The sequence below is a fragment of the Odocoileus virginianus genome, chromosome 20 (assembly GCF_023699985.2).
Source record: "Odocoileus virginianus isolate 20LAN1187 ecotype Illinois chromosome 20, Ovbor_1.2, whole genome shotgun sequence".
In the NCBI taxonomy this organism is placed as follows: Eukaryota; Metazoa; Chordata; class Mammalia; order Artiodactyla; family Cervidae; genus Odocoileus; species Odocoileus virginianus.
In genome coordinates, this window is record NC_069693.1 from 40678897 (window position 1) to 40750985 (window position 72089).

The 72089-nt window shown below is 45.7% G+C and overlaps 1 long non-coding RNA gene and 1 other non-coding gene across 3 annotated transcripts; one reads left to right on the plus strand and one right to left on the minus strand.

Moving 5' to 3' along the window:
* Positions 1 to 8834: 8834 nt before the first annotated feature.
* TRNAW-CCA (transfer RNA tryptophan (anticodon CCA)) lies at positions 8835 to 8907 on the plus strand. Its single transcript has one exon. It is a non-coding gene; the product is annotated as a tRNA-Trp (tRNA).
* Positions 8908 to 24934: 16027 nt separating this feature from the next.
* On the minus strand, positions 24935 to 54386 carry LOC110136085 (uncharacterized). Of its 2 annotated transcripts, XR_002313526.2 has the most exons (4): positions 54007 to 54386; positions 42315 to 42371; positions 39902 to 40090; positions 24935 to 25143 (listed from the first exon to the last, which is right to left on the minus strand). It is a non-coding gene; the product is annotated as an uncharacterized lncRNA (long non-coding RNA). The 2 variants fall into 2 exon arrangements; XR_002313525.2 differs by lacking the exons at positions 24935 to 25143; positions 39902 to 40090 and having other exon boundaries at positions 42273 to 42371.
* Positions 54387 to 72089: the final 17703 nt, after the last annotated feature.

Consider the following 72089-nt stretch of genomic DNA (forward strand, 5'->3'; position numbering starts at 1 on the left):
TAGTGATTGTTTTAATCCTCAGATCAGAACTATCTCAATGATGATAGTTTATCAGAGGAACGATGAGGGATATGCCCCTCTCTTTGTTTCCCTGGCAACTGATGAACCAACCTGACTTCAGATCCCCCTGTTACTGGTCACCTCCCTCTCCCCCTGGGAGTGAAGACTGCTGCCATGTCCTGCCTGCCATCTGACACGGTGAGGGTGTCGCTCCAGGACCTTGCTTCAGACGTGTAAGATCCTCCAACCCATTAAACCACTGATGTCGCTTTTACTGACACTGGACTCTTTCTTTGGCCTTGAGGATGGGCAAGCAGAGGGCTTACAGGCTTACAGCCCAACATAAAGCAATCCTGTTCGTGCCTGGGGGCAGGGTTCCTTCTACTGCTCCACAACGAATTTTGAATCCCAGCCTGGTGACTGTACTATGCATTGTGCTTCTGGGCCACCAGTCCTTGTGGTCAGTTGAAGAATAATCAGCAAACGCCTACTCCCTTTTGTGTGTGTGTTAGTCTAAGGATAGCAGAGGGCATGCTTAAATAAATGATTAGGATCGACAATGGAAAGGTGAACAGAATCATAATTTATGAGCGGTCCCATTGTTCTCGCCTGAGTTGAATTCTATAATCATAAAGCCGCTGTTATCATCCATTCAATTCGACAGACCCTTATTGAACAGCTACTTTGTACAAGGCTGGGAGAAGGGCATGAAAAATAATACCGAATATTTGTTCAGTGTTCACACTTGACAAAGTGCTTTCATATGCTTTGGGGACAAAAAAAAAAAACCCTGAGCCAGGACTCTGGAGACCTGATTTCTAGAGTCACCTCTGCCAAACTTTAATTGAAGTTTGACCTCAGGCTGAATCTCTCTGCTCCTTGTGTAAATATGAGGCTAAGAATCCACGCCTTTTCTGTCTTAGATGGCTACGGTGCAATCCTCGTGTGAGGTTTTGTATTATTCCATAGTTTGTGAATTTCAGCAAATTTTATTTTATTTATTTATTTACTTTTTTAGATTTCAGCAAATTTTAAAAATGGACTGTATATGAATACTGAATATTTTTATATTAGACCTAAGCTGAAAAAGACCTTGGAGATTGTTTAGGGCAGTGACTTTTCCAGCTGTGTTCTGGAGGGCCCAAGGGGCTATGGACTGCCCTGAGGACCAAGGGAAAGGTGAGCAGAAAGGGCTTGGGTTCCTGCCACCCACCTTCACTTTAGGCTCTGGAGCTAGACTGCTGAGATGCATCTCTAGAAAAGTTATTTAGACCCCTTTGTGCTTTCTGTGATATGGACACAGGGGTCACCGTGAAACTTAAGTTCATCAGGATACAGTGTTCAGAATCTTGGAAGGCACATAACAAATATTGCTGCTAATTCTACAGTCCACCTTGGATTTCTTCCTGGGGTCAGATTTCACTGAAAATAATATTTGAAAAATTGGTGTCTTCTGTAATGTCTTTATTTTGCAAATGAAAAGTTTACAGAGCAGGGAAGCCTGTGTTTGTATTGAAAACCTGCCAAACACACACACACACGCACACACACACATGAACACGTGCCATCAACATCACCAGCATTACAGTCCTCCATCCATAAACTGAAGCACGTCTCACTGTCACTTGCAGGTGGGCATTGTGAAGACTGACTGTGGGCTATTTCTGGACTTGGGCGCTTTCTCACCCAATCATCCCATCCACAGATCCAACAGCAAAGCTCTCCTAATCAAGAGACTAGTCTTCTCAGTCTTAGCACTAGTGTTTCCAAATTTCCAACAGACATGAATCTTTGGGATCTCGTTCCAGAAACTGGAATCACCCACATCATGTTAATCATAACCTTGGATGTCTAAAAATATTGTTTGATAAATATGTAGTTTAATAGCATTTATAAAGAGTGGTACAAGAGATTTATAAAGAATATTTGAGGATTGGGGAGCAGGACTATGGAAGATGCTCAGCAAGGCTGAGAGATCTTGCACACCACCCCCCAACCCGGGCCCTTCAACACCCCCTACAGGCGGGTTCTGGCCCCACTGACCTGGCAGACCATGGGTGTGAAAGCTTGTGTTTTTTGTTTTTAAAGGAATATTTGCAAATACTCATGGACTGGAAAGGGCCAGTGAACACTATTGTGTAATATTTGAACAGTGTAACATTCAGATCTCCTAGCAGGGGTAAAAGCATCACACAGAATCAAGAAATTGCGAAAGGACTTATTTTGCTTCTAATCTCTTAGAACCCTGCTCATATAATTTGAATAAAGAATAGAATGTCTATAACATTAATATTTATTTTAGTTTCAAGAATGACACACCACTAAGCAGCACGCATGAGTGCATGTTCAGTTGCTTTTGTCGTGTTTGACTTTTTGCGACGCTATGGACGGTAGCCCACCAGGCTCCTCTGTCCACGGGATTCTCCAGGCAAGAATACTGGAGTGGGTTGCCTTTGTCTCCTCCAGGGAATCTTCCCTACCCAGGGATTGAACCTAGTCTCTTATCTCCTGCATTAGCAAAGGAGTTCTTTACCATCAGCGCCAACTGGGAAGCCCATGAACAGCATACAAGGTCACAAACACAGCCACCAGCAAGACTAACCCAGAAAATAAGAACGCTTTTCCTACCTGCTCTCATTCTTAACCTTCAACTCCACATGACCGCGTTTCCTGCTCTGGCTTTTCAAGTGACATCAGCGGATTCCTTCAAATGAGTAACGTCTGCGTAGTGATTACTGAGCTGCAATTCTCCCAGGAGAATGAGAATACTTTTTCTCATTTTCCCAATCTTCTGGCTGAATTTTTCTCAAGAGTTGGCAAAACATATATTTCCTGAAAAATACTAGAAAATGAAACATAAACATGGGAGGCATGAAGTCAAGCAAAGTGAGATTCCAGGTCATGTGATTGGTAGGGGACACATGCTATCAGTGTTTGGAGAGGAAGAGGTTGTTGGAAGTCAGTGTGGCTTCTTGGAGGAAGTGGTCACTGGGCTGGATTTGCAGGTTCTGTGTGTGTGCTAAGTCACTTCAGTCATGGCCAACTCTTTTGACTCCATGGACTGCCAGGCTGCCAGGCTCCTCTGTCCAGGGATTCTTCAAACTAGAATACTGGAGTGGGTTGCCATGCCCTCCTCCAGGGGATCTTCCCAACCCAGGGACACAACCCTTTTGTCTCTTACGTCTCCCACATTGGCAGGCGGGTTCTTTACCACTAGCGCCACCTGGGAAGCCCTGCAGGATCTGTAGGACTTGAAAAGAGCAGAGTTAGAGAAGTATCCCAAGGGGAGGAGCAACCTGGAAAAGAAGGGAGTGGGGGTAAGCCTCAGGGAAGCGTGCATTTCAGGGAAGAAGAGAAGCTGATCAGAGAGGACCCCAGAAGCCATGTATTAATATCCTGAGGATAACATTGGGTTGTGTTTTTTTTCCCTTGGTTTATTGATTTTTATGAGGATTTTAAAATTATAAAAGTGCATATGGAAGAAAATTCATATAATTCAGACGGGTAGGTACAGGGTAAGAAAGAGAAGACCCCCCTTCCTTATCTCCCAGACCCTCAATCCTGATCAGTGTTCTCTTTGAATCTTGTGTATGCAAGTGTAATAAGTGAGCACCCTTTTCTGTTTTGAACAAATGAAGCCACACTGAAAAATTGTTATCATATGCGCTATTAAAAGGTGAAACGTAGGACTTCCCTGGTGGCACAGGGGATAGGAATCTGCCTGCCAATGCAGGGGACATGGTTCGATCCCTGGCCCAGGAAGATCCCACATGCCGAGAAGCAACCAAGCCCGTGCACGTCCCCTACTGAGCTCACGCGCCTGGAGCCCATGCTCCACAAGAGAAGCTGCCGCAATGAAGGGTAGCCTCTGCTCACCGCTGCTAGAGAAAGCCTGAGTGTGGCAGCAAAGATCCTATACAGCCAAAACTGAACTAAAAAAATAATAGATGAAACTTAAATTTTGAAATATGTAGAGTTTTTTCTGTTTCAGTACAGATAGCTCCTCACTCATATTTAACAGTTCCATGGTATTTTCACTGTATGGATATGTCATAAATGTTTTACCACCCTTCTCAGTTCAGTCGCTCAGTTGTGTCCTACTCTTTGTGACTCCATGAACCGCAGCACACCAGGCCCCCCTGTCCAACACCAACTCCCGGAGTCCACCCAAACCCATGTCCATTGAGTCAGTGATGCCATCCAACCATCTCATCCTCTGTCGTCCCCTTCTCCTCCTGCCCTCAACCTTTCCCAGCATCAGGGTCTTTTCAAATGAGTCAGCCCTTCACATTAGGTGGCCAAAGTATTGGAGTTTCAGCCTCAGTGTCAGTCCTTCCAATGAACACCCAGGACTGATCTTCTTTAGGATGGACTGGTTGAATCTCCTTGCAGTCCAAGGGACTTTTAAGAATCTTCTCCAATACCACACTTCAAAAGCAACAATTCTTCAACACTCAGCTTTCTTTATAGTCCAACTCTCACATCCATACACGACCACTGGAAAAAACCATAGCCTTGACTAGATGGACCTAGTTGTAGCAGATTGACATTTACATCCATATAGGTGAGAATGTTTCTTTGTATCCATGGGAAGCGCACTGGTTAAGAGGCAAGGCTCTGGAAGTTGGTCAGCCTGAAATGAATTGTGGGTTTGCCATCTCTTTACTGCAGGACTTTGGGAAAATTATTTAGACAATCCCTTTGTATCTCTGTTTGCACATTTGAAAACAGGGATATACGTGAGACCTATATCCTAAGGTGGTAGTTATAGTATGAAAAGAGCTGATGACCCATGTGAGTGCTTAATCAGCGCTGTGCAGTCTGTAAGAGCGTGAACACATATATCCTTCGGCAGCAGACCCTGCTGATGCCCGGACCACATGTCTCTTTCCCCTTCTCATGTCCATGTGTGCTGCAGCCCCCAGGTTTCTTTTCCACAAGCTTTGCTGGCTGCCCAGGGAGGCTTCTCTTGCACACGCCCATTGCTGGCCAGCTGGACTGCAGAATTAATGACCACTCCATCTCCGGGCAGCCGTTGACTGGTACCTGCTGGCAGTGGGGTGTCGGTCTCCCACCTCTCAGATGAGGTCATTCTGAGTGCTTGGCTCTCCCTCCACACACCGCCCTCCAGCCCTCCCGCCTTGACTTCCTCAGTGACGTTGAACTCCAGTCCCCAGGGTGACTCGATCAATTTCCTCCTCACCCCTCCCCTCTCCCGGGTCCTCTGCTTCCAAGCATCCCTTCCAAATCCTGATGTGTGTGTGTGTGTGCCTGCGTGCACAAGCTCAGTCATATCAAACTCTTTGGGACTCCATCAACTGTAGCCCACCCAGCTCCTCTGTCCATGGGATTCTCCAGGCAAGAATATTGGAGTGGGTTGCCATGTCCTTCTCCATGGGATCTTCCCAACCCAGGGATCGAACCCACATCTCCTGTGTCTCCTGCATTGGTGGGTGGATTCTTTACAGCCTAAGCTATCAGAGCTTCCCAGGATCCCTCCCAAATCAATTATTTGTACCCAAACACTTCCTGGGGGTCTGCTTCTTCGAGGTCCAAATCAAAACACATTTTAAGCCTTTTAAATCTATGTTTTAAAAGATAACTAAATGCTTTCATTTTATTTCTCTAATGGAGAGTGAGAGTAACATTTTCATATGCCATTGGCCAAATACTTTGCTTTTCCCTGCTATCTGCCTGTTCTTGTACTTTGCTCGTGTATCTATTGGGTTGTTTGTCTTTTCCCTATTGATTTGTAAGAGCTCTTTGTAAATAATAAAAATTAGCCCTTTGTCTATTATGTGATGCTGTTGCCCACATTGCGACTCAGCTTCTGACTTTGGTTAGGACTTCTTTTTTCTCATTTTGACCATACAGAAGTTTAAATTTTTAATATAATCAACAAGAAGATCAGATTTAAAATAACTATTTCTTTCCATCCATTTACTGCGTTGGTTTTAGCTCTGCCCATAAAAGAGGCAAGTCTGATGGAAAGTACACTCAAGCAAGAAGGAACCTTGTCAAAGCCCACTTCTATATATAGATAACTTACTATATATATTTATACAGTAATAAATTATGATAGAAATTATATATATAATTATAGCTAATAAATTTTATATATATTATACACATAGTCAAGCTTTAGCATTAGTTTCTAATCTTTCCTCTCTGGAATATATCCATGTATGACTGCAGAATTCTCTGTTCTGTGTAGATTTCTTTCTCGTTTCAAAAACCAACTTTTATAGCACCAACTTTTATGGCCTGGGTAGAAGTCACTTGCTCTATTTAACATTCATCACAGAGAATTCTTGATTTTTTTGGTATGTAACTTTTCAGAGTTAAGTATTGAGAATTATCATCTGCATGTCTAAAGTTCCATCAGTCTCTCTTATTTATATCTTAGGATTTTAGGGTTTTTTTCTCCCCCTTCTGTCTCCATTGCATCCTGAAGAATGCTTGCAGCCTGGATTTGGACTGCTTGCAGCATCCAGGCCCGCCTTGCTCTGATTTAGCTGTGACAAGAGGGTTGGCTAGACTTCAGGGGTGAGGGACGAAGCTAGCACACTCAGGCGTGTGCCTGTGAGTGGCCGCACACAGATGCACCGTGCAACTTCAGGTGGAAAGTGCCACACGGCTTCTCTCCCCCTCCCTCTGCTCCTCTGTTAGTGACCCCCTCGGCTGCCTGCTCTTAGGTATGCATGGGACGTTGTTTTTAACCATATCCTGATCACTGAAATGCCATGGGGACTCCAAACATTTTTTTCACTTATCTAGGTCACCAAATGATACCAAGAAATAGAAAAGTATTTCTTTCTGTTCCTTAACAGTGGTATATTTAAAATAGATAATCAGGATTTCCCTGGCTGTCCAGTGGTTAAGACTCCAGGCTTCCAATGCAGGGGCCGCAGTTCCATCCTTGATCAGGGAGTTAAACACGTTCTGCATGGTGTAGCCAAAAAGTAAATATTTAATGAACAAATAAAATAAAATAAATAACCAACAAGGACCTACTGTGTAGCACAGGGAACTCTGTGCCATGTTCTGTAATAACCTGAAGGGAAAAGAATCTAAAAAAGAATAGATCCATGTATGTGTGGAACTGAATCACTTGAAACTAACACAACAATGTTAATCAACTGTTCTCCAATATAAAATAAAAATTAAAACAAAAACACACACATACACCGCCCAGCTCGTTCCCACCTCAGGGCATGTCTATCTCTTCTCCTTTCATTATTTAAACCTCTGCTCTGATATTCGTCCTGAGTGGCCACCCTGCCCATCTCATCTAAGGAAACCCCCTCTCCCACCTACCTCGAGCATCATCTTTCTACATTAATGCTTTGCAAAGACCTGATGTCCTGCTAGAGTTGTGTTATTCATTGGCCACTTGTTGTGGTCTCCCAGCCTGAATGTACCCTCCACGAAGGAGGAGATGTGGCCCTGGATCCCCAGCCCCTGGTGGACACACAGTAGGTGCTCCACATGGTTGTCAGCAAGTCTGCAGCCCTGAAAGGCGGGATCCAGAACATGCAAGGTTGGAAAACAGTACTGGCCTCTCAGGCGGGGGCAGTTTGGGACCTTCTCCTTGGCTACACGGTCGGTCACCTCACCTGGGGAAAAGATGCCTCCCAGTCTTCAAAGAGGAAGATTTTGTCCAACGCGTCACTTGGGTTTAAGATCCCCGGAGGGATAGAACTAACCCTGTGTGGTCTAGCTGAATCTGGAGCCTGTTCTAGGAAGTGGAGCTGGAAGGACAACTCAGGACAGAAAAGGATAGAGGGCCATCAGGAGGGGAAAGCAGAGCCAGAAACGGTGCTGTCGGGAGAAGGTGAAGGTCTTCCTCTCCGTGAGGGTCTCAGGGGCCCAGGAGGAAGGGTGCATGGCCTCGGAGATAATGGCAAAGCTTCCCAATGCACGGGTCAGTCCACACAGGGCCAGGCTTGCAGAGCTTAAAGAGAATCGGTTCATGGTTAGAACGTACTAGTTCAAAGGCAGCTTGGTGAGGCCAAGGGCATTGTGTCATTTTCAACCTCTCCCTTGGTGCCACTCTCTCTGTTTCCCTGTCTCTTTCTTTCTCTGCCTTCATCCCTGTCTGTCTATCCATCTGTCTTATTGCCCTCACTCTTGATCTCCGTTTTGTGCTGCGGGTTTTAAAATGTCTGTCTCTCTCTCTCCTTCCGAGACCCTTTTACGAGGAATGTGTGAACGGATGGTTTTGCATGCGAGCTCATCAGCAGTCATTTACGCGGATTCCATAAAAACTTCCTGCAACCAAATCAAATGAAAACCAACCCATAAACTGGGTAGAACAAAAGGGCTCTTTGGACTTGAAAAGGTTAGAGAAGACTGCAGGGGCTGCTCACTCGGTCGATCGTGTTCGAAGCTGGGGTTTTAATTTAGTTTTCCTATTTACCCCATAGAAGTTCCTCACTGCTCAGCTGCTAATGCATTTCCAACTGAAATTTTGTAAATTATATTGGGAAACATTCTCAGCTAGAATAGATTGTGCAAGCTCTCATAATGGCTTCCCGCTGCTGCTTCTAGCAATATGGGCCTCTTCTGGGGCAATGTGTGTGTGGACGCACGTCTTGCAGAATCCTTCCCACTTTATCAGCTTGTCTGGCATCTCTGTGCTCCCAGTGCCCGACTACCAGCAGATCCAGACTTTGCATCAGCTTTAAAAGCTGGCACTTCCCCTGCCATCTTGCCAGCACATCCCCTAAACTCTTCATGTCCATCTTCCATGAAATCACTTCCCCTACAGTTCTATGAAAGAATGACACAGATCTGTCCATGCCATTTGCCCTAATGAAGCCCACAAAGGGACTTCCCTGATGGTCTAGTGGTTAGGACTCCACGCCTCCAATGCAGCAGACACAGGTTCAATCCCTGGTCAGGGAACTAAGATCCCACGTGTCCCATAGTACTGCAAAAAAGTTAAAAAAAAAAAAAAAATGAAGACACCTACAAAATAAAATCTATGTTAAATTATTCACATCTTTGGAGGGTGATTTAGTATCATCTACCAGGATTTAAATTGCTTATATCATTCATTCTAATATTTCTATTTTAATAAGTATTTCTATATAAATACTGGAACAGGGTTATAAAGATACAAGCATAATAATGGTTAATCATATATTGTTTATTAAAAATGAATATTCTTTTTTGAAAGCAAGATATGTAAGATTATCCAGAATGTTGACCTTAATCTCAAGGAAGAGGCTTAAAATGATACAATGTCCTTGATCTCTCTGAGCTGTCTTTGACCTAGTATATTCTAACCATGTACGGTATATGCTGCTACTAATCTTTGTAGATAAAACATAGCTCATTTCTTCTCACTCCTCTCTGCTTTTGCACTAGATGAAGGCCCATCTCTCACCTGAATGAATGTTCAGCTTTCCCACTTGGCTTCTTCTTTGACCCTCATTCCACTCACCACCCCACCCCACACATACACAGACACGCTTCACCCTCAGAATCAAACTCAAAGCCCTCAGTATGATCTGCCAGGCCCTTTTTAGTCATTCTCTAGCTGCTTTTCTCAAACATATCAGCACCCCACCCCCACCCCAACGTACCTAGGGCCTTTTACTTGCTGCTTCCTTCACCTAGAACCCTCTTCCCTTCGATAATATGTGGCTACCTTAATTCATTCAAACTTCTGCTCAAATGTCATCTCAAGATCCCTTCTCTGTCCACTTGACTTACGGTATACAAGTATCTATTTATTGTTGTCTCTCCCAGTGTGGCAGAGAGAGCTCCCACATCCATCCTTCATCTCTCCCTTTTAGTAACAACATCCCCAAGTTTTAGCTGGGCAGAGGGTCACCCAGCTGGAGACTACATTTCCCAGCTTCCCTTGCAGCTAGATGAGACCACGTGACTAAGATCAGCCCAATGGGACGTGAGCATAAGTGCTGTGTTCAACCCTCAGGTCATGCCCTTTAAGGACACTGCCTCCCTACACTTCCCTTCTTTCAATGGTGACCGTGTGAGTGATAATGCCATGCTGGGGTCTGGCAGAGCTGGTGAAAGGAAGCAAGTGTAAGAGGAGAAAACCTGTCTCATGAAAGCATTGTTACTTAGTTTCTGAGCCAAGATTAGTCATAAAGTGCACCAGTGAACATCAGCTCCAAGTGGGCAGGGATGAGGTCTTTAGCCCCAGCACTCAGACCAGTGACTGTCATGTAGTATAAGCCGAATACATATCTGATGGCTGAACTCATGGAATGAAGCAGGAAACAGGGAAGTGTTTGCAGGCTCAGGAATGGCAGAGAATAAAGCAGTGACTTCCAGGCAAGCATTCCTCTGCCCGACTGGCACGGTGGACACCTGAAGTCAGAACAGGAGACCCCCTGGATTGGAGGTCAGGACCCTGACCTGGGCATCACTGCCCCCTAGCCTGGGCAGCTTCTGAGGCTCATCTCCCTTGTAAGCCTCAGTTTACCCTACTGCAAAATGGAAGCTGTGGCAGTTGTTCCAGTTTCCATCAGGACGATACAGAGGCAGTGAGGTGTGGGGTCCAGTAGGGAGGCCCACCCACGCCCCTTGGTGGGAGGGCTGTCACTGTGCGATCAGGATTCAGACTCCCACAGGCTCTGCATGCCACCATGTGCTTCCTACCATGCCCTGTGGGGAGTCCAGCTACTGCCCACCTCACAGGCTCTGCCTCTACACAGAGTAAGGACAGCCAGGCTGCAAGGAAACAGCTGGGCTTAATCCAACCAGAGTGGGAGGGAAATCTGGTGGAACTCAGGGCTGTTCCCCCTTCGCTTAGCTCCGGAGGGGAGAAGTGTAGCTGACACAGGGGATGAGCGATTTCCCCACGCCTCATTGCCGAAAGCAATAGAGCCGGCAAGCTGGTAGAGGAAATACATATGCTTAGGGCAAACCCAAGCTTCCCTTGGGAGTGAGCGGAGCACAGGGAGCCACGTTCTGACCTCTGAGCAGGTGGCTCATCTGCATCTGAGTGAGAAGCAGAGGGTTTCATTCATTTACCCATCTGCAGATGGAGGAAGCACATCTACTCCCAGAGCAGACAAGCGACTTTCAAAAGGGTTTCCTGGGTCATTCAACAAGCCAATATTATGCACCTACTGTATACCCCGGTGGCTCAGCAATAAAGACTCCACCTGCAATACAGGAACCCCAAGAGACACGGGTTAAATCCCTGGGTTGGGAAGATTTCCTGGAGGAGGGCAGGGTAACCCACTCCAATAGTCTTGTCTGGAGAGTCCCATGGATAGAGGAGCCTGATGGGCCCCAGTTCATGGGGCCGCAAAGAGTCGGACACGACTGAAGCCACTTGACACACATGCATACCCTGCAATGTGCCGGGTACACTGAAATACAATGTAAAGAGGAAAGGCCTTTTATTGAGTGTACATCAGGTGCCAAATCTCATATCAGACTTCGCATGCATTTTCTTGTTTTGTCCCCAAGGCACCCTGATGAGATACTTGGTCTGTTTACAGAAGATAAGACTGAGGCTCAGAGAGGTTAAGCAATGGACCCAAGGCCACACAGCCAGAAGAAGTGGAGCAGGGGCAGGGTGCTGTGCTGGCTGGCTCCTAAAACCATCCTCTTTACTACAGCAAGTTCCCGACCCTCCCAGAACTGGCCATCAGTCATTTCTAATAATAATAGCAACAATAATTATTATTGGGTTGTTTAATTTAAACATTATTTGGAATACAATTCATATACAAACAAGTGTATTCATCAGAGTGCAGCTCAATGAATTTTCATGTGTAGGCACACCCCTGTAACCAGCATCAGATCAAGAGACAGAATGTGGAAGCACCCACAAAACTGCCCCCATCTGCCTTTCAATGACGCTTTTGCCCTTCAGGGGACCCACTCCCCCGACTTGTAACAGCACAGATTAGTTCTGAACTTGATGTCAGTGGACATACAGGACATACTCTTTTGTGTGACTTCCTTCATTCCACATAGTCCTTCCAAGTCTCCTCTCTGCTGCTGGGTGTGCTTGAGGGTCATTCTCGAAGTGGTTGAGTATTCCTTTGTGAGAATACCCCTCTCACTGCCTATCTGTGCTTTGCTGATGGGCATGGGGGCGCTCTCCAGTTTGGTGCTGTTACAAACGGCGAGCCTGTGAACATGAACATCCCCGTACACGTCCTCCAGTGGACACACAGATGCATGCCTGCACACATACACCTAGGAGTGATGTGCTAAGTATCTTGCAGGCAATCTCTCCCTGCCTTCCCATGGGGACTGGATGAACTGGTACAATTATTAGCCTAATTTTACACATGAGTGAGCGGAGGCTTGCAGTGATGTTCCCAAGGCCCCCCAGGTAGAAAGCGACAAACCACATAGGACCCCAGGTCTCGGACTTCAGAGCCTGAACTTTTAACCACTGCCCTGTACGATGATATTCTGTGCCTCAGTTTCATCATCGATGAGCTTTAAAATTCCCAAATAGACAAATAAGACCCACCTTAAGAGAGGTGGTGTAGTGGGGTGGGGGCTAAGAGCACAGATGCTGGAGCTGGACTGCCTGGGTTTCAGTCCCAGCCTCATCACTTATCAGCTGTGTGACATGGAACAAGTTACTTTACCTCTCTGTGCCTCCGTTTCTTCCCTTGCTAATTTTGGTTGGTTGTGGGAACTAAATGCGTTGATATATTTAAAATACCTAAAGCGTGCTTAGTATTGGCAAAGGCAAAATACACGTTGGCCGTTACTAATACTGTGGGGTAAGTCATACTGCATGGTTATTGAACAAAGCAAAACAGCCCTAAAAGTAGGTTTGACATGATATGCTTCACAACAGATTGTTAAAACTGGAGTGGAGCTCGGTGGTCTTTGAGTCCAAAGTGCCCACTTTACAGATGGGGAAGTTGAGGCTGGAGGAAGGCAAAGTCTTACTCCATGACACAGCCAGTTAAAGAGGAGAGGCCTTGCTGATGGCTGACCCTGCCCTCTCACATGACAGCCCACAACCCTGTAAGATGAGCAAAGACTCCCGATTTACTCCTCTAGCTCCACTGGAAAGCTCTTAAATCAGCAGCGTGACTCTTTAACCTCCATCCCCCTCCAGCCACTGATCTTGGCCCTCCCTGAAAATCTCATTGTCAAGAGGAACCTTCTAGCTAGTGTGCGGAATTTCTTCCGGTTTCCTACCAAGCACTTTCCCATGGAATTAGCCCCTAAAGTCTGGCTTCAGGAACTGGTCAACCAGGACAGTTGGTCCTCTTTCCCAGCCCATTGCCTGGCTGTTTCACTCAATTTCCCTGGAGTTAACCATTCCATGACCCGGTGTGCTTCAGTAAGCTGTCTTGTAGGAACCCAGGGAGCCAAACCTTAAACTGAAGCAGTTATGTTCCCAAAAGGACATCAGTTGCTACCTTTTCAGAGAAGAGCAGACAGAAAAGGCAAACAATCCCTGGAATATGGAGATGGACATCAGAGTGTCTGCATTTGGTGTAGGGAGGGTCTTAGATGACAGTTGGCTTGTGTGTTGAACATCTACTGATGCTCACACCAAATTGATGAGAATGATCGTGCGTGTTGACATACATACATACACACGTTTATATACCTGTTTTGTTCACCACCGCCCCCAAGCTACATAGAATAGAAACTTAGTAAATTCTTATTAAAAGACTGAGACCATACATGCTTAAATGTTCACGACTGTGTTGGGATTCACTGAAAGCAGCAGAATTGCGATCAGACTGGCTTTGAGCCTCAATTCTGTTCATCTTCAAGGAACTTGAATGCAAATGCCAACAGGAGCCTGTAGATAATACAAACAGTGAAAGAGGGAGATTAGCTTACAGGAACTGAGGGTCCCCCACTCTATCTAAAGGGGGCAGCCTCTACTGACTTCCAGGGTCTGCTGCCAAAGAGCAAATCTGGATTTTTTTTTTTTTAAAGGGGGAAGAGGGTCAAGTTTCCTGATTTTCAAATGTTGGAAGCTAATAAAAAACACAAACCAAACCAGACAAAAAATACTGCCTGTGCCAAATAAAACAAAACCAAAGGCTGTGCTAGGTTCTCAGGCCCCTAGGTTTGCAACCTCTGGCTTTTGAGTTATGGAAGCCTGGGTACATCACAGAGCCACCCCAAGCCTCAGTCTCCTCGGCTATAATACGACAAGGCCATTCCCTGCCCTGCTTGCTGTCCAAGTTCTGTGAGGCACCCCTGAGAAGGCATACGTAAGATGTCACTGTGAGTGATGATGACTCTTAGCTTCCTGGAGGTAGTGATACCCTTACTGATGCATGTAAATTTCATCTGAAAGTTGTAGAGCATCTCCCACAAAGTCAGCTGGAACCAGGAATATTTTTCCTTCTCCTTGTCTGCCTTTCAGTAGAAATGTGGTGCTGATAACTTTAGTAGTAAATATAGCTCTGGTTTCCAAAGGAATTGTTTGGATGATGTTAGAATTCCTCTGAATTTAAAGCACATCCACCCAGACAGGGGAAGAAGGGAAATGTTAACAGTTTTATCCAGGCCTAGCCTCCTTGGTTTGCGTGGGAGCAGACAGGTGTTGGCAGACACATCAGTCAGGGTTCAATCTGAGAAGCAGAACCCATTAGGAGGTGTGCCTGTTCCAGGGATTCGATGTGGCACTTGGGGCTAGGGGGCTGGTTAAGATGTCCCTGGAAGGCTGTTCTCCTTTGTCTGAGGCTGGAACTTGTCCTCAGGGAAAAGAAGATGGATATAAAGTCAGGAGGGTGAGAACAAGCTGGAAAGGTGGCAGGAGCTGGCGCCCCCAGGGACAGATGGAAATTTTGTCTCTGATCTCAGTGCAGTGGGTGTTTGCAGAACTGGGAGCCCTTCATCAGAGCTCAGGATGCTGAAGGAAGATGCAGGGAAAGATAGAGCGGTACAGGCGCAGCTGCTGCTTATTCACTTTTGTTGAGGCAGCAGATGTGGCTACAAAAAGCCTGCCGCCTCCCTCCCACACACCCTCCCCAGATCTCCCCCAAGTTGCCCCCGTGCCCCACCCTCCAACTGGAACTCCAAAGAACTTTTAAGAGGGGACTTCCCACGTGGTCCAGTGATAAATAATCCACCTTCCAATGCAAGGCTTGGGGAACTAAGATCCCGCATGTCATGGAACAACTAAGCCTGCACATCAATGAAGAGCCAGTACAGCTAAAATTAATAATAGTAATAATAACTTTTAAATAAAGTAAATTAGTGAAGTGAAAGTCGCTTAGTCGTGTCTGACTCTTTGTGACAGTCCATGCCAGAATATTGGAGTGGGTAGCCTTTCCCTTCTCCAGGGGATCTTCCCAACCCAGGGAATGAACCCAGGTCTTCCACATTTGCAGGCAGATTCTTTACCAGCTGAGCCACAAGGAAAGCCCAAGAATACTGGAGTGGGTAACCAATCCCTTCTCCAGTGAATCTTCCTGACTCAGAAATCAAACCAGGGTCTCCTGCATTGCAGGCAGATTCTTTACCAACTGAGCAGGGAAACCCAAAAGTAATTTAAAAAATTTAAAAAAGAACTCTAAAGAAATTCTAAAGAATTCTGGGGATTGTAGTTCAGTCTGGCTAAAGCCACAACTTCGGGGAGGTGGGGTAACATGTCTGAGCACTCCTCACAGGCCAGAAGTGGAAACACAGAGGTCTTGACAACCAGTAAGGTGGGATTAAATGATGAGGAACAAGAGAGAATGTTTTATCCCAGTGATGGGACGGAAGCTTGGTGGTCAACACTGAGGGCAGCTTGTTCTGTTGATTAGAGAGTTGAGTTTGGGCCAATTGGCCAACTCTTCAGAAAGACTTTGAAGAGGAGGGTCATGGGGTGGCTTATTCACACACGTAACAAATGTTCACTTCCTGGCAGAGTGCTGGGTCCAAGAGGGATTGGTGAAAAGGTCTAAAACCTGGTCACCACCTGGACAGGTAGTGTGTGTGAAAGAAAGACCAAATCATGGTCAACAGACAATAGGCTATTTTAGAGATAAGGATCAGTAGGGTTTAAAAAAGTAAAATAAATAGAACAAAACAAAGTAGCCTTTGCAGAGCATTTTATAACAGTTCTCTCCTCCTCAGAAATCACCCGTGGTCACCTCACCCAGCATCCAGCCTCCCTCACATCCGCAGCTCCTCACTGAAAGGCAGCTCACCAATAGGCTCCACGGCAAGCCCACCAGATCCAAGCTTTCTGTGAAGAATTTGGATCAAGAGACACCGAGAACCTAGAGGAAATGGGGTGTCGACTGTGCGTCTTGAAGCAGAAAGGGTGGCAGGTGGGGAGCCAGGGTGTCAGAGAAAGTGGCCCCCTTGGACCACGCATAGGCCGCGGTGTGACAGGAAGCTCTTCGGGAGAGAGCCAGCCAGGGGCCCGGCCTCCTCCTGGAAAGGGAAGCCCCCTCCTCAGGCCTTCCCACCTGATAAATCTGCCTCAGGACACTCTAACCCCTGCAGGATAGTTCTTTGCAGATGCCTCCAGATCCCTGTATTTCATAATCACCCTATTCTTTCCCTTCTCTTGAGCTAAATGAGAAGAAGGTCTGTTACTTCAGCCCTGGCTCCTTGACGAGAGCAAAGCTACACTTTGCCTCACCCTGTTCTCAGAACAGCTCTGGGAGCGGAACCCGTCAGGACCCTCGCCTTTCTGAGAAGCAAACGGAGACTCAGAAAAGTCGAGTAATACGACCAAGCACAGCCAGGAGTGGCGGGAGCGAGGAACTGAGTTCCGACCCCGGCCTCAGGACCCCAGAATCTTGGCTGTCTTTCTTAATCAACTGTTCCCTCCAGGGTCTGAACAAGCTTAAGGACTCTAAGTGCCCGGCTGGAACTGGTGTCTTTCCTCTTGGGGTTGAAGAGGAGGTGCTGAGCGAGGCTGGGAGTGTGGTGAAAAGAGAGGCTTGAGGGCTTATGTGAGACTCAGGAAGCTCGGCCTCTGCTTCTGGGGGGCCATGGTGGGGAGGTGCAGGCGGTTTGCATGTGTGAACCGTGCCCAGAGTCTCTGACAATGAGGTGACGATTCTGAATGAGTGCCGAATGCCGGGAGCCTTTGGACGGAGTTCCTGGTTCCTGCACCCATCCCTCCACTGAAGCAGAGTGAGTCGGGCCCTCCACTGAAGCAGAGTGAGTCAGGCCCTCACAGTTGCGGCTGTTTAAAAAGAGCAACATTTCAATAAGTGAACCCTGCGGTCAAATTGGTTCTGAATGAGGCATAAACAAGTGACCCAAAGCAAATGTTCATGTTCTTATTATCTCCCTCCTGGGACTTATTTTAAGGAATGAATCCTTAGAAAGAAAAGAAAAATTCTGCATGCAAGAAGTTATCTGGGGACTTCCCTAGTGCCAGTGGTTAAGAATCGACCTGTCAATGCAGGGGACATGGGTTCGATCCCTGGTCCGGGAGGATCCCACATGTCTCGGGGCAACTAAGCCCATGAACCACAACTGCTGGAGCCTGTGCTCTGCAACAAGAGAAGCCATCACAATAAGCCCGCACACAACTAGGCTCTGATGCTGGGAAAGACTGAAGGCAGGAGGAGAAGGGGACGACAGAAGATGAAATGGTTGGATGGCATCACCGACTCAGTGGACGTGAGTTTGAGCAAGCTCTGGGAGATGGTGAAGGACAGGGAAGCCTGGCGTGCTGCAGCCCATGAGGTCACAAAGAGCCAGACACGACTGAGTGACTGAAAAACAACAGAAGCTAGAGAATAGTCCCCATTCGCCACAACAAAAGAAAACCCGTGCATAGCAACGAAGATCTAGCATAGCCAAAAATAAATAGATAATAAAATTTTAAAATGAAAAAGATATGTATCCGGGGATGGTGGTGCATGCCACCTCTGCTCTGGGCTTTGCTTTCCGGTTATAACATGAGGTATGGGAGCCCTGCAGTCACAGGTCCTCCTCGAGGAAGTAGTAGTGCTAGGCTAGCCCCTAGAGGTCCATCCCGCATCCGTGTACCCCTCCTCTGCCCCAACCCTACATGGGTAGATGGCCTCGGACCTGGGGCTTCTCCTGCCTGAGTCACACCCGCCACTGCAGTCACCTGCCTGAGTCGGTGGCCTCACCAACCCCTTGGGCCCTCCCTTCCTGCCTGGTTTCCTGGGTCCCAGCCCCACTGGCAGCATTTCTGGTCTTTAAACACACCAAGTCCTGCCCTGCCATGGGACCTTCCTACCTACAATCTCCTTTGCTGGGAAACTGGAAAATGTTCTTAGTCGCTCAGTCGTGTCTGACTCTTTTTGACCCCATGGACTGGAGCCCACCAGGCTCCTCTGTCCATGGGATTCTCCAGGCAAGAATGCTGGAATAAGTTTCCATTTCCTTCTCCAGGGGATCTTCCTGACCCAGGGATCGAATTCACGTCTCTTGTGTCTCCTGCATTGGCCAGCATATTCTGTACCACTAGCATCACCTGGGAAGACCTTTGCGGGGAAACTGGATGGCTCCTTCCAAAAAATTCAGATTAGATGGCTTCAGCAACAGATATATACTTTCTTGAAGTTCTCGAGGTTGGAAGTCTGAGCTCAAGGTGTCTGCCTGTAGGGTTGCTCCTCCTGAGGCCTCTCTCCTTCGTTTATAGACACCTCCTTCTCCCTGTTGCCTCACAATATCTTTTCTCTGTGTATGCACATCCTGGCATCTCTGTGTCCAAATTTCCTCTTCTTCTTATATGTATTTTTGGTCATACTGTGCAGCTTGTGGGATCTTAGATCCCCAACCAGGGACTGAACCCAGACCATCAGCAATGAGAGCAAGATGTCCTAATCACTGGACCACAAGGGAATGCCCCAAATTTCCTCTTCATAGGAGGGAGGCACTCATATTGGATTAGAGCCCACTCAAGGCCTCATTTGAACTTAATCACCTCTTTAAAAGGTGATTTTAATCACCTCCAATGCTGTCACTTTCTGAGGTGCTGGGGGTCAGGGCTTCAATAGGAATTTGGGGGAAAACATTGTTCAGCCAGCAACACCACCCCTCCAGCATCTCCTTGAATGGTATTTTCCAGGAGTAACTCCAGATAGCGAAACGTAGGTTGCTCCCTGTCTTGGGGAGACTTGTCTGAGGACGGCCAACATCAGCCCAGTTCTGCAGCCAAGCTGTGTGAGGGGCGGGGAGCAGTGTCAGTACTGGGAGAACGAGAGCCTATCCTTTGCCAAACGCACCAACTGTTCATGAAGCCACACACCCAGGGGCCACATCTGTCCAGAGGAGAGACTTTTTACTAATTCTTCAAAAGGCATTGTTTAAGCAAGCAGGAGCAGTGCTTGCTCTCTGTCCTACCCAGCATCCTCCCAGAGTTTGCTCAAATTCATGTCCACTGAGTTGGTGATGCTATCAAACCATCTCATCTTCTGCCACCCCCTTTCTACTTTTGCCTTCACTCTTTCCCAGCATTGGGGTCTTTTCCAGTGAGTCAGCTCTTCTCATTAGGTGGCCAAAGTATTGGAGCTTCAGCTTCAGCCATCAGTCCTTTCAATTAATATTCAGGGTTAATTTCCTTTAGGATTGATTGATTTGATCTCCTTGCAGTCCAAGGGACTCTCAAGAGTCTTCTTCAGCACCACAGTTTGAAAGCATCAATTCTTGGACGCTCAGCTTTCTTCATGGTCCAGCTCTCACATCCATACATGACCACTGGAAAAATCATAACCTTGACTATAAAGACTTTGTCGGCAAAGTGATGTCTCCGCTTTTTAATATACTGTCTAGGTTTGTCATATAGCTTTGTAATAACATCCCCTCTGCATCCCCTCTTTTTCACCCCAACATCATGTTTGCTTTTAGTGCATGGGTAACAACCTGTTCTAGTGGTTTCGTGATTTGTTTTTCAAAAGGGCCTTGGCTTGGTCAATGTCACAACCTTAGCTCCTCACACGCAGCCTGGCAAAGGAGTAACTATGCATCAGAGGAAGGCTAGACCCTTCTGAGAGCTGCTGGATGGCTCTCTGCTTCCTTGTCTCCTGGGTCTGATGAGCACATGCCTGGAAGACAGGGCAGCGAGTGGGAGAACCAGGAGACTTTCCCAGGAAAGTTCACCAGGGGTCAGGTGGCTGCTGGCTGGCCTGAACCCCGGCTGATGGAAATGCTGAGTGAGACGGAAAAACGTCTCGAGCAGAGAGGAAGGAGCTGAGCGAGCCTTGGAGACACATAAGGTGCGCTTATGAGGTGGGGGGAGTGGAAGAAAGCACAAGAGCCTGTGAAAGAGCCCACAGTCTACCTAAAAATGCCACGGAGGCCGAGCCAGCTCCAGATTGGTGGGAAGCGTGCAAGGACCAGACGGAGGAGCCGTGCCTCTGTGAGGGCAGCCCATAATACCTGCAAGGCTGGCGTGTAAATCACTCACATGGCTGGCAGGTTGCAGGAGACATTACTCTCTAAGGAAAATCGTTTCCTGACCTACTGGTTCATCTATTTTAGGGTGTTGTTTTTGGAATAATTGCAGGCATGTAACTTGCAAAAGCATCATTTGAATATTTTTCTTGAGGCCTGCTGAAAACCAGAGCCTTGCAATTCCCTTTTCCTGCTAAGGTTTGCCCGGCCTGGTCACTAAAGCCCAGAGGAACATTCTTGAGAATTCCTTTTCTTAGCTCAGTGGGCCATTGTAAATCCAGGGTGATATTTTTCCTCACAGGTGGACATATTCATTTTTGGGTTGTTGTTAGGTCACACAGAGTCCTGGGAAATGGCCTATTGTTCAGAGTTGGAAGGCAAAGGCGCATAAGGAATGACATTCTTATTAGAGGTTTGATGAATGAAATGCAATAATGAAGTTTCTTTTGTTCTCGCCTCTGGGGCCCACAATTGTTAATCTATAACTTGCTATATGGATTCAAACTTATTAATCATTTTAAAGCAAAATTCTATGTAATGACTGAGATGGAAAATGAGGCTTTGATGAAATAAAATGTCAGTCTGCCTGATTTTCCTCCCCAGTGATGCAAAGTGGCAGATTCTCAAGTCCAACCCCCACCCCCCCACCAGAGGGGGGCTTGGGGGAGCCAACATGGGCAAAATGAGGGTAGGTTGGGAAATTCACAGGTGAGGCTGTCATCTCTGCCCCATGCACAGGTGTGAACAAGGCCCGTGGCTCCAAGTGGGACCTTTGGTTTCACCATATTGGTGTCAACGGCTGCTTCCTGGGAAGGCAGGCCCTTCTCTTCCCATTCCAGTTTATGGCCTGAATTAGGAAGTTGTGCTGGAAAGAATTCAGCCTTTCTGGCCAGAGCTCATCATGGGAATTCTAATTTCTTATACCTAAACTGCTTCCGGGGTGGCTCAGATGGTAAAGAATCTGCCTGCCAATGCAGAAGACCCGGGTTTGAGTCCCTGGGTCAGGAAGATTTCCAGAAGGAAATGGCAACCCACTCCAGTATCCTTGCCTGGAGAACTCCATGGACAGAGGAACCTAGCAAGCATGGGGTTGCAAAGAGTCAGACATGACTGAGCAACTAACACACACATACCTAAACAGCACTTTAAGATTTGTAGACTATGTTTTACAACCAGGCCCAGTTTGACTTCACAGCATTCTTGGGAGGCAAGCAGAACTAGGTTGATTATCCCCATTAGACAGGTGAGCAAACTGAGGAAGCGCGTGACAACATGACTCGGCCAGATCACTGAGCGACGACTCAAACCCGGGGCTCCTGACCTGCAGCCCAGCTGCCGTCTGTGTCACACTGCACCACCACGGGCCCATCCAGGGGCTCCAGGCATCAAGGCGGGACATCCAGGGGTTCAGGCTCCTATTAAGGAAAGGGGTTCTACTTCTCTTTCCAATAGGAGGGTGCAGTGAGAAAGTTTAAGCCCAAATGACTTGTGGAAGGATATGATTCTTTGGTTTTTTATCTATCCCCCAGTAGAACGTGAAGCCCTTGAAATCAGGGAGGTTGGTCTCTTTTGTTCAGTCTTGTTTTCTCAGTACCTAAAAGAGTGCCTGGCACACAGTAGGTGCTCAATATGTATTTGATAAGTGAATTCATGGGTAGGAAATGAATGAGGCAATCTACCTCGGAACCTAGGGTCCCCTTCTCTAGGCACCACCCCGTATCCATCCCCTGGGCCCGCCAGACCCTCCCTGACACTTTTTTCTCTGAGAGCATGACATTGGAAGTCACATGGAGTCGTTGCCACAACACTCTGGTTGACATTATCACAAGGTCCACTTGGGATAAAGAGAAAAGGCAGCGGTTCCACCTGATGTAACAAGGGTGTGGAGACTGGGAGAAATTGTGGATGTTCTGGACGGTGCAGACCGCCAGCCTCACAGATCCTGAGGTGGAGGACAGACCTGATCCTGTTCCTTCCTTCTTCCCTTCCTTGCTTCCTCTCTCGTGTCTGCCCTGTTCTCTGAAACACGTTGCAGCTGCCAGGTCAGCCCCTGCACTGGGAACCCTGGAGATCCTGGTTCCATGGTTATCAGGTCAGAATCAGGTAGACCCTGCCTACCTGATATGATCACTGTAATGAACAGGGGGTGGCAGAACAAACAGAATATTCAGAGTCTGACAAGTGAGGGTGTGAATCCCAGTTCCTCCTTCCTAGCTCTCTGCCCTGAAGACAACAACAATAATAATATTGAAATAGTTTTTGTTACTGCCTTTTGAGTACTTGTCAGCATCAGTTTCTGACTGAAGCTCTTCCTGTTTATTTTCCTACTTAACCATCACAACCATCCTATAATATCCAAGAGGTGGGTATCAATAGGCCATTTTTGTAGATTAGGAAAACTGAGGCTCAGAGAGGTTAAGTCATTTGTCTAAGGTCACAGAGGTAAGTAGAAGAATTGAACCTGGAAACAAGCCCATCAGTCTTAAAGTCTGAGCTGTTATTCCTCTTTCCTGTTTACTAAGACCACAAAACAGCCCCAGCCTCATCACCAGGACGAGTCGGGCTCCTCATGTGAATCATACAGGCTCGCGCTGAGCGCGATCTTAGGGAGGTGGCCTGGGAAGGTGTCCCAGCAGAAGTTGGTTGGGGCGGCCTGGCCCTCTGCCTAATACGAAGGGGAGACCACGGCAGCAATGGCTTCAGGTTCCTTAGAACCAGGACCCCACAGCCTTCGCAACAGGCAGTTTCCAGATGTTTCGCCAGCTCTCTGCTGCCTGCCCCCTGTCCCTTCCCTCCCTCTCCTCCCCCAGCCTCTAACCCTCTGTCCTCTGGGTTTCCCAAACCTGCAGGGCTTGCAGCCTCCTCACTGCTCCCGCCAGCTGAAGAAACAGCCCTGGAAAGGCGACGGTTTTAAAGGGGAAGTGCCGTGTTGAGAGAGGCGTATCTGGGAGGTCCCTGACGCCAAGTCAGAATAACAAGTCTGATGTTTCTTTTGGTTTTCTTGACTTTTCCTTCTTCTTCAGAGCTGGTGAAATAAGGAAACAAGCAGGATCCCTTATAGGTGTGAGTGTGTGTGCATGTGTGTGTGTGTGTGCGTGCACACGTTTATGTGTGTGTGTTGGAGATGTGGCATCCTTTGTGACAGGGTGAGCCTGAGTTTTGCCTGAGTCCTAGAGTGGGTGGTGCTGGGAAATTCTAACTGGTGACTTCCAAGTCTCCAGCACTGATCCCCTCCCTGCCATCAGAATCCAAATCCTTCCTCAGAAGCCTCCAATGGCTTCCCACCTTCACCATTGTAACTCCTAAACTCCTTGCCATGACTAACCAAGGGTTCAGAGTTCTCCATCCACCCCTCCAACCTGGGTAAACCTCTTCCCCCCTCCTCTGCCATCTCAGACATAACGCGTCTCCTCTTTGTCCATCTTCAAACCCTCCAAGCTCATCCCTGCCTCGGAGCTTTTACACTAGAATTCCCTCTGCACCACCCCTCATTACCCAAGCCATCTTTCACACGGCTCCCTCTGCTTTTCTGTCACCTCCTCCACACAGCCCTCCTTGATCACCCTGTCTAAAGTAATCACCCCTCTCCCACCCATTTCTATCTCTTTACCTTTTTTTCTTTTCCTTTATGGCTTTAATTTTTGTCACCACCTGAAATCATGATATTATTATGCTATGTCTGTCTCCCTTTCAACTAGAATCCTTGGGGCAGAGACAGTGTCTGTCTTGTTCACTTTGGTAGGTTTGGTGTCAGGACCATGGCTGGGGCATGATGGGACCTCAATAAATATTTGGTGAGTGAATGAATACATGAATGCATGAAAAGAATAAAAAGCTCTTTGGAGAACGTGGACTAAGGTTGTATAAAAGAATCAAAATCCACTGTAGTCAATTCACCCCTGGAAGTCCCAGGGGAGGGTGGGGATAGGCATGCATCACAGGGGCAACCCTGCTGATGAGGAACGGTGCTGAGCTGGGAGGTTACAGGAGCAGGGGGAGTGGGGGGAGGCTCATCTCTTTCTGACACCATACCCAGTCCTCTTGCTGGGGGAGAACTAAGGGATTAAGGGACTCAACTTTTGCATCCCATCTCGGCAACTTCCTAGCTCTGTGCCAGTAGAACAATTAACCACTCTGAGCCTCAGTTTTTCCATCTGTAAAGTGGTGCTAGCAACAATATAATCCTTGTGAGGATCAAAGAGCAGGTGCATGAAAACTCTTGCACTCAGCATTTTATCAGTTCACAGAGGTGACTACTGTATGTGTGGCCTCTGTCTTCTGGAAAGGGCCCGTCCAACACCCAGGCTCCATGTCCACCTGAGGGTGTGGATTTGTTCATCAGAATACACGTTTATTTCCTTTGATATTTTAGAAATGTCTTAGAACACCTAGGCAGGGACCTGGCTCTGCTCTGTGACCTTGGACCTGTCACTTCAGATGTCCAAGGCTTGCCTTCCACATCAGCACCAACATTAGCAATGAGATTAGCAATGGTCTCTGATCCCTTCACCCTCACACACCTACTAGTCTGCTCTGAGAATAAGATATTTTGTCTTTAATGTCCAAAATTTTGTGTCTTTCATTGGATCTTAATTATAGATTTATTTTCATGAACTATCGACTATTATATACATTTTTCCATAAGTAAGTATATCCACTTATAGAATTCCATATATTTCTCTCCAAGGAGACAATGAAGTTTACTGTAGTTGAAGACTCTGGGTTTAGACAGCATCAAGTCCTGGCCATGCCATCTTCTGGGTGTGATCCCAGGAAGGTGTGCCTTCTCTCCACCTCTGGTTCCATCATCTTAAAATGACAAAGCAGAAACATCTGCAAGATTTGAAGAGTGACAAAAAGCATATAAAATCACATACCAGTGTTCATAAAAGCATCATTCACAATAGCCAAAGGGTGGAACTAACCTAAGTGTCCATCAACAGATAAATGGATAAACAAAATGTGATCTCTTCATAAAATGGAATATTATTCAGTCTTAAGGAGGGAAAATTTGACACATACCAGGACATGGATGAACTTTGAAAATGCAATGCTAAATGAAAAAAGCCAGATTCCAAAGTGCAGACACTGTATGGTTCTACTTATATGAGGTATCAGATTAGTCAAATTCACAAAGACAGAAAGTAGAATGGTGGTTTCCAGAGGCTGGAGAAGGGGGAATGGAAATTACTGTTTAATGGGTACAGAGGTTCAGTTTTGAAAGCAAGAAAAGTTCTGGAAATGCGTTGGGGGTGACGGTTGTACACCTATGCAAGTAGATTTAATGTCACTGAACTGCACACAAAAATACAAACAGTTCAAGTGTATCTATGTATGTATGAAAAATATTTGTTAAGGCTATGCATTTGAGCTATGTATATTTTACCACAATGAAAAAAAAATTTTTTTTTAAATATAAAGTACTTACCACAGTGCCTGGCATAATAGATTTTAAAAGAGCTAAAATAAGATCACATTTCAGGGACACGTGATGTTACTGTGCTTTATAACCTGTAATGTACCATCAAAATATACAGTGTTCCCACTACACTTTACCTGCAACGTATATGTGCACACAAGCTCAGTCGTGTCCAACTCTTTGTGGCCCTGTGCATGCTAGCCCACCATGCTCCTCTGTCCATGGACTTTTCCAGGCAGGGATACTGGAGCGGGTTGCCATCCAACCCGTGTCTCTTACACATCTCCTGCATTGGCAAGTGGGTTCTTCACTGCTAGCGCCACCTGAGTGGAATTGACCCAATGACACAGTCATTCCTAGCGATTGTCTCTTTCCCATCAGCTCCCCTCACAGCCTCTGGATCTCTCTGCTGATGGACTGTGGGTGCCTCTGTAAACTCATGTAGATGAGCATTTGGGCAACTCAGTAACTACAGAAAACCAGGAACAGATCCCACTCTAATTTGCTGGTCTGATTTGTCCCTTGTTGGAGGTTGTGTTGCAAAGCAAGATTCAGCAGTGTGAGGTTTGGCGGGCTTGGGAGAAGGGAGTTTGCAGAGGGTGAGTCATCTGGGGTCCCCAGCCCACTGCCTCAGTCCTTGGCATCTTCTCCATTACTACTGTACATCCCCAGTCTCAAGTTGTGATCCCAATGTCCATGTCCAACCAGGAGGAGAAAGAGGCCTGGGCTCTTTGACCAGCTTGGAGGAGACAGGAAGTTCTCTTATTCTTAAATGACTCCATCCTCACTTGCCGTGGAAGGATGCTGCCAAATCCACGCTGTCATGGGGCACTCAGGCTCAGGGAGTATCACCAGAGTTTAAGATTCTTCCTTCTTGTCTTCTCAGGCAGAAGTTAGGGCTGGGGGCCAGGAGGCCTGAGTTCTAGCTCTGCCACCAATGTCCCTGGAGACTAGTAGAGAAACCCATCACACTTTCCTGCACCCTAGTCTCGCTCACTGTAAAAGTGGGATTTCAAAGTTCAGGTGCTTCTCCAGGCGTGGATGACCAGGAGGCCGGCCTGGGGGACGAGAAAGTGTTAGTCATGATTCTGGCTTTGGAATGAGAGTTGGGGTGATCCTGGAGGCAGGTGATCTGATTTTGAGATCCCAGGTCTGCCATGTGCTGACAGCCGTAAAAACTCCTGCCTGCTTCGTGGTGTTACCATGAAAGTCAGCAAAGTTGGTTTCAGCGAAGTCACCAGTACGATAGAGGTGCATCGTCAACCATAGGCAAGAGCACCATGTCCACCTTCCCCGTACAGCGGGTAGGATCACTGCGGCTTTCGACAGAGGCCTTACCTGATCAGACAGCCAGAATATGTATGGCTCTGGGATGTGGCCAAGTGAGGGCCCAGGTGCAATGGGTTGGTTAGGATCTGGTGAGAAACAGATTGTGAAATAATGATCAATACAGAAGCTGTCTGGGCATATTCTAAATGGTTCTTACTTCCTTTCATTAAGTCCCATGACGGGGATATAGAAATCAAGTTAGGTAAGTTAGGAGGGAATGTGGAGCATGGGGGGAGAAAATGGATTTTGATGTCACACAACCTTCTTTTTTTTAATTTTTCTTTTATTGGAGTATAATCCCTTTACAATGTTGTGTTAGTTTCGGATGTACAACAAAATATCAGACCACCTGACCCACCTCTTGAGAAACCTGTATGCAGGTCAGGAAGCAACAGTTAGAACTGGACGTGGAACAACAGACTGGTTCCAAATAGGAAAAGGAGTACATCAAGGCTGTATATCGTCACCCTGCTTATTTAACTTACATGCAGAGTACATCATGAGAAACTCTGGACTGGAGGAACCACAAGCTGAAATCAAGATTGCAGGAGAAACGTCAATAACCTCAGATATGCAGATGACACCACCCTTATGGCAGAAAGTGAAGAAGAACTAAAAAGCCTCTTGATGAAAGTGAAAGAGGAGAGTGAAAAAGTTGGCTTAAAGCGCAACATTCAGATCATGGAATCCAGTCCCATCACTTCATGGCAAATAGATAGGGAAACAGTGGAAACAGTGGCTGACTTTATTTTTCTGGGTTCCAAAACCACTGCAGATGGTGACTGCAGCCATGAAATTAAAAGACGCTTACTCTTTGGGAGGAAAGTTATGACCAACCTAGACAGCATATTAAAAAGCAGAGACATTACTTTGCCAACAAAGATCTATGTTGTCAAGGCTATGGTTTTCCCAGTAGTCATGTATAGATGTGAGAGTTGGACTATAAAGAAAGCTGAGCACTGAAGAATTGATGCTTTTGAACTGTGGTGCTGGAGAAGACTCTTGAGAGTCCCTTGGACTGCAAGGAGATCCAACCAGTCCATCCTAAAGGAGATCAGTCTTGGGTGTTCATTGGAAAGACTGATGCTGAAGCTGAAACTCCAATACTTTGGCCACCTGATGTGAAGAGCTGACTCATTGGAAAAGACCCTGATGCTGGGCAAGATTGAGGGCAGGAGGAGAAGCAGATGACAGAGGATGAGATGGCTGGATGGCATCACTGACTCAATGGACATGGGTTTGGGTGGACTCCGGGAATTGGTGATGGACAGGGAGGCCTGGCGTGCTGCGGTTCATGGGGTCTCAATGAGTCGGACACGACTGAGCGACTGAACTGAACTGATACATACATATGTATATATATACTCCTCCCTCTTGAGCCTCCCTGCCTCCCTCCCACCCTCTAGGTCATCACAGAGTACCAAGCTGAGTTGCCTGTGCAATAGAGCAGCCTCCCCAGTGCCTGTCTATTCTCTGCTCAGTAGTGTATATATGTCAGTGCTACTCTCCCAACGCATCCCACCCTCTCCTTCGCCCTGTGTCCACACGCCTCTTCTCTACGTCTGTGTCTCTATTCCTGCCCTGCAAATAGGTTCATCTGTACCATTTTCTAGATTCCATATACGTGCATTAATATACAATATTTATTTTTCCCTTTCTGACTTCACTCTGTATGACAGACTCTAGGTCCCTCCACATCACTACGGATGACCCAAACTGATTCTTTGTTATGCTTAAGTAATATTGAATTGCACATATGTACTCTGTCTGATGTCACACAGCCTTGAATTCAGATTGACGCTCTGGCTGTGCAGATGTGTGGCTTTGGGGAATTTGTTTAAACTTTCTGTCTCCGTTTCTGTATCTATAAAGCATAGGTAACAATCCTTGCCTTTTCAAGGTTCTTATGAGCATTCAGTGAGATGAGGTAAGTAAATTACACAGCCCCTTTGTCTTAAGTGGAATATGGTTAAAACATTATGCTGCTCCTGTGTAGAGTGGCACAATCTATTTCTCCACTTCTCAACAGGGGCTGGCTTTGTGACTGGTTTTGGCCAATAAAACATGATAAAAGTGATGTCATACAACTTTGGAAGGGAGGCCTTAAGAGGCCTTGTGTCTTCTACCATAGTCCTCTTGGAATGCCGCCCCTGAGACCACCAAGTGAGGAAGCTGGTCTAGCCTCCGGGAGGGTAAGAGGATGCACAGAGGAATGAGGCCCAGCACAGATGCTAGACATGAATGAGGCCATCTTGGGATCTTCCAGACTAGTGAACCTCCCAGCTGAAATGAGTACAGTTGCCTTGCCTACTTACAGAAGTGTGAGACATAATAAGTCCTTGTTGCTTTCAGTCATCGAGTGTTGGACTGGTTTGTTCCGTAGCAAGACTGCCTGACATAGTCCACCACACAGACTAGTTGAATTGGATAAAGATGAAAAATTTTTGGAATATACAGCATGTGCTTTTAAGCACAAGCTCCTATTATTATTATTGTTTTTGTAGCTATTCATACTGACTTGTTGTTTAGTTGCTAAGCAGTGTCCAACTCTTTTGCAGCCCCATGGACTATAGACTGCCAGGCTCCTCTGTCCATGGGATTCTTCAGGCAAGAATACTAGGAATGGGTTGTCATTTCCCCCTCTAGGGGAATCTTCTCGACCCGGGAATTGAACCCACGCCTCCTGCATCTCCTGCATCGACAAGCAGATTCTCTACCATTGAGCTACCTGAGAAACCCATATTCATACTGATTGGCTATAATAATAATGTAATATAACATAACACAATATAATCGTCATGGTAGGTTGATGACTTCTCACTTCCTGTCTCCGGGAGAAGACCACAGTCTGTTGGAACAGGCTTCGACAGGCTCAAACAAGCCGCAACCTCCTCCACAGACGAATGTTTTAATTCGCTCTATCTTCTCACGTCTGTTAATAGCTCCACATTGCCTTGCTTGGCCACCTGGGATGGTGCCACGGCTCCTATTAATCTCACCATACGTGGCAGCATTGCACTCAAGTGCCACGCTCTCCACTGCCTGTGTGGGGCACGGAACCTATTTTTAGTGTTTTACATCTATAATTATGTATGTTTCACTGCCTCTCAAATGCATATTTGCTCTGGGGAGAGGTTATGGTTATATAATCTCAGTTATTTTTGATAGGGCCAAATGTGTTAGACCGATCTGCTACGTCTCATTCAGCCAAAGAAAACTGTCCAACTGTTTCTTCCTCAGACTCCCATGGAAGTAAGGGTGAAATTAAAAATATTTAAGTACTGGTTGAGCATGGGTACTGACAAATCAGAATGCAACCAGTTGTTGCATCATTTGGTGTTCATGGAGCCTATTAGCTCTGCCCTCAGGCTTCCCAGGCGGCTGGGTCAATGATAAAGAATCTCCCCATCAGTACAGGAGATGTGGGTTTGATCCCTGGGTTGGGAAGATCACTGGGAGGAGGAAATGGCTCCTCCTGGGAAGGAACTTCCCAGGCAAGAACACTCCAGTATTCTTGCCTGGGAAATCCCAAGGACAAGGGAGCCTGGTGGGCTACAGCCCCTGGAATCTCAAAGAGTTGGACAGGACTGAGCGACTAAACAATAGCAAAGCCCTGCTCTTAAGGGACTATTTAGTTTAAGAATCAATTTGTGATTTTTTTAGAAATTAAAATTCTCTTCAAGGAAACTTATCAGCTGGGAAGTGGGGCTTGGAATAATGCTGGTCTTAATAGGATGGGGTCAACGTTGCTGTTGGCCTGGATCAATTTCTCAAGGTATTGGGGAAGAATTTTCTCCAATGGTGGTTTCTATCCCAGAAGGAAGAAGAACTAGAAAAGTCAAGGCTAAAGTGGGGCCCCAGAGAGGAAGATCTGGGGCCCAGGACTAGCAGGTGGAGTGGGCAACCTAGGGAGACTGCAGCTGTGGTCAGCTGGAGGAGGTCTGGGAGATATCCCATGGCTTGGAGCTGCAAAAATCCAGGCAGGGAGATGAGTGGGAGTTAAGGCTACTGAGCATCTGGCATCAAGAAGCAAGTGGATGTGGTCCAGGGAGAAGGCAGGCAATCCAAAGATACCCCAAGAAAAGGTACAGTATTCTGCCTGGAGAACTCATACCAACTTTTACTCATTCACTCACTCACTCACTTAGTCATTCAACAAACATTGGCAAAATACCCACTGCAAAACCAGATACTAGCCTAGTTCTTGGGAAACTTGAAAGTTCCCCTATTAATTCAGCTGACTTACAAGGTATCTTTTTACCCCATGTATTAAAATCTTGAAGGGGAAAACTTGGAAAATAGAGAAAAGCATACAGAAAAATATTCATATTCTCAACTCTTAGTCCCTGTTTGTAGTTCACACACACCCTTATTATTTGTATATAATATGTATGTTTTATGGAGAAGGAAATGGCAACCCACTCCAGTATTCTTGCCTTGGAAATCCCATGGCCAGAGGAGCCTGGAGGGCTATATAGTTCACAGGGTTGCAAAAGAGTCAGACACGACTCAGCAACTAAACAAGAACAACAAGGTATGAATAACCTCAGAAATGGGATCATCTCATATAAAAATTTTTTTTTCATTTGTTATTATATTGTGAAAAGTTTCTTATTCTTCTAATATCCTTTATAAATGTGACTTTGAATGGATGTAAGGGAATTCCATCTAAGAAATGTGCAGTCAATTATTTAACCAACCCCCAATTGTGGGTCATAAATGTTGTCTCCAAACAAAGAATTTGACATCCTGCCAAATTGTTACTCATATACGAGGAAAACATGACACTTAATACTTTCTCAAAAAATGAAAAAATCTAAAGACACATGCATACTAGTGTATATAAAATAGATAACTAATAAGAACGCACAGTATAACAGGGAACTCAATACTCTGTAATGACCTATATGGGAAAATAATAAAAAAAAAGAAAACAGAAATATATATATATATATATATATATATATATATATATGGACAACTGATTTACTTAGCTGTATACCTGAAACTAACACAACATTGTAAATCAACTATACTCCAATAAAAAATTTTAAATAGATAAATAAAGTGTCGGGGGTTGTGTGTATGCTCAACCGCTTCAGCCGTGCCCAACTCTTTGCCACCCCATGGACTGTAGCCAACCAGGCTCCTCTGTCTGTGGGATTTCCCAGGCAAGAATACCAGTGTGAGTTGCCATGCCCTCCTCTAGGGGATCTTCCCGACCCAGGGACTGAACCTTCATCTCCTGCATTGTAGGCGGATTCTTTACTGCTGAACACCAGGGAATCTCTGTTACTTAAGTACATCAGTGAAAGTTATAGAATTATAGCAAATAACCTTCAATTAATTTATAAAAAATTTTTCAAATTCTTTACTTCTAATACACGATTTTAACTATTACTAATTGCAGAATGATAATAACTACGTTGGCAAAAGGGTTCAGAGAAATGAAAGCTTACATGTTTCTGGTGAGAGTTCAACCTCCCATCATATGGAAAGATTTTTAAAATGCTTAGGCTCAGCATTTCACTTTCTAAGAATTTATGTTAAGGAATTAGTATTAGAGATGTGTACAAAGATTTATGAAAAACAATATTTATATCAGCATTATTTTTGTGCTTAATACACAGTAACTTCTAAAAATGGAAGCTATAATTACCAGTATTATTATCATCAATTCTTTTTCCAGTTCCATCTGGCTTTGAGAATAAGAATATTATAATTAATATATTTTTATGTTAGATGTCATCTTTTCCCAGAATTATTTTTTGACATTTACATTGTTTTATAATCATGTTAACTACAATTACTGAGAAATTAACTTAAAAGTTTTTGTGTTCTCTACTGAGCAATCATTTATACTGCTTTTCCTTGTATCTGAATTATTTATTTTGCTTCATTTTTCAGCCACCTGGAGTATTTCTTTGATCATTTTTTTTCAAGAAAGTAATAACTATGGCATATGTTCTGAGTTCTTCCACAAATAATTACCCACCTTCAAGAATGGCAGTTTGGCTGCACATACAATTCTTTGTTCCTAAGTCTCATTCCTTCAGAAGTCTTCAGATTTTGAAAAATTCTATCCTAGAATTTACTGAAAAGCATGGCCTAATGGAAATTTCTTCCCTTCTTTTTTTTTTTTTTTTTTTGAGGGAATTTGGGGTTTTTTTCCACAGAGGAACATTTTTTAAATGTATCTTTGAAATTCAAACATTTTCCCCATGGATGTCTGAATGAACTCTTAACAGAGTTGCAAATCTTTTCTTGAGCATCCACGTTGCTTTGGAGGTCATGGGGTTTCTGTCACAGGTATAGAATTCTGCTGTTGTAAGCCGAAGGCAGTCATAGAAAACATATAAATGAACAGATGTGGCTGTGTTAAAATAAAACTTTATTTGCAAAAACAAGTGGACAACTCATAGGATGTAGTTTGCCTTGGCTGTGTTAAAATAAAACTTTGTTTACAAAAACAGGTGAACAAATCATACGATGTAGTTTGCCTTTAGAGTCTAAAGGCACAAGTCCTTTAGTTGGAGGACTTTTCCAACAGATCTTTTTTTTCTTCTTCATTTTTTCTGATGACACCATTTCAAATCTTTCCTACGTGTATATTCGATTCCCTAGTATCTAGCTTATTTCTCTCCCCATCTCTCTCTCCCCATTTCTATCTCCCTCTCTCTCTCTTTCTTCACCGTCTCCATGTATTTTCTCCTTTTCATTGATTTCTGGCAGAATTCCTTGAGCTCACTTCTGAATTCACAGATTTAGCTTTCTGCTCTATTAAATCTGTTCTTTACTGCCTTAATGGCATTAGCAAATTTCCATGACTGTATTTTTCACTGGGGAACAATCTTTCTGAATTTTCTATTTCCATTAAAAGAGGCAAAATCTTATGAGAAATACTCAAATTAGAGGGTTTTTTTTTCCCCTTGGTGGTTTCATATCACAAGAATATTATTGCTTTAGTTCTCAGAATAAGTTCCATTTTTTAAAATCACAGAAACATTACATATGTCTGTTAAAATTTTTTAAATTATATATACTTACAATAGGCAAATTGCTAACCATTAACAGAGATTGAGAAAGATTCTGTGAGAATCCTTATAGAAATTTTACTCATAGAGGGAAAAAGAACTTCTGTATCTATTCTGCAGCTTTAAGTTTTAGTTTGGGTGTTCGGTTGACTCTGAGGAGCAGGAAGTGAGCTACTCGAGAAGGTAAGTGTGCAACACAGAATTCACTGTCTCACCAGCGTTTCTTTTCGCCCTGTGCAGGTGTCAGGGGCTGAGGTGTCTGACGCTGTCTGTCTGCAGGACTAAGATATGCCCACTCCGTCCACTGTGCTGCGCTGTCTTGCGGCCACGTTCACCTCTCATTTGGCAGGGAAGTTTACTGCTGTGACTGCATTAGCAGACCCACATCAGGTCACCAATCCCTCCTCTCTCTGGCACAACCGATCTCATTATGGGTCCCTTACCAATTCTTGTTCTTTACTTCCCACACTATGTCTACCATGTGAAGAAGGTGGAATTCCCTATGGGCAGCAGTAGGGCAATTCCCAAAGTCCTTGAATTTGCCCCATATCCACTGTTGTGTGGTTCCCCCTTGATAAACAACAGGACTCCATTTCTGAGGGGTCTTTGAGACTCTTGGGGCAATCCTTCCACTTCTCTTTTAAAAATTATTTCTTAATTTTTGGCCAGCCAACATTTGGGATTTTAGTTCCCAGCTCAGGGATCAAACCTGTGCCTGCTATGTCGGAAGCTCAGAGTTTCAGCCACTGGATTACCAGGGAAGTCCAGCCCTTGCACTTCTGACCGGGCCCTTCACTATAGGTCTCCTGATTTTTTACTTCAAACGTTCTCCTTCTCCATCATCTCTTCTTAAAAAAAAAAAAAAAAAACATTTAAGTTTCTAGTTCAATCACAGCTTATTTTCTAACACTGGTAAAGTTCTTCCTTCCTTTCTTTTTTAAATGTTGTCATAATGAGGTTTTGAGAGGAAAAAGAATGAAACAGTTCAGCTCAGGTTGGTCTCTGGAAATGGAAGTCACAGTTTCTGGTTCCTTCTGATGACCTGAATGAACAATCTTGAGAAATCTTCTTGAAGTAACTCAATTTTATTGGAAGGAACCCGTGGTCCCCCCTTTTTTGAACAGTTCTGTCTTTTCATATGTCCTGCGATTTTTTTTTTTTTTTTTGCTTTCTTTTCTGTGTTTATCCATCAGTGGGGCTTCTGCTGGAGATGGTGTGTGTCCCTGTCTGAATCATTCAGGCCAGGATGATAGGAGAAAGGAGTGGGTTAAACATGATGGAGTTTCATTTTCTTGATTCGAAGATCCAGAAGCCGAAGGAAAAATGGAGCTAGAAAATGATAGGATAAGGGAGTCAGAGCTGGAGGGAGTCATATTGGAAAGTTTCCACTCTTGGCTTGAAGTTCCCACTCTTTACTCAAAGTTTCTTTCTCCTATTTGGTATTTATATGGGGGGGGGGGGTCTTTTACAAGTGATACAAAGTTCAATTCAGACTAGGTTAAGTGAAGAAGGGAAATAAAGGTGTTCTGGTTTCAAGTGAAGCTGAATACAGAGTACAATGTCCTTGATTGAGAATCTGGTTTCTTTCCATCAGTTGGTTCTGTCTTCTGCTAAATTACCTTTATTCTGGAGTTCCCATGGGAGGCCCTAGAACTTCTAGGTGGTAAAGTGGCTACAATAGCTCTGGCCTCACACCCCTGCAGGTCAGCTCTAGCAGGCCTAGAGCTTGGGTTTTCCCCTTGGCACCCACTAAACTTTTTTTTTTTAATAACAGATTTATTGAGATGTCATTCACATACCATACAATTGATGCATTTAAAATGTAAATGTCAATGGTTTTAGTATATTCACAGAAGTATGTAACTATCAGCACTATCAGTTTTAAAACCTTTTCATTATCTCAAGAAGAAATCTTGTCGTTATTCGAGGTCACCCTCCAGCCCCTCAACCTCCCAGTCCCTAGACCTAAGCTACTGACCTACATTCTGTCTCTATAGATTCACCCCTTCTGGGCATTTCATCTAAATGGAATCATATAGTAGTATGTGGTCCTTTCTTTTTCTTTTTTTTCTTTTTACTTGCAGTATGTAGGATCTTTAGTTGCAGTATGCCAATTCTTAGTTATAGCATGCGGGATCCAGTTCCCTGACCAGGGATCAAACTTGGGTCCCCTGCATTGGGAGCACAAAGTCTTAGACACTGGACCACCAGGGAAGTCCCAGTATGTGGTCCTTTTTAACTGGCTCTTTTCATTTAGCATAATATTTTCAAGGTTCATCCAGGTTATAGCATGCATCAGAACTTCATTCACCTTTTTTTATGGCTGAATAACATTCCTTTGCGTGGATATACCATATTCTGTATTCTCCAGTTGATGAACATTTGGGTTGTGTTCACCTTTTGACTATTATAATGCCACTGTGAACATGTATGTACATTGCATGCTCATTTGATTTCATTTCTTTTAGGTATATATTTTGGAATAGAATTGCTAGGTTATAAGGTACCTCTATATTTGATCTTCTAAGGAACTGCTAGAATGTTTTCCAAAGCAGCTGTACCATTTTACAGTCCTGCTGACAGAATAGGAGGGTTCCAGACTTCTTGGTGGTCCAGTGGTTAAGACTCTGCATTTCCATTGCACTGGGGCATGGGTTTGATCCCTGGTTGGGAAACCAAGATCCCACATGCTGCATGATGTGGCCAAATAAATAAACAAAAACAGATCCAGTGTGAATAGCTAACTAAAAAAAAAAAAAAAAAAAAAAAAAAAAACCACAATGCAGGAGGGTTCCAATTTTCCTACATCTTTCCTAACCTCTGTTATTATCTTTTTTTTTTTTTTTGGTTATAGCTATTGAGTTGGCCAAAAAGTTCATTGAGGGTTACCCCTGAACTCCCAGTATTGAGGTAAACCCCTACAAGCTTTTTTTTACCAACCCAGTACCTTAGTGGTGTGAAGTGAGCCATTCTGATTGGACTACCCTGGGTGATGTGAACATTCCTGAATGAATGTCTCCTTGGTGCTGGATGTACTGGAACTAGGTCATGAACTCCACTGTGGAAATCTGCTCAGAACATGTGAACTCAGAATGAAGGAAAGATTAATACCAAGTCTACTGTCAGAGTCATTACTAAGATAAGAGAAACTAGATGTTGGGAAAATGAAGAATTCATGTTTATTAAAGCTTGACAGTCAGTAATTCATTGGGGCAATGCCCTGACCTGGGTCTAGAATGGCAGTCAACTTCTGGGTTAAATCCCAAGGAATTTATGCTGTGGGCATCCATCTCACCATGTCCTTGATGCTGTGGGCATTTCCTTATGATGCTGACCAGCTCCAAATGCTCTGGCCCACTCCCATCTCTAGTTCTCACTGCAGTTGGGCCATTGGTAAGGTTTGCAAAGATCTTTCTGAAATGGTTATCAAGCAAATTGCTCCTTCTCATTTGAGGGATCCTGACTTTGGTTGGCCCATCCTTCAATCTGGTCCTCTGCTGTGTATATCACAGACATTCTTTAGATTTTCTAGCCTATAAATATCACCCTTCTCTAATACTCTGTGCTGATATAAGTATTTTCCTATTTTTATATACAGTTGGTCATTTTCCTGGGAACCTGGGAAATAGAAGAAAGTTAGATGCTTAAGTTTTTGTCTTCCTGCACTAGAGAAATAACTTGAGCTTGCTTCTTAGGAGCAGCTTATGCCTCAAATAATCTACTTCAAGATTGTGTTAGGATCAATGTTGCTTCAAAACATAGTATATCTTGGACTTCCCTGGTGGTCCAGCAGTTAAAAATCTGCCTGCCCATGTTGGGGACCTGGGCTCGATCCCTGGCCTGGGAAGATTCCACATGCCACAAGGCAACAAAATCTGTGCACTCCAACTAGAGAGTAGCCTCTATTCACCTCAACTAGAGAGTAGCCCCTGCTCACCTCAACTAGAGAAAGCCTGCATACAGCAGCCAAGACCCCGTGCAGCCAAAAATAAATAAACAATTAATGAAAAACCCACCTTGTATCTCACTGGACATCCCCCACAAGGTCAGTGCTAAAATAAACTTTAACCACCACTTATTAAAGGTTTACTATGTGGTAAGTACTGGGTAAAGCACTTTTCATGCATTACTTCATTTCATTGTCATTAAAGCTTTATGGGGCCAACAATATTACCTTCGTATTATAGGTGAGGGAACTGAGGCTCAGAGAAGTTAAGTGACTTGCCAAAAGTCACACAATAAGTCACAATAAATCACATGTAGTGTCAGGATTAAGGGTCACTGCCTCTCGTTACTCCACTTAGCCCCAGTCTCTCACCAAACCCTGCAGCGCTTCCCTCATAAGTATCTGAAACCCAGCCTCTCCTCTGCCCCTTCATTGTCACGTCAACATCATTGCTGATCTTGGCTTCAGAAATAACTTGCTCTCTGGTTCCCTGGCCCTGGTCTCGCCTCCTCCAATCCATCCTCTGCCCTCTAGCCAGTATGAAGTTGCCACAGTGAGACCCTGATTCTGTTACTCTCCTGATTAAAACCCTTCACAGCAGAGAGTTCATAACTCCTGTTACAGGACACTCGTGGGCCACCTGGATGCCGTCTTTCTCACCACCCTTTCATGCACCCACCCTGCTGTTAATGAGAACCGTTCACAATCTCCTCCGTGCACCACACCAGGCTTCTTCTTGACGCTGTGCCTTGGCATAAGTCATCTCTTTGTTCTTTCTTCTGCCCCCTGACTCCTCACCCTTCACCAGGTTCCCTCCTCCTTGTCTTACGAGGCCAAGTCTAAATAGCAGCCTAAAGGAGAAGCCACCTCTGAATCTCACCACAGCCCCTTTAGTCAGAGGGCATGGCCTGGTGGCCCTCAGTGACACAGCCTACTGACCAGATGCCCTCAGAATCATAGTAGTGAGACCCCCAAGGTCATCTGGTCAACCTTCAACCTTTTCCCTAACGGACACCACACAGCTTAACCCATTTTTGGTGTGAACTGGCTCATTTTCTCCAGGCCGCTTTAGCAACCCAGTACATATGGAGCTTTGCGTTGCAGACCAGTCTATCCACTTGTGAATTGGAAGAGAGGACTTTTCCAGAGAGTCTCCAAGGTCCTTCTCCACTCTAAATTTCAAGATTCCACATATTATCTTATCTTAGGGGCTACACTGAGCTAAATACAGCCTCCTATTTTCCCATCTCCATTTCTCTGTCTCTGTCTGTCTGTCTGTCTCTCTCCACCCTCCTCTTCTGTGTCATCCGGTTGCCTCCAAGGTGGGGCCTGCTTGTGGAAAGCTGTGTGGGCTCTAAAGAGCAGGTACCAGTTCTACGAAACCAGAGTCTCGGGGCCTGCAATCTTGCAGGTGGTGGTTCCCAGCAGCGGTCCCAGCGTGCCGTGCGTCCTGCTTGAGGAGGAATAAAAGGCCAGGCTGGACGCCTGCAGGATGGATAAACAAACCCATACATTTGCTACCATAAGAAAAAAGGAAAAGGAAGAAGGAAAAGGTATTGATTATGTGGCATTGAAGTGCCTGGGGCTTTAACAGACATTCAAGATTGGACGCACTGCTCAAGATCAATAGTAGGTTTTATGTCTCTGACCTAAAAAGTACCAGCGCCATGTAATTTAAACACAGACAGCTATGAGTATATCTCCTAACACCTGGCAGGCTTCCCTCAGCTACCTCTGACACACGTGCTTACTTTTCCGCAGCCATTTCCCATTTTTTGTGTTTTTTTTTTTTGGCCAGAGGATGACATGGATAAATATAAGGATATTTAGGAATGTAGAGTCAGGTGTTTCTGATATCATTACCTTAAATGGTAACCTCACAGAGCAGAGTTGAATGGCTGGGCGTGAACCCCGAGGGGATGGCAGCTGATAGGCGCCTGCAGAGAGGGTGCGGTCCTGAGGTTGGAAATGAAGGAGAGAAGGGCCGGGTGGCTCCCTGGGCCTGAGGCTGTGATGTGTGCACAGGAGTTCTTCTGTGTCTTTGGAACAGCCCTGTGGAATGGGAGGCACCCAGTTTACAAAGAAAGAAATACAGTCTGTTGCTTCCTTGATTGAATGGCTGTTTTGGTTGCTGCCAGGGGAAGGGCCACTTCCCTGGCGGCTCAGTGGGTAAAGAATCTGCTTGCAATTCAGGAGACCTGAGTTTGATTTCTGGATTAGGAAGATCCCCGGGAGAAGGCAATGACAACCCACTCCAATATTCTTGCCTGGAGAACCTCATAAACAGGAGAGTCTGGCAGGCTAAAGTCCATGGGTTCACAAAAGAGTCAGAAATGACTGAGCGACTAACACTTTCATTTTTCAGGGGGAGGGTCAGGGGATTTCTAGGGCAACACTTGCACCCAAGAATCCCTACACACACGCACGTGCGTGCACACACACACACACACACACATCACCACAGGGGATCAAACAGAAGCAGAAAAAGTGTCACAGTTATGGCAGTGCATTCTGACTGCCTAAGGTTTAATCTTGGCTCCACCAGCTGTCAGCTGTGACTCTGGACCAGTTACCTAACTTGCCTGGGCCTCAGTTCCTGCATATGTAAAATGGGGATAATAATAATAATTAATATTACAGCTGAGGGGGGAATCAAAAGGGTTAATACAGGTAAGGTTTAGCACGTGGCAAGGATTTGATAAATGCTAACTAACTTTGGCAACCAGCAGACAAGCCCGCTTAGTGAAAACTGTGGCTAAGTGGGCTTGAATCAGTTCGCCAGGATGCATGAAGGTTTCTATGTCATTTCAACAGAAGTCCTAGTTCACTGTGGATGACGTGGGCCAAAATCCCCCCTCGCATCCTAGCCTGTACATGTGAGGCGAAGCTTGGGGGCAGCCTCCCAGTCTGTAGATTCCTACCTGTGGCTCCTGCCTCCCTGCCCCCGAGCCCATCCCGCCCAGCTCCATCTCTGACAGGGTTCCAGGGACCCCAGAAGAAAGAGAGTGCCTCACTTAGTGACTCTGCAGCTTTTCTCAGCACTTGGGCTTCAGAAACCCCCCAGGGACCCTTCTCACCCCTCTCTTTGTTTACGGACATATGTGCATTTGTTGAGGAGAGTTGTAGAAAGTTCTCGCCCTTAATTTTGTGGTGGGATAAGATGGCTAATCTGTTTTGACATGCTATCTAAACGGCCCTCAGATCAGTATACGGAAGAAGTCATCCATAAGTCATGTCTTTTGTACACATGTACTGGTGTGTACCAGAGAAAGAGTTATATTGGCTGCGAGAGGCTGAATAATAATGGTCGTTATTATGGCGAATTCAGGGTCTCCACATTCACTCCACATATCAAATCCTCTTTCAATAAGGCCAGTTCCATCAGCTGTCAGATTCTATTAAATATATCCCTCAGACCTACTGACCAGCTGACAGGAGAGAAACTCTAAACCGTACAGCCACCATTAGCATCATAAAATGTGAAATCAGCTGGAAGGAATGATAACAGAACTAAAAACAGAAGAGATGAAAATCTGTAATGCCCTTGTGTGCTCCTAAATAGAAACCCCGAGAGTTACAAACACACCCATAAAATACCGAGGTTAAAAAAAAAAATAACAAGACAAAAAAACAAAGGTCGGCCTCTTGTGTGCTTCATAACATAGAATGGTTCTTTTACCTTTTGTTAATGTGAGATTTGCATAAATGTTTCATGAGGTTAATACAATGCATAAAACAAACATTTATTAGGCAACATCTGTGCTGTTTTCCCAGATAATGCAGTGTTTCTTCCAAGTCAATGAAATATAACCTATCAGAAGGTTGGAGGTGTGGGAATACTTGTACAAGGGCTGTTGATCATATTTTATACTTCTGCAAATGCTTGGGTCCTACCAGAAGATTTCTTAAACAAGGAGAAGCAGGTGCTGGCTTGTGCTCTAGTAAAAGATACAGAACACTTGGATCTATCAAGGAACCAAGCCCTGCAAAGAGAAGAAAGATTTCTGCATGGGGACTAGAACTGCTTCATCATTTCTTTAGCCTAACTTTCTAAATTTGGAGTTGTTCGCTGACATATTCACTTAATACTGAAAAGAAAAAAAAACAAAGATCTGCACTTAAAATCTAAGAAGCAGAGAGATGGTCAAAATGTCCAGTGGTTTTGTGCAGCTACAATCCTATCATGATATTGGTTCCATATGGGGCTCTTTAAAGCAAAAAACAAAAAAAAAAGTTATGAGACCAATAATTTTTAATGAAACTTGGCTTAGCTCACAAGCAGGTCTAACAGATGAAACAGCAGCCCAGGCTGGAAACATGACTTTTCTTCTTCCTGGCAGGGATGAAAGAAAGCATCCTTTCAATTAAAGGAAACCTTAATGGAGATATGTTTTGTATTATCGATTTTGCACAAGTAGGGATTTAGGCATTGTCCCTTTCAACACATGTGTCTAAGCAAGTCCTCTCTTTCTCTAATGGGCCATTTTGAAAGTGAGAAACATCTTGATCATGCCTTTTGAGCTGCATTTTGGGTGGAATTTTTTAGTAGAATATTTGTATTAATCAGTTCAGGCTGCCATTAACAAGCTGTCATAGACTTGGTGACTTAAACAGAAGGAATTTATTTCTCACGGCTCTGGAGACTGGGAAGTCCAAGGTCAAGGTGCTGGCTAATTCAGTTTCCCAGTGATGATTGCTGACCTGCAGACAGCTGCCTTCTCATTACCCTCTTACATGGACAGGTTGAGAGAGAGAGAGAGAGAGGAAGCTTTCTGGTGTCTGCTGTTAGTAGAGTACTAATCCCATCATGGGGACCCCACCCTCATGACCTCATCTAAGCCAAATTGACTGCCAAAGGTCCCGTCTCCAAATACTGTCACATTAGGAATTAAGCTTTCAACATATGGATCTGAAGGGGTTGGGGAGGCAGAATTCAAGGCATAGCAAGATTGTTGAAAACTCTTGTCTCCCTAGAAGTTTGAAAGGATTGGGGGCATAGAGATTCTTCAGAAAATGAACAAGGTGCTCTCTCTCCAGACACTTCAGTGTGAGGCTTCTGAACCTTGACACTATTGACATTTGGACAGGATCATTTTTGTTACAATCCCTTCCCAGGTGGCACTAGTGGCAAAGAACCCACTTGCCAATGCACAAGATATAAGAGATGTAGGGTCGATCCCTGGGTCAGGAAGATCCCCTGGAGAAGGGCATGACAACCCACTGTAGTATTCTTGCCTGGAGAATCCTATGGACAGATCCTGGGGGCTACAGTCCATGGAGTCACAAAGAGTAGGACCCTACTGAAGTGACTCAGCACATTTTTGTTATAGGGAGCTGTCCTGTTCATTCTAGGATGTTTAGCAGCATCCCTGGCTCCTGCCCACTACGTGCTATTAGCATCTATCTCCCAGTGATGACAACAAAAATGTCTCCAGAGAGCACCAATTTTGGGGAACAAAAATGGCTCCCCATGGACAGTCACTGATTTCAGTGTTTTTCAGTTTTTGGACACCTGCTTGCTCCATATCTGGCGTCTTCTGTAGGATTATTTGCTTAAGGACAAAGACGACTTTGTATGTAGGTATCATCTAACTCAGCTCATTTCTAACCATCTAACTTACTCTGTGCTGGGAAATCCCGCATGTCAGGACACAGAAGAAGAATGCTGGTTGTAAGTAGTGAGGAGTACATCTATACATGTATAGATAGATGTATAGTACATCTATACATCTATACATCTGTACATCTATAGCATGAAAGGAGCCATGCAAGCATCCTTCACCCAGCTGTCTGCCTTCAGGTGGAACAATTAAGCCCAAAGAGCACCATCCTGCTGTCATAAGCACCAAGGTGGGCAAGGAGGATCCTTGTCTTGTCATTGCCTCTCATATCACTCTGCTCCGTATTCTCCTATGTCCTTACTGCTATTGAAAGGGTCTTGCTTGTTTATATGCTTACATTTGTCTTTCTTTGCAACTGAGTGTCTCCCCACTAGGATGAAAACTTCATAGAGCAAAAATGTTGGTTGTCTTCAGTGGCAGTGGAGTGTTCTAGCCAAATTTGAGGGTGTGGGTCTTGGTATCAGGCTGCAAGGCTGAAATCCAAGGTCTGCTGCGTAATAGCTTTGTTGACTTTGGGCAATCATTTAGCTTTTCTAGCCTCAGTTTCCTCCTCCTCTTTTATAAATAAATTTAAAAAGACCAGTTCCTATCTCATGGGACTAGTGAAGAAGTCCCATGAGTGTTGATAAGAATAACTAATGAAATAATGTTTATCACATAATATATGCACAGCAAACAAGTTATTTCTGTTCACCACTGTAATTATTATTATCCCCTAGAGCAATTCCTGGGCTTCCCTGGTGGCTCAGATGGTAAAGAATCTGCCTGCAATTCCAGAGACCCAGGTTCGATCCCTAAGTTGGGAAGATCCCCTGGAGTAGGAAATGGCTACCCACTCCCATTCTTGCCTGGAGAAACCCACAGACAGAGGAGCCTGGCAGGCTATAGTCCATGGAGTCCAAAGAGTTGGACACAACTGAATGACTAACCCTTCCACTTCACAGAGCAGTCCCCAGCACAAGAAGAAATACAGTATCAGTAAAATGAATGAATGAATTCCCTTGTGTCTGTCTCTGATTTTCACTTCTTCCTGTTGCAGTTGATAATTTGCTACCTATCCAGTCCCTCTTTTCTATTTTTGCTATAGCTGGGAAGAGGAAGTCTAATCAAATGTTTGTTTCTAAGCAAGTAATTAAAGCAATTGTACATGGATAAGAGGTCCAGACTTGGGAATCATATGCTCCCAATAGTTTTTCAAGGTAATAGCCCAGATTCTGTACAAGCACGCCATCATCCTCTGAAACTCAACCTTAGACTGACCCAGAAACTTTTTCCTTCCTTTTGGGCTAGTGGGAGATCTTCCAGTGCCCCCAAATCAGGCACATGCCAAGGAAAGACAAAGTCAAGCAGAGAAGATGCAGTTCAGGACTGGAGAGGCAAGGCTGTCGGGGCTCACAGCCTCCTCCCGCTTCCAAGTGGTAAATCACCATTTGTAAGAAATGTACTCAATCAGAGAAGAAAAAGAGATGTAATTATGTCGTTTATAATGAATTCTGAAGGAAACAAAGAATTTAAGGAGAAAAGCTCTGGAGACAACCAGAGAGCCGAAGCCTTTCGGATCGTCTGAGCTGCCCTGGAGAAGACGCATAGCTGATCAAACATTTGTGTTGATCACAGGGGGGCCCTTCCAACCCCTGAGAATGCTCCTAAGGAAGCAGGAAAACTCAGGAGCCCCCGCAAACACAGTCCGACTTTTATTAAATAAATTACACGCTCCTCTCAGCTTCCCCCAGCATCAATAATATCAACTTTTGGACAAACGGTTCTCTCTCGGGAACGGGTTCTGAGACTCACTCCTAATCTTCTTGCTTTGAAGTATCCACGGGCTTAAAGGCATGTGTCAATATCTGGGGCCTCTGGCCTTTGTGGGAGGGGCTGTGAAAGGGTCCCTGCTGTGGAGGGGAATCAGACCACCAGCATCCACATCCTCCCTGTTTTCCTGCAGCCAGTTTCCAGGGCGCTCCAGACCACCACCTGCCCATTCTGGGCTGAGCGTTCTTAGAGGAACCTGATGTTGCATAAGGAAATGATCCCCAAGCCTCTCCACTTCTAACACAGGCCACTCTCAGGGGTCTTTGCTTTCAAGAATGAAAAAAACAGGAGGCTTGGGGGCTGGGGAGGGATAATTCAGGAGCTTGGGGTTAACAGACACACACTACTATATATAAAATAGTTAACAAGCAAGGACTTATTGTATAGCACAGGGAATTATATTCAATATCTCATAATAACCTATAATGGAAAAATTATATATATCTATATACACATTTATATACATGTGTGCCAAGTTAGTTAGCTGTGTCTGACTCTTTGCAACCCCAGGGACTGTAGCCCGCCAGTCTCCTCTGTCCATGGGATTCTCCAGGCAAGAACACTGACTGGAGTGTGTTGCCATTTAGGAGAATCTTCCCAACCCAGACATCAAACCCAAGTTTCCTGCGTCTTCCTGCGTTGGCAGGCGGATTCTTTACCACTGAACCAGCTGGGAAGCCCAGTACGTACGTGTGCATGCTCAGTCACTCAGTCATGTCCGACTCTGTGACCGCATGGACTACAGCTCGCCAGGCTCCTCTGTCCATGGGATTTTCAAGGCAATAATACTGGAATGGGTTGCCATTTCCTTCTCAAGGGGACCTTCTCCAGGGATTGAACCTGCGCCTCCTGCATTGGCAAGCGGGTTCTTTACCATCTGAGCCATTTGGGAAGCCTACAAAAGCCCTTCTAGTAGAAACTATGGTTTTTCCATCAGTCACGTATGGATGTGAGAGCTGGACGGTGAAGAAAGCTGAGCACTGAAAAACTGATGCTTTTGAACTGTGGTGTTGGAGAAGACCCTTGAGAGTCCCTTGGACTGCAAGGAGATCCAGCCGGTCCATCCTAAAGGAGATCAGTCCTGGGTGTTTATTGGAAGGACTGATGCTGAAGCTGAAACTCCAATACTTTGGCCACCTGATGCAAAGAGCTGACTCATTGGAAAAGACCCTGATGATGGGAGAGATTGGGGGCAGGAGGAGAAGGGGACGACAGAGGATGAGATGGCTGGATGGCATCACCGACTCGATGGACATGGGTTTGGGTGAATTCTGGGAGTTGGTGATGGACAGGGAGGCCTGATGTGCTACAGTCCATGTGGTTGCAAAGAGTCGGACATGACTGAGTGACTGAACTGACTGACTGAAGTGTATACACACACACACACACACACACACACACACACAACTGAATCACTTTGCTGTGTACCTGAAACTAACACAGCATTGTAAATCAACTATACTTAATTTTTTTTAAAAAAGCAAAAGGCCTGGGATAGTGAGCATCTTCCTTGGACTGAAATTTCTAAAAGTACCCAAAACATCAGTTATATAGCTATGGCCTTTGTTATGCCATAGGATATGGAATACCATGAACTAATTCCTTTAAAAATTAATATGAGAAGCAGATTTATTAACAACTTTTCTAAGTTCTCTTGATTTGCATTTCCAGTACATCCAGTCCTGGGGCACTGTATCATAGGCCACATGCTAAACCCTCCAGAATATTCATCGTGTGTGTTCTTCACTCTAACCCCCTGAGATAGGTATTATTATTCTCATTTTATTAGATCCAGACCCTATGTTTTTAACCTATGAGCTATTAAGTTTTTGTGGTCAAGTGAGTTTGTAAAACTCAGAGCTAACCAAGATTAACAGGTTTTGTTACTATAGGAATGCTCAGCCTTTTAATATGCTTATATCCATTAGAAATCTCCAAGAGGGAGAAGAGAATATATAGACTTTCCAAATGTATTTCACCCTAGAACACTTCCCCCCACTACATTTCCATGGATTATTGTTCTACAGGAACAAGAAGGTTATACTCCTAAGGAGACACAGATGATCGTTTCCTGAGTTAGACAGGATGCCATACACGGATCCTTGAATGGCTTTTGGTAAGTCAATCATTATATTCCTACAACCCACCTCCCCACCCCCACCCCCCGACTCCACTTTTCTTTTTACAAACCACTTTCAAAATCGCAAATATCAGAACTATTTGACAAAGAGCCAGGCCCATGGCCGGCTTGATACAAAAATTCATAGGAAAACACTGGCAGAACTGTTCACTGCTTATGAAAGCTCTCATCCCTTCTGTCATTTTACCCTGGAAACTATTTCCTAATCTACAGGGTCTTCTCCTATGCTTGGAAGAGAAGTAGCCAGCAGAACCTTTATACGCCTACCCTAGAGCAGGGGTCATCAAATTATAGCTTATAAGCTAAATCTGGTCTGTCATTTGTTAATTTGCAAATAAAGTTTTATTGGAACACAGCCATGCTCATTCACCTACATATCACTTTAGCTGCCTTCATGCTACAACAGCAAAGCCGAGTCGTTGTGACAGACACAGGGTGGCCTGCAAAGCCTAGAATATTTGCTATTTGACCATTTAAGGAAAAAGTTTGCTGACTCCTGGCCTAGAGCTATGCATTTCAGTGGTTATAGAGCCTGGCTGTCATGCAAAGCTTCTCCCATAGGGACCACTGCCTAAAACACCATATGTTCAATCTGGGGCAAGCTACCACCATGATTTTGTTGTTGCTTAATTGCTAAGTCATGTCTGACTCTTTTGTGACCCCTTGTGCTATAATCCACCAGGCTCCTCTGTCCATGGGATTTCCCAGGCAAGAATACTGGACTGGGTTGCCATTTCCTTCCCTAAAGGATCTTCCCAACCCAGGGATCAAACCTGCATCTCTTGTGTCTCCTGCATTGGCAGGAGGATTCTTTACCACTGTGCCACCTGGGAAACCCTAGGAGTGCCTCAGAAAACATTTTCCATTGAGGCTTACTGGCTAATTGGAGGCAGAACTGGGGGGAGAGATCTATCAGGAAAATGAAATAATTCTTTCTTTAAAATATCGATCTTTTCTATTCCCTCATGTAAATGTTTGCACTTTTTTTGGCCACACTGCGTGACATGTGGGATCTTAGTTCCCTGATCTGGGATTGAACCAAATGCCCCCCGTAGAGGAAGCGCAGAGTCCTAACCACCAGATCACCAGGGAAGTCCCAGGAAAGTGAAATCTTGAGCAACTAAACTTGTTAGCAGAAAGAGACAATGTGGGGAGCTCAGTCAGCACAGGTGACTGACTTTTACTACAGCTTCAGAGGATTCGGCTTTGGTCTGATGTTTCAGTTATTTATCATGCTAACTGCCATGCCTTAAAATAAAAATCATTTCTCATCTCTCAAGACACTGTGGGTTGATGGGGCTCAGTGCTGTCACTGGGAGCTGGGGACTCAATTCTTCTGAAACAACCAGCACGATGGCACTCTCAGGCAGTTGGCAGTGGGTGCTGGCCCTGGCTTGGAGTCCATCTGGGGCCCCTGAGCAGAGCAGCTCGGCTCATGTCCACATGACATGAACCAATGTGCAATGCCAACCACATGTCCAATGCCTCTGCATTTGGCTTGGGATTCTCTCAGTGTGATCTTTGAGTTTTCAAGAGGAAGAAAGCATAACTGTCTTCTCAAGGTCTAAGCTTAGAAGTTCCAGAAAGATACTTCCTCAGTATTCCTTGATCAAAACAAATTCTAAGGGCAACCCAGACTCGAGGGGAGAGGAAATAGACTGCCTTTTGATGCAAAAAATGACAAAGAACTTGTGATCATCTTTACTCTAGAAAAACTCCTTGGACATCATCCTGGTCTATCTGATTACAGCCAGGATCTTCCTCCCCCATGAGACAGTCTCTTTATTCTGTTTGCGAGTTTGTTGTTATTCAGTCGCTAAGTTATGTTTGACTCTTTGCAACCCCATGGACTGCAGCACAACGGGCTTCCTTGTCCTTCACTATCTCTGGAGTTGCTCAAACTCATGTCCATTGAGTCAGTGATGCCATCCAACCATCTTATCCTCTGTCGCCCCCTTCTCCTGCCCTTGGTCTTTCCCAGCACCAGTCTTTTCAACTGAGTTGGCTCTTCGCATCAGGTGGCTGAAGTACTGGAGCTTCAGCATCAGTCCTTCCAATGAGTATTCAGGACTGATTTCCTTTAGGATTGACTGAGAGTCTTTTAGGAACTCTCAAGAGTCTTCTCCAGCACCACAGTTTGAAAGCATCAATTCTTTGGTGCTCAGCCTTCCTTGTGGTCCAGCTCTCACATCTGTAAATGAATACTGGAAAAACCATAGCTTTGACTATCTGAGGTCTGCGAGGGTACCCAGATCTTAACCTGGCATTTCAGTGCTTGACAAATGCTGTCTGTTCAGTGAGGTTGTGAGCAATGGATTCCTGCTCCTGGCCCGTGACTTTGCTGTGAGCTTCCTAAAACAAAGGCAAGCTTGCTCTCACTTCAGCTCCTTCAGGTCTTTCTTCTCTGCCACTAAATAATTTCCAGCTACCCTTCACGTTTCATTTTAGGAAATACCTCCTCCAAGAAGTATTCCCTGCTTTACACCCACTCTAATTGTTCAGTGCTCCCATAACACTAGGACTTAACGGCCACCTTGCTCATCCACCCACTGCATTTCTCCCTGAGTTCATCCCCATCAGCTAGAAGGTTTAATGGGAGTAGAGACAATGCCTTATTCTCCTTATCAGTAGGTGCTCAAAAAATAACACCTTCCCACAATAGAATTGCAGCACAGGGCTAAGCAGAGCCCCCTCATATCCCACCGTCCTCCTGCAGGATACGTTTCAAAACAACCCCTCAAAGCCCTTCTCTCCATGCTTTAAAACCAGCTTCTGCTTCTCTATCTCACTTCACCGCACATCTTCTTCCCTAAAAGCAACATCCCACATCCCCAGCTGAGAGCATCAGCTCCTTATCCCTTCTACATAAAATAGAGCTGTGTGTCTCCTGCACCCTTACATCTGAGACCCCAGAGCAAAGAAGGGGGTCTGATCTCTAACTATGGGGACAGAAAGAGCAGAGACGGCGTCTTCCTGTGCTTCCCCGGCGTCGCACTCACACGCCAACATTTGTCACACGCAGATGAACGTGCTATTCCCAACATGATAAATTTCACATCAGTCCTGCTGACTTGGGCTTACTAATTGCCCGATAGCGTTTTCTTTGTTAAGCTTCACTGTGATCATCACACTTTTTGTTGAACTGACAGTAAAAATATTCCGCAGCTGACGACCCAAATGCAGCCCTAGTCTTTCATGGTTGGGGTTCATGCAGGTGGCACTGGGAAGGCCCCCAGGATCCCAGCCCCTGGGATCTGTGGAGGGCTCTCCGGGTCTGCCATGATGTACAACTTCAGGGAGATGACATTTACTCTGTGCCCTTGTGCTTCCTTCAAATGAGGAGGGCATAAGCTGTACACAGTGGCCCCAGGGCAAACCCATTCTGAATCTGGAGGTTTGATGCCTGAGAGGCAAGGGACCCAGCAGGCTTATTTATTAAAAGCTGTGGCAACAGGAACGGGGACCAGGAAGAGAATGCCCATGTTCACGTTATTCTAGATTGTGCTTTCTACGTGCTGCGCTGTCTGCCTCCCTGGCAAAGCCTTTTGATGGAGGCATCTTCAGTTTTAGCTGCCAAGTCCAGCTGTCAAATGATACCCAGGGAAAGGGGGACAGCCTAGATACCACTGACTGTCTGGAATCCAACCTAGGTTTGATGTGGGTAAAAGGAGACCCTATGGAAGATGGGGATGCCTTCCTAGAGGGGCAAGGACAGAAAAAAACCACAGGGAGGTCTCCTCACCCCAATTTGCAGACTCCCTCTTAGCAAGAGATGGAGCACTCTTATCAGCTGAAGAATTCAGCCAGACAGTCAGGGTCGCATACCACACGGTGGCTGGGCCTGGCTCGGCTGTCTAGCCAAGAACAGGCTGGTCTTTGTTCCTGTGTGACTGGGGGTGCTGCTTGGGGATGGTGGATCCAGGGTGCGTGCAATTATGGGATTTTTTTAAAAGGTATAGAAATTGTATCCCCCATCTTGAACCTTGGGAAAATAAATTGAAGAAGGGAGTGTGATGTTAAAAGGGCAAGGGGAGTCATTTTCATTGCTGGCAACTCTTCTCCCCCAAAGTGATCCTATGTGCTCACATGCCTTCCTATTGTTGCAGAAGCCACCAATGTTCTAGAAACACTGCATTTAACTTTTCAAACCTCATTTACATTATCCCAATGTCTCATCCTCCAGGGACTCAGAATCCTAAAGCTTGGAGCTTGAAGAAACTTCCTAGGTCATCCCCATCCATCCACCCATCCATCTATCCATCCACTATTCACCCATCCATCTACCCTTTCACCCAGCCACCCACTCATCCACCCTCCCACCTACCCACTCACCTACCCATCCATCCATCCACTCATCCATTTATCCACCCACCTATTCACCCATCTATCTACATTTTTACCCACCCACCCACTCATCTATCCTCTCACCTACCCACTCACCTACCCATCCATCCATTCATCCATCCAACCATATACCCACCCATCTATCCACCCACCCACTGATCTATCTACCCATCTACCCATTCATTCACTCACCTGCCCACCTAATCAACCACCTGAGCACCCACCTATCCATCTATCCATCATCTATCCATCCATCCATCCATCCATCCATTCATTCATCTATCCACCTACCCACCCATTCATTTACCCACCCCCTACCCATCTACCCATTCATCCATTCACCCACCTACCCATACTCATCCACTCAACCACCTATTTAGATACCTATACACCCACCCATCCACCTATTCATTCATCCATCCTTTGAAGATAACCCATTTATTGAGCATTTGCCATACACCAGTCAGTGGTGAACAGGGAGACAAGTTGCCTGCTCTCATGAAACTGACATGCTATTGGGAGGAGATGGGTAGTAAACAAGTAAGCATATAAATAAACAAAATCAGCCCAAGACTATGATTAAGTTCCCAGAAAGAGAAAACAAAGGAGATACGAAAGAATAAATGTAGAGGCCTGAGAGGATACAGAAGTTAACATTAAGTTGAAAGGTAATTGACAAAGAGAGTCAGCCATACTTAAAAAAAATGGAGAGAAAACTGTACTAAAAAAAAAAAAAAAAAAAAAAATGGCCGAGAGAACAGCCATCATTCAGCAGAGGCTCAGAAATGGGCACAATGTTGAGAGACAGACAGGAGGCCGGCAGGGCCGGAGCAGAATGAACTTTGCAAAAACCACTTGTTCAAGTGAAATATGGCACAAAGTCTAATAGAAAATAAACCAAAGCAGAGGGATTCATATAAAGCCAGTTTAAAACCACTGATAAGACTTGACGGCTGGCTCAGCTCTCCCCTGTGATATTTAGCATTTCTTGGAAGGCTTTGCTGATGCTAAACCACTGCCTCTAAAATCGGCAGCTTCCTGGGGCACCTCCGGAGCACACGCGCCCAGAGCGGGTGGGCCCTGAGACCGGCAGGGCTTTCCTTGGGGACCTCTTTCTGAACAAAACGTCCGCGTGTGTGCTGAAGGCTTGACGCTCTGCCGGCCAAGTCACGCTGTGGTTTCCCCCTCCCGGCGGAGGCAGGCTTATCCCAGCTGGTTCTTGCTGAGCGGCGTGAAGGACATATTTCAGACCAGGAGACTTTGAAGTATGTGCTCTCTTAAGGCTTAACAATGTCAAGCTTCATAACCCAAGAACTGGCTTGCTAGCTTCCTACTTTAAATTGCTCATAATTTGAAACATGCAAACATTTCCACTTTATCAAGCAGGGCTACTAAACATATTATTGCTGGAACCTGCATGTTTTATGGTCTCCATACAGCCAGGGAGCTGAGTTTTATTAAAATAGACTGTTAAGAGGCTCAACTCATTATAGAATCTTCCAGGCCCCAGAATGAAAGAGTTTTGTTTATTCTAAGGGCGGGGGCAGGGGGGAGAAAAAGCACTGGGAAGAGGGTGGGGATGAGTGTGAGTGTGTGTGTGTGTGTGTGTGTGTGTGTGTGTGTGTGGTGGGGGGAGAGGTGAAAAGAAAGCAGAGACCACCAACAGTCTGGGCCCTGTCCCTCACCCCGTCTCCTGCCCCACCTCTGTGCCCACCGCCTGTCCCAGACCTAGAGCTTGTTTGCGGGGTTATGAATCTTTACTTACGGCAAAGTTCAGTCTGGGTGCAAGACAAATGGAATTTAGCAAAGAAGGGTGATTCTTCACTTGGAGGAAAAAAAGGCTCAGGGCCTCCAAGGAGGGCAAGCATAGGAAGAATGTTAAAAATCAGAACTGACACAAACATGCACTGTGCACAAAGGTTTTTAAACATGTTGATGGTGAGAAGACAGGTCAGGCTGCGTCTGTCCTTTTTAGTGTGTTCCTGGGCTTGGGCCATATTTAATGATGCTAAAGGTGAGATCAGGTAATACAGTCATCTCTTGGTACTCACAGGAGGCTGGTCCAGGACCCCAAGCAGATACCAAAATCTGTGGATGCTCCAAGTCCCTTACGGTCAGTCCTCTACATCTGTCAATGTGAACCCCTGGATTGGAGGGTCCAGCTACATAATCATTCCTGTCTGTTCTGTTAGCCTTCTTTGCTTGCCAGAGCGGAAGCACTGAGCTGCTCCCAGCCTGCTGTGTCTATTGGTCTGCTACTGCCCACGCTGGGTTTGTTGAAAGGAGAGACTCCAAGACAGCATGGGTTGGTGGGAAGCGACTCGGCTGTCCTTGGATCCCAGTTGAGTCTTCCCTTAAACTCTAGCTGCCAACACCCATCGGGCAGCGATAGTAAGAGAGACTCCAAGTGAGACCAGCAAAGAACTGCCCCGCTGAACCCTGTGACCCATAGAACCATTGAAGACATTCAGTGATTGTTAGGTCACTAAGGGTGTGTTGGATGGTGATGCAGCAATAAATAACCAAAGCACAACACATCACTTCCTCCCTCCTCTTGAGGGTGTTGGGGGAAGAAGCAGCTTTCCAGGAGCAGAAAACAATGTCTGCCAGCCATTCTGCGCACAGTGATGATGAATACGAGAATGGTAGCTGTCCTTCATGAAACATCTAGAATGTGCCGGGCACAGCTTCAGAGTTTTTATCCATTGCCTGTGGTTCATTTAATTACTGCCCCCATTTTGCAGACAAGGAAACTGAGGCTCAGTCTGATTCTGGAGCCCATGTGGTTTTTATTTTTTTTAATTGGAGTTTAATTGCTTTACAATGCTGTTAGTTTCTGCTGTACTAAAAAGGTAAATCAGTCATATATGTACATATCCCCCCTCCCTCTCGGACTTCCTTCCCTCCCACCCCCATCCCACCACGCTAGGTCATCACAGAGCACCACGTTGAGTTCCCTGTGTTATATAGCAGCTTCCCACTGGCTATCTATTTTGCATACAGCAGTATATATATGTGTGTGTCAATGCTACTGTCTCAGTTTGTCCCACTCTCCCTTTCCCACCCTTGGTCTACAAGTCTGTTCTGTGTCTGCATCTCTATTCCTGCCCTGGAACTAGGTTCATCTATACCACTTTTCTATGACTTACGTGTGTTAGTGTGCAATATTTGTTTTGCTCTTTCTGACATACCTCAGTCCGTATGACAGACTCTAGGTCTATCTACATCACTACAAATGACCCAGTTTTGTTCCTTTCAATGGCTGAGTCACATTCCACTGTATATGTGTGCCATATCTTCTTTGTTCATCTGCTGTTGGACTCTAGGCTGCTGCCATGTCCTGGCTATTGTAAACAGTGCTGCAATGAACACTGGGGTCCATGTGTCCTTTTGGATCGTGGTTTCCTCAAGGTATATGCCCAGTGGTGGGGTACCCCACCCTGCGTGGCTCCCACAGAGGTCCACACCCTGCACCGCGGCGCCCACAGCTGTTGGCAAAAGGCCTGCACACAGGAAGTGCTCAGTAACAGTAGTCGGGGGCAGACAACACTAGGAACTCCTTGGAAGTCACCTCTCATCCCACATTTACCAAGTTACCACCCAACTTCCAGGAGCTGTACTGGATTCTAGAAATTTCCCTGGAGCTCGGCATGAGATGCACGGCCTTCCCGCACACAGAGGCACTGGCAGTCCCCATCCTGGCATCTTGGGGTTGCCCTTGATCTCCTTTAATCCCTGCAACTGTGGTGCTGGATGCCATCAGCATAAGCGATCAGTGTTTATCACATGGGTTTAGGACTGAATTACATATGAATAAACAAGAGACGGGTAGATGGACAGATGGACAGATACATAAGAGAAACATTCTTTATTTTTCCCTAAATTGAAGTTTGGCTTAATTTTTTTAAAGTCTTTATTGAATTTGTTACAATATTGCTCTGCTGTTTTATGATCTGTTTTTCAGCCACAAGGAAGGTAGAAGGGACCCTACCTCCCTGACCAGGGATCGAACCAGCACCTCCCGCATTGGTAGGCCAACTCTTAACCACTGGACCACCAGGGAAGTCCCACAAATCACATGCACATACCTTTTAAGAAGCCCCCTCTGAAGTATCCCTTGTGGTGGTTTTAATTCCATCAGAAGTGTCATCCTCACTGTGATTTTTTATTTGGCCTGGGTACAAGGCCAAGAGTGTTGGGGAGTACGATCTGGCCATGGAGGAGGTCGGAAAGGTGTTAACAAGCTATAAATGACCTTCCCGGCCTATTCAGGCATAAGTAATGTCCCCAAATTGCCTACAGTCAAAACTGCCAATTCCAAGCTGATTGCGATGAATCAGGCTCCCCCTATACGCAATAATGTGATCAATTTCTCATTTCGCTGAATAAATAAGCTGGAGGATGGGGAACTGTCTCTGACCCACCGTTAACCTTCTGCCTCATTATTCATATCAGACCTATGACATGCATGTAAGAAATCCCTGGTTCAATTTTAGCTAATTATTTGTTAGGACTGAAGGCTCCGTGAAGTGTTACTGATGGTACAAGTGCCCAGGGACCTCCAGGCAGAGAAAAGCAGACTGAGAGAGCCTTTGTCTACCAGGAGAGAGGCCCGGAGCAGCCGCCTTTTCTATGCCTGACTCTAAGTTTACGGCTGCTGTGTTCACTTGCGTGGACACGAGTATTTGCCTCCGAATGCGATGCCATGGTAATTTACAACATCTCTGACTATTGTTACCTTGCATTTTTTTCATTGTACTTAGTGAAGATCACCCTCACAGATCAATTCTTTCATTGGAAATAAACCCTGTCACAGTCTTTCCCCTCCCCTCTTCCCTACACAGCATCGCCCTGGCATGGGTATTGAAGGACCCATGAAGTTTTGGAAACATTACATTTTTTTTTTGTTGTTTAATTGGCTGGCTGCCTCTGAGAGATTCCTGGGAAAGCTGCAAAAGTAGGTTTAGTATGTACGGGGAGGGATGATGCTCACGTGGGGGATTTGGCAGTGCCCTCAGAGATGCTGGGGGCCATTGGCTTGATTCCATCCCAGGGGCCATTGGTGACACCCCTGGAAGAAGACACTGATGGGGGCTCCCCTGGAAGGGACTCACTGGCTCAATCTGGAAGACTGGGTGCCTACCCCAGAGGGGGGACTGGATGGAAGGTTTGTGACTGGTCACCCTTGCCAGGGGTCCACCTGGAAATCAGGATAGGTGACACCCAAGGAATCTCCCAAGACCAGAAGAGCACAAGCTATCATTGGGGCAGGTGTGTTTCCTTAACAGGACGAGAACTTCATTGTCCACTGGCTGTCATGGTGCCTTTATAAAGATCTTTGTCATTATTCAAAGTTCCTAAGAGGCTCTCCCAAGCACCTTCACCTCAGGAGACTCAGTGAATCAGTGTCCATTCATTTCATTCAATATACAGTTTTTGAATATGAGTCATGCACTGGGCTAGACTCTGAAGGTAATGGAGAAATAGTGTTATCAAGTCAGCACAGTCTTGTCTTCCTGGAGCTTCCCGCCTAGTGTGGAGACAGATTATGTAGAAGACATCACTGTAATGAGGCGAAGAGTTGAGGGAGTGATGGATTTGGGAAGCCAGAGAGGCTTTCTGGAGGTAGCTCTGAGGATGAAAATCTGTGGGAAAGGAGAGAGGTAGAGAAAGGGGTATGATGGTGGGGAAGAAGGGTGTCCCACTAGAAGAAGCAGCATCATAGAGGCTATTTCAGGGGTAAGAGGGAACTTGGCAGGCTGGAAGACAGTCTGATCACAGGAGGTAAAAGAAGAGACCAGAGAAGTAAGTAGGATCAAGGCATGAAGGGTCCCATTTGTCCGCTGCAGGATGTGAATGCTCCAGTTTGGGGGCGGGGGGCGGTGTGGACTGGGCTCCATTAATAATTGCTTTAGATCATAAACCTAGGATGCTGTTGTTCAGTCGCCCAGTCGTGTCCGACGCTTTGTGACCCCATGGACTGCAGCACGCCTGGCTTCCCTGTCCTTCACTATCTCCCAGATCTTGCCCAAGGTCATGTCCATTGTATCGGTGATGCCAGCCTAGGATAAGTCTTTTTAAGTTTTTTTAAAAGATTTATTTTTTATGTTTTGATTGTGGTGGGTTTTCACTGCTGCAAGCAGGCTTTCTCTAGTTGCCGAGAGTGGGGGCTACTCTTGGTTGTGACGCACCAGCTTCTCACTGCAGTGTCTTTTCTTGCTGCAGAGCAGGGGTGGGCTCTAGGGCATGTGGGCTTCTGTAGTTGCTGCTCACAGGCTCTAGAGCTCGGGCTCTGTCATTGGGGCCCATGGGCCCAGTTGCCCCGAGGCAAATGGGACCTTCCCTGACCAGGGACCATACCAGTGTGCCCTGCATTGCATGCATTGCATGATTCTTAACCACTGGACCACCAGGGAAGCCCTAGGGTAAGTCTTTAATCAGGACTACCACACACAAACCAGCATGCACAGTCACCCTGTTTAAAAGTCAGGTCTGGGAGCTTGAACTTCTTGGATTTTATCCCAAGATCCCTCAAAAGTAAATAAGATCAACTTTGCATCTTAGGAAGATCTATGCCTGTGGCTGAAAGCTGGGAAGAGGGCAGGACTCACTCGATGAAGAGAGGCAGGAAGAAACTATGCCTTCCCCAAGGTGGGATGGGCCCTAGACTAGGTGGGATTAGCTTCATTTTATAGATATAAGACCAAGATTCAGAGAGACAAGGATCCCTAACAATTGTTGGGTGACTGTCTTTACCAAACCAATCAAAGAGAGTTCCATCATGGACCCAATTTTGCTGTCTTCCACTGTGGAGAGCCTATTTTCTGTTTAGGAGATGGGAGTGATACCAAACCTAAAGTCAAGTATATAAAACCCCAGGAAAGGGAGGAATTGTTGCTTTTAAAAAGAATAGCTGACTCCCAGGGACCAAACCCTGAACATCTTGGCCAAAGAGCTAAAGAATCTGTATTTTTGAAAAGCAGTCATTCAGTGTCTAAATAATTAACTACAAAAATGTAGTCCTTCCCCCAAAATAAGAGTGACTGGTCCACCAGTCCTCTATATCATTAGGAGCCACCGCCAGGCACACACACCCAAAGGGCATGCTAATCCCTCTCCCAGGGCTTCGCATATGTTGTTCCTTCTAGTTGCCATGCTCTCCCACTTCACAGTCATTTGCTTCTTTTAGGTTTCTGCTCAGATGTGGCCTCCACCAAGAGACATTTCCAGATCATCTTGTTCAAAACAGCCTTGCCCCCGTGATTGTTTTCTGTTTTTTTTTAACTGCCCATCCTAGGGTAGTCAGTTCACCATCTCTTTCCCTCACTAGAACATGAGTTTCCTGAGGGCAGGGACTCTGTATCCTTCACCCCTGTATTTCCAGGGCCTTGCCTACAGTGAGTGAGTGACGCAAGCCTGAAATGAACAAATCAGTGGTGAAGTGACTGCTCCCTGGTGAAGATACTTGGAAGAGGCTCCCAAGATGCTGTGAAGGATAGAATAGGGCACAGCCACCCCCTGGACCTGTGGTTTCCTTCCTCTCCAGTCTTGTATCTCTGAAGCCCAGAAAGGGGCAGACATGGGACTCGGCTGGCTGAGATTTGTTTGGGTGATGAATGAGGGAATGACTTGACTGAGCAGCCTGTTAAATCTCCCCTGGGGTCTGGAAGGGAAGCAGATACAGCTCAGGGGAACTGTGGCATCATGGGTAGTAAAAGCATCCTCATTATTGGAGTTGCCATCTATTGATTGCTTATTATGCCAGACACAGTCTAATCATTCCACATTCATTATCTCATTTAACCCACACCAACCACCCGTTAATCGGTACTATGATTGTCTCCATTTTACATCTGAGAAAACTAAGACCCATGGAGGTTCAGCAGCCAGCCCAAAATGATACAACATGAACATGGAATAGTCAGGATTACAATTCAGACCAATTGCTTTTCCTGCAAGCAGGGGATGTGTCGGGGGTTCAAACCCTGACCAGTGGTAGGTCATGTTTGGTAAGTGGGCACAGTGGAGGGAGGACTTCTACATATCCATTTGCAAAGAAGAGGGAGAAGATGAAATTCTCCCCTTGGAGATATGGTAGAAACTACTTCTGATGGTGGAGTCTTAGTGCATCTTCCCTAATACTTCGGGAGATTCCAGCTGAGGAAGAGAAACCATTTTTTTTTTTTTTTTTAATTTTTATTAGTTGGAGGCTAATTACTTTACATCATTACAGTAGTTTTTGTTATACATTGATATGAATTAGCCATGGATTTACATGTATTCCCCATCCCAGTCCCCCCTCCCACCTCCCTCTCCACCCAATCCCTCTGGGTCTTCCCAGTGCACCAGGCCCGAACACTTGTCTCATGTACCCAACCTGAGCTGGTTATCCATTTCACCCTAGATAATATACATGTTTCAATGCTGTTCTCCTGAAACATCCCACCCTCGCCTTCTCCCAGAGTCCACAAGTCTGTTCCATACATCTCAGTCTCTTTTTCTGTTTTGCATATACGGTTATCGTTACCATCTTTCTAAAGTCCATATATATGTGTTAGTATACTGTAATGGTCTTTATCTTTCTGGCTTACTTCGCTCTGTATAATGGGCTCCAGTTTCATCCATCTCATTAGAACTGATTCAAATGAATTCTTTTTAATGGCTGAAGGAGAAACCATTTTAACTTCTGCACTGATAGCTATAGAACAGCAAACTCTCTCAAGAGAAAATACAAGATACAATTGAGTTTGGACTTCATTGCTTTGTCCATTCATTAATTCAATCATTTTATTGAGATCCTACCATGTTCCAGGTGCTGCTTTATGAGCTGGGGTTACATCAAGGCACTGGGCAGATAGGAGCCCTGCCCTCATGGAACATACCATCTCCTGGGAGAGATCATTGTACAGGGTGGGGAAAGGAGGTGGGGGAACAAGCGAGGAGCTGAGAAAACAAAGTTGGAGGGTGCAGAGGCTCTTCTAGAGATTTCCACCACAGCAGAGAGCAGGAGAGGCCAGGTAAAAGCGCTGAGCAGGGGTGGGATGAACAACAGCCTGGCTTTAAGAACTGGCATTCATATGCCCAGGAAGGGAGGCCATGGTGGTGGAGGAAGTGGGTCTCTGTGTTGAAGAGGGGAGCAGAGACCATGTTCAGACTTAAGAAGGAAATCAGTTGCCCAGATGCCTCCAGACGAGGCAGGAGTGAGGCAGAAGTCCTGCTGTAGGACCCTCTGTAAGCCGCGTGCCCAGGAGCTCCATCCATCAAAGTGGATGCCCTTTTCAAGTTCACATCAAGTCCCCTGTGGACCATCAGTCACCCTCAACAGGTCGCTTCATAAACACGCCCCGGATGTGTTTCTTCTTGTAGGAAGTAGCTTGGTCTCTGGATGGCCAAAGCAGCTAAGTCCCTCTCTGAGACTAATACAGCTCTATGGTGGGGACAATCACAGACAGGTGGCTAACCTTGGGAGCCTTGAGGTTCTATCCTCAAACAAGTACAGGTAAGAAACAGCCCCCTAACCTGGTCATGGGAAGAAATGACCTGGGCTCATTTCTCTCCCCAATCTTTAAGATCCCGTTCATGAAGTCATCTCTATTCATGTTTCAAATTCATCCTAAACTCCATTATTAAGCTTTTTCCATTTCTTAAGATTCCTCCAAGAATTTCTGAGGAATAATCGCTGAATGGACTTATGTTGTTGCCAATCAAGGTCTTCCCCTGAGTGGTCCAGGCTGAGTCTGGGTCCTCCCCTGGCTGAGCCCCCATCTGGGCAGGAAGTGAATGATGAAATTCAAGTGAAGAAAAATGAAGGCCTCTCTCTCTACGATCCAACAACCCACCATCTGCTCTGACCCAGAGCCAGGGATCGGTGGCCGGTATCTCCGTGGCTGTTTTCCATGACAACTCACATGCCTGAGCTCATTCATCAATTTCTATGCAACAAAACCAGTTGGTGGAAAACTTGCATGAGTTCCTGAATCCGGGGGCGAAGGGGCGGGAACACAGGGAGATACAAGACAGACTTTTCCCGTGATGGTAGGAAAGTTCCAACTCCCCCCACAGGCCTCCCTTCCGGTCCCCAGCCACGGGCTCACTTTTTCCACCGCCTTATCAAGTTCTGATAGGCAGGGACTAATCCAGCATTTGAGAGAAAAGGAAGCTCTGGGAAAACCAGAGCCCACCAGGTCTCCCCCACCATACACACTTGCAGCCCCACAAAGGCTCAGCCCTGCCCTCCAAGCATGACATCAGCTAGCTCAGTCACATCACCTCGTTCCCTGCACACATAGACTCAGGGAGGAAGCTGAGCAGGACAGGAAGTTATCAGTGATAGAAGGCCATGCATACTTTGACCATGCCTGGCTTTGGCCTCCAAAATGGAGGAGAAAGATGGGACTTCCTGAAAAGGTCTCTCCGTAGCCTCTGAGCGTCACTGTTAGTCATTAGTGCTGCTTACCGGGAATTTCTGGTTCTCTTTTCTCCTGGGCTCCAGGTGCTTCCTGCTCACCAACCCCCACCCAAAGGTGAGTGGGACCCTGTGACCAGTGATCAATGGATGTGGCAAGCATCAGTGCCTGGCTCAAAATTTAACTGACAGTAGGAGAGCTCCCAGATTTTATTATCACTCTTATTTCTGGTTATGTGATTGGCAGTGATTGAGATGATGGAAGCTCTGATCATCTGGATGCCTGGATGACTACAGGATGAACAAGGCCCTTCCACCAACTGTGATGGACATACAGCAAGAGCAAGAAGCCGCTGATGTTTCTGAAACTTGGTGCTGTTTGTTACTGTCACATAATGTAGCCTATACTGACTGAAACAATGATGGAGAACCATAGAGATAAGTGGAGGAGAGGAGGCTTGGGTTTCAAGTCTCCCAGTTTAGTGCTTGTTCCTCTTAATAATGCTAGCAATAACTTTATGAACTTCGAGCACTTAATTAAATTTTTCTGAGTAATTATTCTTACCTATAAAATGAGGATAATGATACTTGGCTCTCAACAGTCTATGAGGTTTCAATGAGGTAATAATGCATGTAGGGTCTAGCCTGTTGTCTACACTCTACTTGCTGTATTTCATTGATTCTGAAGTTTTTTTTCACATTCAACATTTCTGACATTTATAATCAATGCCATTTTCCAACTAATTGGAAGTTTTGTTTTTCCTTTCTCAGTGGCTTGTAAATAACGCTATTTTACCTTTCAAAGGTCAGAGTTACTTAAACACAATAGTTGGTCATCAGTAATCTGTAGCAATTATTATCTGTCACTTTATCTAGCTGAACTTTTCTGGGTTTGTGTTACATCTGGAAAATGGGAATTATGATCATAATCGCAAAGGAACTGATGAAGTAGAAATGCTTTCAGAAGATTAAGCATTCTGGTAGTAGAATGAATAGTAAAACTTCAGGGGCACTGCCTCCAGGAAGCCTTCCTGATCATATCCTCTCGAAACCTGTGCATTTCGAACATTTCATTCCAGCAGAGCTGTTGAGGATGCAGTATTTAAGGTGTGGTTGAGAAATGGTTCAACCAGATGCACACAGCAGTGCCCAGCCAATGCCCAGCCAGTGCAGACCCAGGTTGAGATGTGAATTTCATCTCTCAGAAGCCATGAGCTTTCCGACAATCCATTTCTCCTTTAGGAACCTCAGAGTTATCATCAGCAACATGAGGATATAAATAGATTTCTTACAGGATTATTGTAAGGGCTCAACGAAAAAAGATATAAATGTAGAATACAAAACTTTGCTGTCTAGTATTGTAGGCGCTGCCCACATGTGGCTATGAACACTTGAAACGTGGCCAGTCCAAACTGAGTGTGCTATAAAGTATATAATACACACCATATTTCAAAAATTTAGTAAGAAAAAAAGAATGCAAAATATCTCCTTAGTAATATTTACATTAATAATGAAATGATAATATTTTGGATATACTGAGTTAAGTAAAATATACAATTAAGAGCAATTCGATCTATTTCTTTTTACTATTTCTTATGTGACTACTAGAAAATTTTCAGTCATGACTTGCATTAGTGACGGCATCGTATTGGTCTAGAACAAGGCCTGGGCCCTGATAGGTACTCAATAAAATTGGACAGAGACAGACAGAGTGCAGGAGGCTTTCAGGGGAGAATTCCAGGGTTGCCTCGGGGGACTGCAGTAAGGAGAAAAAGAAAACATTTTAACGTGGGGAAATTGCCCTAATGGTTTCAGTATGAAAGAGGAAATGCCTCCCATTTTGATTGTGGGCAGAGATGAGGGGCAGGACGCTCTTTTATCTCCCAACCCTGCCCTTCCTCTGTTAGCCACACCGCTGCTTATGCTTCTCAAGCTTCAGAAACGGTGAATACTATGACCGTGTTTGTCCTTTTCTCTAAAATGCCAGCTCCCCGCAAGCAAGCCCCCTATCTGTCATGGTCACATGTTATCCCTGGGATCTATCGTGGTGTCTGACTCAAACTAGGTACTCAGTAGATGCTTGTGCAAAGAATACATTTATTTCTCTAGAGGGTCGTAAGACATTTGGACAGTTACTGCTCTTTGTTAACCCCCTGCATTTGCATCTATAAGTGGTGTTTTCTAAGAGCTAGAGGTTGGAATTCAAGCTCCACCTGCTCAGGCAGGAAGGCATAGAGTATCCGTAGCCTCAGTGTTTCCATCTGCCAAATAGGCATACCCCTGTTCCTCCTCCTATTTCCTTCACACAGCTGCTGTGGGATCAGATAACAAAGGTGGCCAGTGAATGGAGCAGGTGAGAGATGAGAAGGTGTTCACTCAGCTAACTACAGAAATGAGCTTCTTTCTAGCAACACTGAGAAAGTGAATCTGCTCATTGGAGATCCCCAATATTTTACTGTGGTCTTGGCTGTGTCAGGCTAAGAGAGAAGCACTGAACTCCTTTCTCTAGGATGACTACCTTCCTTGTATGGGTCTGAGCTGAAAGGACGGAAACACAAAGTTGGGCATAGTCTCCAAGAGACAGAGAGTGTACATTTCCACTGACCCTTTAATGACCAGGCATGTGGGGGGCTCCAAAAATATTTTGTACATGACAAATCCCTAGACAAAGGAATGTGATCATAGTCATCATGATAATGATGGGAGTAAAGATGGTCTTTTTTTTTTTTTTCTGTAAAGGAACAAAGTAGAAAGAAATCATGGGGTGAAAGTATAAAAAGATGCATTGTTGTGACACAGGATCATTCAATCAGTAACCAAAGACTTGAATTCAAGTCTGGGTTCCGTGCTTTTGAACCTCTGTTTCCCCCAACATGGAGGTGGACTGGTTCTTGTCCTGCCCATCTTGAGGAGTCAGTGATAGCCGGCACGGCGATGGATGTTAAATCACTTTATGAACTGTGATACCCTTTACAAATGCAAATGTTATTGATTATCATTAGAGCATCTGTCAGCAAAAGAGGCTGTCTCATGAAGCTGTGTTAATTGACCAAAATGATTTGGAGTAAGATTGGGTTAAGGAAGCCAAGTAACATGGAGACAACTGAGGATTAGACCAGAATGATTTCCAAGCAACGTGAATACACAGGAACTCAGGCTGCGGATGGCTCAGGAGCAGAGCTGGGTTCAGAGCATTAGTCCTGGGCAGATGAAGGCGAGGGACATTGTCTTGGCCTCTGAATAACCAGGGAAGTGAGGCTAAACCTCCCTGACTCCCACTGTTCCATATTCTAGACTCAAAACTGTGCCCTGCAGATGGTGGCTTCCGTGGGGGGCCCTGGCGTGTTTCAGTTTGAGGACACAGTGTGTGGAGTGCTGGAGCAGAAGTGTCTAATAAATGGTTGGCGTGGGTCTCTGGACATCAAACAGTTCTTAGGAATAATATTTTGAGGAGCTAAGTGTCAATGAATGGAAACACATGGATTAAATTTCCATGAAATACATATGGATATAAAAATGAAAGAAAAGCTTCGGGCACTGCGTGCTAAGATTCAATTGACCTAGAACCAAATAAAATAAAAACTTCAGAGGAAATGGACCTACCCCAGAAAGATTCTTTTCCTCTAGCCCCCAATAGCACCCTAGAAAGCACCCTTAATTCTAGTAAACTGAGGGATGAGGAAAGAATGGAGAAGAGTGAGTGAGAGAGATGGGGGTCCCCAACCAGACAGGCCACAAAGTTGTCCTAGATGGGGCTGTTAACACTCCTGCTTTTACTCTATATTTCCTTGGGACAGAGGGAGCAAATATGACAGTCTATCCAAACCCCGGCTTTGAAACAGCAGGTGAAAGCGTTTGTCGCTCAGTCGTGTCCAACTCTTTGCCACCACATGGACTGTAGCCTGCCAGGCTCCTCTGTCTGAGGGGTTTTCCAGGCAAGAATGTGAGAGTGGGTAGCCATTCCCTTTGCCAGGGGATCTTCCCGACCCAGGGATCAAACCCGGGTCTCCTGCTTTGCAGGCAGATCTTTATGGTCTGAGCCACCAGGTAAGCCCAGAGTGGCAGGTAACAGGGTGATTTAAAAAGCCAGCAGCCGTTTCTCAGGCCCCGCTCAGCGAGCGAGCTCCCAGAGCTGACTGTGATGCATCAGAAGAAATGCAAGCTAAATAATGTTTAATTGACAAAGCAGCTTGTTTACTTTTGAATAATTGCACTAAATTGCAGTGCTTAAAAAGTACTTAGACTTTGCAACTTGGCTCTGCTGGCCTGCTCAAGTGGGGATGGTGGGGGCGGGCCTGGGAAAGGGTGGAAGACCCTTGGAGCAGGCAGAGGGGCGAATGGGTTGCAGGGCAAGTCTGTGGGGTGATTGGCCATGAGCCTATACCTTCCCGAGGTCTTGCTGGGGCTCTTGTGTCAAGCGACAGCTCACCCAAGTTCTCTCTGAGCTTCAATACCAACCCCCCCTCCCCAGAACAGAGTGCTTTGTCCTCAGGCAGTGGACCCTTCTACAGGCCTGGCAGGTACCCATGCCTGTGGCCGACATGGTGGTGTTAAAACAGTTCTGAAAACTTGTAACTTTGAGCAGAAGCATCATCACCATCATGACCGGGAAACCAGGCAGTCTGGGCTTGAACCCCAGGCCCCCAAGAAATGTGCACATGTGTACAACCAGAGGTGATTCTCAGAAGGTCACTGATGCACTGAAATTCTTCTGCACTGGTTGGGACACAGCTGCAGCCTGAGCTCCTGAGTGCCCCCTGCCTTGCTGGCTGTCCCAAACCCTTCTCTGGGACTTCCAAGATCACTCCAGAAATGAATGAGCCAACCCTAGGTACCAAAGGCATCCTTTAGGACCTGCCCAGGGAGATAGTGAAGGACAGGAAAGACTGGCATGCTGCAGTCCATGGGGTTGCAAAGAGTCAGACATGACTTAGCGACTTAACAACCACCACCAGTACCTAGGCAGCGGCCACTCTGGCTGGTGATGCCACATCACAGGACATGTTCAATGCTGTCACGTCACTCTGATGACTGCCTGTGACCAGGTACGTGACTGAGTGATGCAGAAGCCTGCCAAGGTGGGGAATTTTCATGGAAGCCAATGTCACCAGACTGTCTCTGTCAGACCCTGGCTCACACCATCCACCCCATCCCCCCATCTCCGTCACTTCAATCCCAGGCTGGGCCATTTAAAACATTTGGCACTACAGGCAAAATAGCTAAGCTTTATAATATGTTTCTCCAGGGCCTGTGAAAAACGCTGAGAACTGAAAAAAAAAAACTCTTTTTGGCTTCCAAATACAAAAAGAAAACCTCAAAATTAAAATTAATACATGTTTAAATGTCTACAAGCTGTAACATTACGTCAATGACTCAACTATAAGCCAACTCAATTTGTATATAGTTATATAAAAAAATAGGTTTAATGTGGACTGGGGGTGAGTTTTAATTGGTTTGATGAGGGGCTGAGCCTTCTAAACAAAGAGTCTCTGGGGTCAACGGGTCATGAATGCCATGAACTCAGTAACAGGAAGACAGCTCCAGAACCTGTGGTCCATACGCATGCTCCCCTGCGCCACTGACCATCGCTTCTCGAATTGCCTCCTTCCTTGAACTTTAACATGACAAGATATCCCCTTTTCCCACTCCTCTGACCATTTGTTGCTAGTTCTCTTGCTGTGATTTTTTTTTTGGATGGGGCTGAAGAAAAACTTTAATGCACTAAAAAATGTGTTCTTGGATGTGAAGACTCAGTGCATCTATTCCATCCAAATTAATTGAGATATTTTATAACTTTCTTAAAAAAAAAAAACTTTTTTACCATGATAAAAGTTACATAAACCCAGGACATGGAAGCAACCTAAGTGTTAATCAGCAGAGGAATGGATAAAGAAGATATGGTACATATCAACAATGGAATATTACTCAGCAATAAAAAGGAACAAAGCTGTGCCATTTGCAGAGATGTGGATGGATCTAGAGTCTGTCATACAGAGTGAAGTAAGTCAGCAAGAGAAAAACAAATATCATATATTAACGCATACGAGTGGAAGCTATAAAAATGGTACAGATGAACTTATTTGCAAAGCAGAAACAGAAACAGACATAGGGAACAAACATACGGATGCCAAGGGGGAAGGAGGGGTGGGATGAATTGCTGTGGTATTTTTGATATTTGATATTGAACTGTGAGTGTCTGCCCCAAATAGGCCTCAGCTCTCTCCTCTCACTCTCTCCTTCCGAAAGATCATCCGCCCTGATCGTGTCAGCTGTCGCCTCGATGTGGCCGCCTTCCAGATCCATGTCCCCAGCTCCAGCCTTCAGCTGAGTCCAGACTCCTATCACCAAGTGTGGATTGAATGCTTCCTCTCCGATATCCCGCACAAGCCTCCCGCTCAGTACGGCCGGAAGCCGCCCGGCCTTCACCCAAAGAGCTGGACTCTGCACCTCCAGCCACACCCTGCCTTTCTCTCGCTAACAACATCAAAGACATTTTCTCCATCCCCTAGAATTCAAATTCAAAGTCATCCCTGACCTCTTCCTCTTCTTGATCATTTCCATCCATTAGCCCACCTCATCCTGCATGATTTTTCTGTCCTTTTATTAGTGCTCCCGTGGTCCGTCCTTCTCATACCCAGTCCCACCTTCTCAGTCTAGGACCCAGTGGGCAAGTCAGGTTCTTTGCAAGTCCCAGCTCTGACCCATAGATGGTGATCACCTGGAGTACAAGGTGGAGAATGGGAAAGGTGGCTGTGATCGATTAGTGATGTCTGCCACGGACACCGAGACAGAGGGAGGCGGCAAGAGTTCTGCCATCCAGTCTCGGCCTTTTCAAGTGGGAACCTGCCTGGAGGTGAGCTGCTACCTGCCTGGCCTCCCAGCCTCCAAGGGCTCCCCTCTTTCATACTTTTCTGTGCATAAGATCAACACTTGCATCCAATAGGCTCCCTGCCCAGAAATCACCTTTGACCAGTTACCTGATATGAGGCCAAGCCCACACTTGTGGACTTGCATTTATTTTATTTATTTATTTTTGGCTGATCTGGGATCTTAATTCCCTGACTAGGAAAAGAACACACCCCCCCCCCCGGCCCCGCCCCCAGCATTAGAAGGCAGAGTCTTAAACCACTGAACCACCAAGGAAGTCCATGGGCTGGCAGTCAAAGTCTGTTTGGTCTGACCCCAGCTTTCTTCTCCCTCTTCTGTTTCCCACTAACCCCCAGTGCCAAAACCTTGCCCCAGCTAACCAGACTAGTCATTGCTCCCTGACAGCGTCTTGCTCCTCCCACCTCCACATTATTGCTCACAACGGTCTAACAGCCTGGAGTCCCCTCCTCTTTCCACTCCCACCTACCCACATCTTCCACCCAAGTGTCAGGCTTAGCTTAATAATAGCAGACTTATTGAATGTTCTCTTGCGACGAGAGTGATTCTAAGTGATTCACTCCGATGAACTCATCTGACCCCTGCAACAACAGTTAGAGAGAAATATCTATTGCGATCATTTCTATTTTATAGATGAGGAAACTGAGGCACAGAGAGGTGTGATAACTAGCCCAACATCACACAGCATATAAAGAGGAGAGATGGAATAGGAACCTAGGAAGTCTAGCTCCAGAGTCTGCACCTTGGTTACCACATTACCTGGTCCCTTAACTCTCACCTGTTCCAGGCAGACCTCTTTACTATCCAGGCCCTCCTCTGAGGTGACTCTTGTCTGTACCACTTAGTTTTCACCAGATGCTGTCTTTGTTCAATTCCTAGAGCCTCCTCTGCTGTATTTCATATTTCAGTGAGGACAAATCAAACCATGGGTCAGTAGTAATAACATAAATGACATAACGACTAGCATTCATTATGTCCCTCCTGCATATTGGGAACGCCTTCTCATAGTGCTTTATCAGCATTATTTTATCTTTACCCTGGGAGGCAGGAGGGTATTATCATCCATACTTTTCATATAAGGGAACTGAGACCAGAAAAGTTAAGAAATGTACTCAAGCTCACACAGTGACCGGCCACCCTTTCCCCCTTACTCCACAACTTCCTTTTTCTGGGTTTACGAGGAAGAAGTGAGTGTGAGGAAGGAGTAAATGGTGGGTTTCTCTTTTCTGTCCCATTGCAAGTAAGTGTCAAGAGGATGAGACCCCCCACATAGGGCACGGGAGGACACTGGTGTCCAGAAGGGCAGGACAGAACCACAGACTCAGGGTAAATGTGGCATAAAAGTGCACACGATATGGGTGGTGCCTGGTCCAGACACACCCCCATCATTTTTGTTTCTCTTTTCTCAGATATATATATATATTTTCATTTATCTCTTTCTCCCCAATCTCACCACCTCCTTTAAAATATGATTTTAGGTCTCTCTGTGGGAATATGTGTGCTAGGCCCTCTACATGGAGCAAGCACCCCCACCCAGCCAGCTCTGAGCCAGGAGACACGTGGCTGACGCCCAGGTGTAGACGTCTGGGGGTGGTGGTGCTGGCAGATGAGCTCCAGGTGATCCCCAGAGAAGGGCTGTCTCAAAACAGAGAGTGCCGTCTTCATTTCCAGGGTGGGAAGCCTCTTTTACGTTTTGGATATGAGATGAAGCCCTAAAGTCCCCTTACCATGTGCGACCAGCAGGGAGACCCGCCAACTCCATCAACAGAAAGAGATCATAAACCTTTCTGATCTGAGATAGTTTGTATTACCTGAGTTTCCCCTAAAATCCTACAGGAGGGCAATTGCCAGCTTCTAAATTTAGGCGTTCGTGGGTGCCTGTTGGCAGAGAGAAGAAAGGCTTGCTTCAGTGCTGTGGTTTGCCTTGAAATCCAGTCAAGCCCCAAATTCTAAACACAAAGCAGCTGTTTGCCCAGAAAGTGAGCCGGGATGTTTCATATCGATGGCTCTTCCCATCACCACCTCCCCCCGCCCCAACCCCACAACCCCTTCCCTTTCTTCCCTCTCTCGTTTTTCATTACTATAGTGCCAGAAAAACTCAGTGTGAATGAAAATGGGGAAAGGATGCACATTCAAGCCAGCATTATCTGCCATAGACGATCACGGATTCAGGGGCGGGCCCGTGGGCAAGCCATCCAGGCAGACCTGCCTCAGCGCCACTGTTTACAGAAGAAAGGAAAAAATAGAAATTGATCTGGAGCGTTGGTACAGGGGCCGGGTCAGGCGGGGCAAAGGATTCAGTTGCCGCTCTTTCAGCCACACGAAATGCCAGCTGATCTCTATCGGGCCACAGCCGGGGTATCTTTAAGGTAAATCTTCTGTTCCACACTCGCAGCCAGGGTTCTACTTTCCGATGCCTCGGGCGGAGCGGTCCACCACCGAATCCGCCCGATCGGGTGACGGCTCGGGTACCTGAGCAAGGCGGGCATTCTGACACCCCCTCTCCCCATTGCTGGTCCCCTCTGGCCCTCTCTGGAGGAAGGTTCCGTCCCTAGGCCTGGCTCCAGCTGTCTCCATAAGGCCGTGTCACAATGGCATGACAAAATCCCATGGATTCGGGTCTTCTGTGAAATGGCCTGTTCTCGAATTCATTAAAAATCAATAATGGGGGATGGCAGGAGTACAGGTGTCTATCTGATACCTAGAGAGAGTGTTTTTGGGCACCTGCTACATGCCAGTCACCATTGACGGTGGTTGGTGGTTTCAGTCCATTATCCTCACGCTGTGATGGGCAGGCTAATTCCCATTTTATAGGTGAGAATGTTGAGGTGCAGAACTTAGTAA